The 72,089-nt window shown below is 44.4% G+C and overlaps 1 protein-coding gene across 1 annotated transcript; it reads left to right on the forward strand.

The window, feature by feature from the left end:
* The first annotated feature begins 17,786 nt into the window (after positions 1–17,786).
* On the forward strand, positions 17,787–58,899 carry CHRDL1 (chordin like 1). The gene is made up of 12 exons (XM_035323705.1): positions 17,787–18,130; positions 20,593–20,739; positions 22,239–22,351; positions 25,441–25,534; positions 44,332–44,477; positions 45,455–45,548; positions 49,010–49,077; positions 50,389–50,563; positions 53,836–54,030; positions 55,774–55,941; positions 57,071–57,160; positions 58,383–58,899. The coding sequence occupies exons 2-12, from the start codon at positions 20,643–20,645 to the stop codon at positions 58,511–58,513; spliced, it is 1,371 nt and encodes a 456-aa protein (XP_035179596.1). The 5' UTR covers positions 17,787–18,130; positions 20,593–20,642; the 3' UTR covers positions 58,514–58,899.
* The last annotated feature ends 13,190 nt before the right edge of the window (positions 58,900–72,089 follow it).

Here is a 72,089-nt window from a genome sequence, read left to right on the forward strand (position 1 = left end):
TTCAGAGCCTCTCCTCGGGCCGAAGCAGACTTGCAGGACGTTTCACCAAGACGAGCTGAGCAGATTCCAGCTTGCAGGGATGCCACGAGTAGTGAGGATCTGGTGGTCTCAACCTCAAAGTGTCTCCACAGCCCTGGCAGGCTTGGTGAGACCCATGCCGCCGTGGTCGATGCCACCCAGATCAGAAAATGAAGGCCAGCCTGGACAGCCCTGTGCATGCAGCAACTGAGCCCCCTGGCACTTGTTTAGGGCCGTATGGGTGCGTGGGGAGGTGGCACAGGAGTAACTCCCAAGAGACGATGCAGACTTACACAGGAGGTGACCGGGGCTCCCTTCTCTGAGGTCTCTGGTGTCTCTGCAGCAGCCACCTGCTGACAGCACGGTGCTGGAACTCATCCCCTATAAAATTCTGGCCTTCCCCCTTCTTCCACATGGGGCAAGTGAAGCACTCAGTGATGCTGACATCTACCTAGCCAGCTGGCACGTTGAGGACCCGCTCTTCTGGACTTCACAGCTTCACCACTGTGCCCAGCTTTGTGCGACACGTTTTCTTCGCATCCCACCAGCAGCGGGCTGCATCTGTCCCCCAGCCCCGGGGTGTCTGCAGCCTCCCCACCACGTTGGGATGCCCCAGCAGCCGTCAGCAGAAATGCCCTCTTGCAGGTGAGACTGGCCAGAAGATTGCACCTCACCCTAAGGAGCGCAGCCTGGGCACACTGATGCATCCATTTGTGCCTTGCAGCTTAATTACTGCAACTCCCTATGCTTTGGAATAAACCACAGCTGCTGTAAAACACAGCAGATGTCTGCTTAGCACTGGAGATCAGCCTGGTGCTTTGCTCACCCTGCTTTCTAAGTACAGGCTTGGTTTTCTGTTCGGATATTCAAAGCCTTTCATAATCTTCTTCCATAGCTGGCTCCTGCTGGAACATGGCAGCCCCTGACAAAGGGGGTAAGGCAAGACGGAGTTTCATCTTCCCCAGGCAGTATTCCTGAACTAGTTTTGCCTCACGGAGATAGAAATAACCCAGATCCCATGGCATTCAGAAGTAAAGGCGAAACTTCCCTCCTCAGCTTCATTTCTTCACACAGAAACATGCAGAGAATGCCAGTACACAGTCCAACAAATCCAAGCCCTATAAACTAATCAAGCTATTCCTCTTACGGGCTAGATCGAAAGCAAGACAGAGAAGGAAACAGCTTTTTTCTATTTTAAAATACTTGGGAGGCACACAAGTCCCACAGAGATGGGAGCCATCTAAATATATATAAAGACCTAGCTAGATAAATGAATCCATCTGTTGTAATCTAGCAGTTTCATAAAACCAATGAAAAAAATCGACAGTTTCATGAAACCACTAAAGTGCTATTGATACTTTCAAGTGTTTAAAATTCTTCTCAAATGTGTACGAATGTAGGAAGTCAACCATCCCCTATAGGATTCCTGAAATGAATGGAAAAGGAACAAGACCGTGCGTGAAGCTGGTGCAAACAAATACACGGCGTAATTAGAGCAAATTGCCATTAACAATCTACCACAGACCATTACAAATCCCTCCTCACTCCCCAAAACACATTTCTGACTTCCATGATGTGGCAGCACACACACGCACCGCCACCCTTCTTCTGTCCCCGGGATCCCAAAGCACCTCGCAGATGGTGCTTGAGCGGAGCCGTCCCACACCTCCACGCTACTTCTCCACGGGGAAACCGAGAGGCGAAGCGATTTGCTTGTTGACTGACAGAAGTATTGAAACAGCCGGGAAGATGTAGGTGTCCTGCCTGCACACACGCCGTGCTCTTGCTACCATACAGCACTTCCAGGATGAGTCTGCTTGCAATTAGAGAAAGTTGGTCTTTTGCAGACTGCGCTGAGCAATCCCCTGACAGCTTTACAGGCAGAGAAGGGCAAAGAAGTAGTGTTTTGCTTCAACCCAACGAGCGATGCCTTCTCCCAGCTCTGTGCCTGAAGAGCCGCGTGGCAGCTAGCTATGGAGCAGTGCTCATTAAGCCACCAACAATTCACACCAGCTTCCATTTGGTTCAGGTCTTCCTGTTTTGGTGCAGCCAGGTGACATCTACGGAAAGCCATCGAGCTGTACGAGGCCAGTGGAAAACCCTTGCAAGTGTTTTCCAGGAAATGTGCCCGCAGGTTCTGCTTCCACACACCTCACTCCTTTTCCCTCACCTCCTCGGCACGTTCACGCTCCCATTTGTGGGGCAAGAGACTGAGGGATGGGCAGTGAAGGAGATTTGACAGGCCACATCCTGAAATACTTCCTCGATGAAAGCACAGAGATACCCCTAGGCCTCCGGGAGCTACCCAAATACACACGTCCAACACCGGTGTTCACTAACACGGCACCAGCTGTCCCACTCCCTGTGTGGAGTTACCCTCGTCCGCAGGGAGAAGTGCAGCTATCCAGCCCTCGGGTCCACAACACAGCCCAGACGAGGTGTTGCCGCATGCTCAGGGCTTTACAGACTGAGTCCAGGGCTACCCAGTGGCTCCGGGCATCCCATGTGATGCACCAACAGATGGAGTTGCAATGGTAGGTCACTTCTGGAGACCACGTCTTGGTTACCATTTTAAGTACTCTTCTATTTCCTTTTCTTTTTCTTCTTCCAGAAGTTGGTAAGTGATGTCTCACTTTTATTATCAGTATTTTATTAGTCAAATACTGTCAGTATGGATAAAAATTACAGATTTCCCCCCATAAATGTTGCAATACGAAAAAACAATCTGCTGTTAATAAAACAGAGACAAATTCCCAAAGGAAATGAATGCTCTTAAAAACCACAAACTCGAAGTAAAAAGCCACTCTGCTATATTTGAGGCAATTACAAAAGAAAAATGAAGAAGACTGTTTCTCCTCAAAACTTGGCAATTTTTATATCACGCTACTGATATTCTTAATGAAAAATGGTGCTTTTATTCACTGCCACTTCTTTTGCTTTGGCCAGTGCTGTAGCCAAACATCTGCTTGTTAAGTTAGTGGAGTAAATTGATGGTTAGCAACGCATGAGTTTCCATAGGAGATCTCCACAGACATTTCCAAAGAAAGTCCTGCTCTGAAGCTTTGTAAGGATGCACCAAGGCAGGGAGGAGACTACGGAGAAAGGTCCAGACAAAGTGTCCGTGTAAATGTTCAGGCAGGTGGAACTCTTCTCCTGAAAAGCCTCCGTGGAGGATTTGGGATGGGTTTCAGCTGAAGGCCTCCCAGAGCTCTTAGTGCAAGATTTACACTGACCACAAACAAACCCCCTGTGACTGCAGAAAGCTGCGAGCACAGGAGTGAGAGGAAGGTAACGGTGAGATGGCAGACAGCGTGCTGCTGAAAGGTTCTGCTCCTTTCTCTTCTCTCCTCTGAGGAAAATTAATCATGATTATTACAGTTACACCTACCGTCTCTTCTGCTAGTATGACATGTGTGCTGGCCCTTCTCTACAGCAGAGAAATTCTTAGGAGGCAACACATCCACACCAAAGATGTCCCACGACACTGAATACTGCATATCCAGGAGTTAAGGCACAAATCCCAGAGGCCTGCTGTCCAAGCAGACACAATCCAGACAATCAGCTGCAAGTCTTCCAGGCTTACACAGTCTCTACAGGATGTGCCGGGATAATTCAGAAGTGTCAGACTCCAGGACCTTCCAGGAGCAGGTACCGAAAAGGTATCATTGCGTGGCCAGACCTGAGCAGCGTTCCCACCCAACTCCCTTCCCTTCCTATTTGAAGGCAATCAGTTGTCACACACCAGGGCTGAGACAGAAAATACAACCACTGACAGAAAATACTCTATTGGCAGAACAATGATTTCAAGAAGCTCTACAAGAAGCCACACAAACCCATGTGCAAATGGATAAGCATCCTCTAACACAGGGCAGTTAGATCCATTAGGACGAGGAGCAGAAAACAACTCATTTTTTAGTGATAAAGAGTTTCTTGCAGGCAAACTATGCGGCCCTGAAGCCTGAAGCCTCAGACTATCCACAGCCCAGGGCAGCGCAGAGAAAAAGAAGCAAGCTTCTCCAAAGCGGTGCCTGAGACCCAGCAGGGCCGCCTGCCAAAGCAGCGAGGAAGCCTGGCTCCCAAGACGTGAGGAAGAACAGAGCGTTTTGTCTGCCCGTGCGTACCTGCAGGAACGCACCCCAGCCGGTTTTCAGCTGCAGTGGGAACTGAAGGTTAATTATTTCTGCCAGTACCGGGGACAGACTGTGAGTGTAACAGCACTGACACGGAAGCAGGGAATGCAGCGGGGTACAAAAGGTGGCAGCATCCAGTTTTGTACCTTTCGGCATGTTCTGAAAATAAAGCACCTCTGACTGCTGCTGGCTTGGCTTTTCAGACTGCTTTGGTTGGTGTTCCACAACAGGACATAACTCCGGGCCTTGCACACTGTGCTGCTACTGCTAGCACAAAAGACATCCCTCACAACGCACACACTGCGGGTGAGTAATTGTGCAACCCTCTCCTGAGCAGTACTGCCTTCCTGCCACTGAGGGACAGTGTTTCCTACTTTTAGACTAATAAGAACAGCAAATCTGCAAGTTCCGTTCCAATTAGCAATGGTTAATGCCTCCCTTAATGCCTGAAGTTTCTTTTTCCATGTTATGTTTGTTTAATAAGTTGCTTTTTCAGGACAGTGAGTTACAGCTCTGCCTGCCATACTTTTACAACCACCAGCAGGCTACACGGATAAATACAAGTGTATCAGTCGAGGTCATTCCTCATACGAAGTTTTAAGCCTAAGGGGATGGCTCGTCTAAGATAATTGGTTTACAGTCTGGTTTTAACCAAAAGGCATAAATGGCTTTGTAAAACACATCACTTTGTTGCTATTTTTTCCCCACTTTTTTTCATCATTTGTATTGGTGACAACCCCACCAGTGTCCTCATCTGTACAGGTAACTCTCAGTGGGAACCCGGCACGCTGGTGCCCCTGGGCAGGTACTGGTTCTGTCTCCATGTGTACCAGGGACACTCCTGTCATCAACCCCACTCAGAGCGAGGATGATGTCTGCTCTTTTCGGAGACAAGTCTTTGCTATTGGTCCTGTTTCTTCAGGGATATCTCGTGTCCTGGAAAATAATTTAATCAACCTGATGGACTCCACTAAGTAACCTCTGAATCTGTGTTTCTGAAAATACCCACCCGCACCAGAAGGCAACGCTAACTAACCCTAACAGGCTGTGGCGTACAGAAAGTGACGGTTTTAGAGGAGGGTAGAGCAGAGATGCCTGGTTTTCCTGACTTTCACACTCACACAACTGAGCAATGTCCCTGAAGTAGCTGTGACAGTGACAACCGGCTAGAAGATCTGTAGCTGTACACTCAAGCTGGCTTTGTAGCTGCACAACCAAAACACAGCGTCCTTGGGGTCTCTTCAGTGACAGAAAGCACAAGGCACATCGTATCCAGTTAATTATGAGCAACTTAAAATAAATAAATAAGTAAAAGCCACCAGCCCCATGAACAGAAGGATGTCCAGATTTAGTATTTCCCTCAATAGTGCATCTAACCTTATCTCCACAGACGGTCCGGTGCAATTAGCCCCCGCTGGTGCTAGCAAGAGCCATTGGTAAAGCCAAGTTCTGATACTTTGACTACCTACCATCTAACCCTGCCCTGTAATTAACTGCAGAGCCGGGCAGATTTCTGCCTGATTAGCTGTTTCAGCTAATGAGCGGCTCCAGGCTCAGCCAACACCGCGTGTGAATTACCTGCCGCTCAGCGGCTGCTCTTTGTGACCGCACGCAGCACACCACAGGTGCAGAGCCACGCTGCAGAAAGGACACAAAGAGGAAAAGGGGCCCGCGGGCAGACCACGCACGGCTCCCCCCACTTCAGTCACACACCGAATGTTTGGGATGGTTACACACATGGGAGCAAAACCGGGTAGTTCCTGTATGGCCATTACCCGAGATATAAAATGTTTGACTTTTTAATTAAGATCTACAATATCGATGTCACAAAATGAGTCTGAAATTACAAGGGCAGGATCTGATCTGATTGTAAAAAGCTCAGCTATTCAACTGAAGGCCAAGGCTCGGTCATAACCAGAGAAAAGTTAAGGTCAGGAGTCCAAGTTCAGGAGTGGAGAAAATAAGAAGCTGAAGGAAACATTATATCCTCCAATAATCCTTGCAGGAGATATGATTTCAGCATGAAAGGATGCAGTCGCGCTTTCAAGTTTCCAAGCAAAAATCATTCTACTATAACTCCACTCCGAGATAAAAGCAGACATGTGAGCTAGTAATACTGGCCTCTTTGCCTGGTGTTTTTATTGGTGCTGCCCTCCGTATTAAAGAAAACAAACACTCTGCTTTTAATATTAAAGATAACTCCAACAGGTCTCCTTTAGAGAACCTTCCTGCTAATCCACGCCTTGTAACACAGTTACCCTTGTGTACATTTGGAAGGTGGCCTCTGGAAGGCAAAGCAAACAGAGGATTGGCGCTTTTAAAACTTCTCCCCACTTTGGGGAGGGGGGAGTGTTGTTTTTTTGTTGTTTTTTAACATCAGCTCCTGCTCCCTTCTCTTTTAAGGGCTCGTGGTAGAAGAATCAATAACACTGTGACCGCACGTGTGTGACCTAACCGTTTCGTACCTGAGGGAGATCTGTATCCTCCTGGGACCTGAAATCCCTGAAGCAATGCCTATGTACAAGAAAGAGCATATTTACCGAGCAGAAATATCCCTCAGCTGGTAGTACACCTCGCTGAACTCAGGAGACAGGAGCTACCCTAACTCCCAGCCCAATGGTAACTGCTCCCAAAGCATTTCCCCTTACTGTGGCTCAGTTTCTCCATTTCTAAAAAAAGATAACGTGAAATGTCCACGAGTTTTCCAGTTCCTGGAGGTGAGACAGTGCGGTGTAAAGCAGTTGTCACTGCCAGCCACGAATCCACCGGACAGCCAGGGGCTGATGCCCGTGTCCCCAGATGGGGCACGCACGTTTTGGCAGCGCCTTCAGCCTCTTCATAACACACTGGATCCAAATGGGAAGCATTTTTAAGGGTGCTGCACCAGCAAACAATCATTTTGCTTTCGCTATAGTGCCAGACAGTAATTTTCTTACCCTTAAATCAAGCAGCCAGATACTTGTAACTATTCCTTTAGCCAGTTCTGTCGGCTTGTCGAAGCAGTGGCACCGAAGAACCCAAAAGCAATCGATTGCTGGCATTAATGAGTTTGACTAAAGTGGAGAGAAAAATTTCTTACTCGTTTACCCTTGCCACAAAGTTGGAGTGCAAAACCTCGTGGCAAAGAGGAATGATGTTTGTGTTTCTGAACGCACTGAAGAGGGCAGAGCTCCGTGGTGACACGATCAGCAGGTAATTGTCCCTCTACAACCAAGACGAGCACACCGACAAATCACGTTTGCTATCGGCACAATTCGGCTAACAGTTTAATTACTGAATGTCGTAGAATAATAACAGAGGAACAAGAGAACCTGGAGAACTGGTGCCAGGGTCAACAAAAAGCAAGGTGCGTGTGCTGAACCAGAAGCTGGAAACACTCCTCTCACTGCTCTGTGTTCTGCTCCTAGCAACAGAAATCACCATTTGTATCAGTTAATGATAAATATTTGGATGAGCTGCAGTGCCAGACAAGCTGCTGCTGACCTAACCGTTCCTGCAACCAGAACAGGTCACACACAGCTTGGCTCCACCGGTAACACCAGGCTGCCAGTTTCACACAGTGGAGTCCTCGTATTCAGCCTGAGGACAGCTTTACACCGTCTATCTGCCCACCTGGACAGAAACGTGGGGAGAAGACAGAAAATCCAAAAAGGAAAGCTTTCCACCTGCTCTTTGGTTTGGAGTACCACAGCTGCTGCCCCAAACCATTTCCTCCTACAGAAGGGAGACATTGGCCTTGGGCATTTGCCAGACATCAAAACCTTCCCAGGGAATTCCTCCTCCTGAGAGGCACCTGTGGATCAGAAGAGGAAAGGCTGTCCAAACACACCAAGCCTCCTCTGCCTCACTGGGTTATTTTCTTTGTCCCTAGGGGAGCTCGAGCCATGGGAAACTCCAGCTTTAGCAGAGGGTGGCTTGGTTTCCTCCCTGTTTTTACAGCACGAGCAAGCTACAAAGGCACCCTTTTGACAGCGTCAACTCTTCAAAGTCAAGTTCTCTGCAGTACTGAAGCATTTTCAACTTCACTTCTGCCTTCGCTGCAGTTTGATTTGGCTCCTGTCTTTCTAGCACACCTGGCACACCAGCACCCCGATGCAACATGTCCTGAAGGCAAAGGGTGAAAGACATTGCATTGCTCTCAGTCCTGTGCTCGTTCCAAGGGAACGCTGACATCCCATACAAATGCTGCCTACGTTCAGCAGCTCAGAGATGTACCAGCAGGGCTCACTGCAGACCCAGACTTGGCTTTCCAGTGCCCAGAGGGACCTGGAGCCAAAGGAGTAAAGGTTTCACCTCCTGCGAGCTGGGCTCCGGACAGCTGGATGCTCAACTGTCCATTGCAGTTCAGATGCCATGCCTGAAGGTACTTACAGGGAAATTGTGTGTATCAGCATTAAAGACATCAGAACTGGATTATACTTGGACACATGCTGGCAAAGTATTTGCAGTAGATTTAGAAGAGCTGGGAATTGGCCACAATCACACAATTTTCCTACAGTTGGATAAAATTTAGCAGCAGTAAATTAGGAAACTTTGCCAACTTCAAAGCACTACCCCAAACTTGGGCCAAAACGATGCACTGGCACTCAAATGCTCTGGAAGGATTTTTGCCTCCTGCCAAATGCTGTTGATCAGATAAGAAGAGCTGGGCTGAGGACCACAGGAATAGGGATGCTGTTGCTGGAGGAGGCCGGGCTCTGGAAAAGAGCTTTTGTGGAGAAAACCAAGGAAGCTGCGATCAAAAACTGGAATACTTGCAGAGTTCTGGGGAAGGGGCAAAGAAGCAGGGCTGCTGCAAGGCCCAGCTGCAGAGGCTCTGGGCAGAGGATGTTGCTCAAGACCTACTTCTGAGCTCTCCTTACCACCACGCTGTATTCCTCACTGACAAATCTGCAGAGGAGAATGGGAAACCACACTGTTATGTACATAAAAAGTGTTCCTTATAGAGAGGCATCGGGAGCACGATGGGAAGGGAGAAGGAGGAGAGAGAAAGCCTTAAAGGGAAGACACAAGCTGATGGCGCCTGTGTCTTTTGTCAGATCTCAGCCCTAATGCCCGTTGAGCCAAGCAGTGAAATTCACATTTTAGGTCCCAGACCGCAGTGAGACTGCTTGTGCACGACAGCGCTCCCCCCAGGCACTGACACGTTGCCCTGTCTGGCCCGCTGGAAGGAGGGGAGTGACGCCCCCAGCCCACAAGCTTGCAGGCAACCGGCGCGGAGCAGGAGCGCAGCCCTGCGAGAAGCCTTCCCTCTGCTTCGGGATGATTCAACGCGATACTTAAAAGCTTCTCCCCATCTCCTGGAAGCGAAGGGGGGGAGGATCCGTCTGATTGTATCTGTGACCCTGGCAACTCTTCACAAGCAGAGACAGCTGAGTCACTAATATTTAGAAAAATAACATAATTGACTGTATTCAGCCCTGCGGAGGACCCCTGCTGGGTATTCACAGTTGAACATTAGCAACTCGGTCATTTCTGGCAGCCTTTGTGAAGGGTTGCCAGGGCTGTAGATTCAATTAGATGACCTCCGACAAACCGCTTTCCACCGCAAATATCTTTTAAAAAATACCTTAAATCCCCAATAAATACAGTGAAATTGGAGGAGACAGCCCTTCCTACCTCATTGAATGGCCCCCGTCACCCTGCAGCCCCAGCTAGAAGCCTTGCCCGACTGTCATGCATGCACGGGCTCTATTATCACCAGTGCCTAATGTGATTTAGCCCCGTCTGTGGATTGCACTCTTTAAATCTGAGAATGTGACACTGTCGCAGCTGGATGCAGATCAGGATATAAAATGATGTTGAAAAGCTAAAAGCGTTTGCATGCATCTTTCTTTTCCTTTTCATTGGGTAGGAGTAACTACTTTTTTACCGCTGCTTTTTTATCCTCTGACAGCTTTTTTCCATTACTAGTCCCTGAATTATTTTGATGTAGGAAGCATTAAGATGAATTGCTAGATCCGATGTTTTGTATTATCCGTTATAATACACTGCAGCAGAGCACTGCACCGAGCTGGGATATTTACTTTCTTGCCATAAAATCTACACTAAAAGTGATTAACGGACGACTGAGGCACCTAGAAATGGGATTTTAAAATTCTGCTTTATGCATAGGGTTTTCTGATAAGCCCTACAGTAAAACACCTTATGTGGACACTATTTGTTAACATTATCATAATGAAATCAGCTAACACCTTAATTACACCTTGTAACTGCTTCTTACAGCATGTAAGACATTTCTAATGCAGCTTTTAAATACCTCAATTGTAAAAGCTCTTGTCTGTCCCCTCAGAGTGCCGGATTTCATTTCAGCCAGCATATTATGCCCTGGTAAATTGGTTCTTAGCTGCTCAACTTCTTTGTTTGGTTGTTTTTTGTACCCTAAATAATTCTACCAAACCCTCACTTTTCTTGCACACATCAATGCTAGAGGAAAACTAAAGAAGCAGAGCAGTGCTGGATTCTCCGCACGTCCCTCCGGAGAGAAGCTTAACAAAACAATGTTTTAAAATAATACATCCTATTGTGTGGGTTAGCGTAAGATAGGAATTTAACATCAAAAAATTATAGCTGGATAAGAGCTATTATGAAACGATTATCTAGAGAGCCAGGAAATAACATTTTCTCCAATGGCATTGTCATTATTCTTTGTGCGCGGCGCAAAAAAAATGCACTGAGGGTAGTCAGAGAGAGGAAACTTTTCTTTACGTATAGTGTAAATTGGGGTATGGAACAGAGACACTGCATGGAGTTTAGTCCTGATTTTTTTTTTTTTTTTCCTTGAACATTCCCTGCTGAGCAGTGCCACAATTAATCAAGCTTTCTAGGTTTTAGTTAATTGCTGGACCCCAATAAATTGGTTTGTACTGGCATCAGTCCAGGTCTGATAATTTCACAGCCTTGGAAACTGCTGCATGTTCACACAAGAACCTTGCAAGCAGGGAGCCGGGATAAAAAGAATAAAAGAAACTCTTGTTCTGTGAGGTTCTATTAATACTTTAAAAGCCAGCCCACTAGCAACAGTGTCTTCACTGTTTGTTTATTTTCTCCATGTGTTTTATACTGATTTTTTTAATGATTAAAGGAAATCCCCCCTTTCCTTATTTTAAACTCCTTCTGTAGATAATTGTTCTCAAAGAGACATTTCCAGTTTCAGCTGTATCCTCTTGGAAATTTCCACTCTACTCATCCTTTGCTGAATACTCATTGTGGCTTTTTGTGAAAGCTCAGCTATTTTTTCCCTCTTTCTGCAACTCCGTTCATGTGAAAGAATCACCACCCTCCAGTGAAGACAGGTTCAAGACCAGCTTTACGCCCTGGACAAGAGACGAGGTTCTCCCACAGCTCCCACTGGCCTAAATCCCTGCTGGTGAGTACCGGTTGTGGTCAGACAGCTGCTACGAGAGGACAGCACGGCTCTTCCGAAGCGGGCAGTCAGAAGCAAGCAGACTGGTGTTGCAGTTTAGTGCAAGTCCGATGCATTACGGACTGTTAGGAGCAAACACACAAGGCTGTTATCGGCGTGGGAGACAGGTTCACAGCTATTAGTTCATTTTACAGCTGGGCTCAGTTACAGGAAGGACTTTGCATCCTCAAGTCTCACTGGTAGCGATGGGATTTGCGAGCGCTGAGCCCCTGGCAGGCTCAGGCTCCATGCTGGCACACATTTGACTTTGTTCTCCCCAGAGAAGGCTCATTTGGCAAAATCAGTTTTACTAATGGGTTTCAAAAGCACTCCCATACCAGCAAGTTTCAGAGGAAAAGAATTACATAATACCCGAGGTGTTCGGTAACCTCCTTGTTATTGTCTTTGGCTCACCAAGGCGAGATTAGCAGCACTAATCACGGTTGTATAAAAGTGTATTTGAATCGCAAATGGAGCCTCGTTCAGTCTGCCTCGACTCCCTCTGTCACGCCTTGGGAAACTGGACCGAAGAGGGCTTTTCTGGTGGATCTCAGCTGTAAAGCAACGCATCGGCAAGTGAAGTTCTGTCGTGGTATGATCAATCTGTAAGATTCATTACTGCTCCTCTCCGACAGACCTCATAGATCCTCAGCAAGCGCAAATCCCTGGGATTCTTTTAAATGCCTGCACATTTGTACCAAGTGGGATTCTAGTCAATAATTCCAATGGCATCTGCTGTTTTATGTGAGCTATATTGCTTTTGGCTGTTTTCAAGACTCAGGTACTGAAATCAAGGCGAAGCTCCTCCCAGAACTTCGGAACAATCACTTCCAAGGATTGTTTTATGCTTCTTTCCACTTACTGAAACAGTCACCGAGACACTTCGGCATGCCATCCAGCATTACACTCCGGGAGAAGCAGGGACGGTGTGCTGTGCAGGCTTCATCCCCAAAATGCTGTCCATACAAGAGTTATAAGATGGGCGTTTGGAATGAAGAGTTGGACTTGATGTCCAAATCAAGCACAAAAGAACTCCCCTTTTAGTTTGCTGAAATATGTGGGATCAGCTAGGGATTTAGAGCTCTGTTTTCAACTGCTTTATCAATGCTATGCCTTCAACACCCATTACAGGATTAAATAATGCAAAAGAAATCCATTACTGTTCTTAATACTAGAAAGTGAGAAAAAGCCGCATCTGACATGACTGATCATTTTCTTAAATAAATAAATTTAAAAAAAAAAATAAACAAACAAGTAAATTAGATGGATAAGCGCACAAAAGAGATGAATCAGAAATCAGTGGTTTCTGTCAAGAAGTTACAATGCACCCCTGACAGTAAGATGCATCTGGTCAAGAATTTCCCAACTTGAATTGGGAAATCTCAAGACGGGACAGACGTTCTGGGAATGTCACGAAGATCAGCACTTTCACAATTTCATTGTAGTTCATGTCGATTCCTTGGGCTCCTTTGAAAGTTTGAGTAATAAGTGCTTCTACATATCTTGGTGATGACACTGAAATTTTTCATTACTATTTCACTCAGTAAACCACGGAGTACTGATGCTTTGACGCATGGTGGTGAAGGATATTTTATATGCAGCTCGTGAATATACAAAAAAAAAAACATGGATTGCTACCAATTGGCTTGCTGATTTTCTTTGAAAGGTAAAGGTGTAAGAGAATGACAGGATTATTGTTACAGCTGTGCTCACTGCTGTGGTTATAGAAATAGAAATATAGAAATATCTAGGTTGGATTGGATTGGATTGGATCAGAAACAGCTGCAGGTGAACACTTTGAGCAATGCAAAATTCAGGTGAGCCTCCCCAGCTCTGAGCACACGTCTGTCTGTTCTATACCTGTACAGTGCTGTTCTCAACACCCCACCTAGCAAAGCATCATCTGCTCTAGGACAGGATGAAAAACTGCTGGTTCTCTTCTGCGTTTTCATATTGCTTACTGGCAACTGCTGTGACTCTCTTCACCTCTGTATCTGGAAGTGAGATTTAGAAATGCATATTTTATTTGCATTTTTTGACAGAACATTGACAGGCTTCCACCTACTCTTCAGTCTCAGAGGAACACGTCCGCATCAAGGTAAGGAGGAATTGGACTGCAATTTGATGTCTTACGTAATGTTGCTGTTGTTTTTTAGCAAACTGCATTCAAGGATCTCAGATTTACTAACTCCATCTGTCCCTGCTAAATAAGTAAATTAATTTCTAGTGTTAGAGCACTGAAACCCCACCACAGATGAAGTCAGTGCAACAGAATGAACAGGAGGGTGGAGAATGCTCATGACCATCCTATGCCATAATCACAAAATCATGCACATCTGAAGTCCTTTTTGTTTAACAGCGCATGTGGAGACTGCTTGATGAACATCCAGACTGTATTCCCAGTATGATAGTTGCAGGGCTGATCCAAACCACAAAAAGTAATTTAGAGATTATTATAAAATCCTGGGAATAATATTTAGCATTTTAAGATACATTTTCCAAAGGGCTCCAAAGAATTTATAGGAATGTAAAAACTAAGATATTCATTAGTTTAAGAACTTCTTTTCACACATATTCAGAATTGAAAAATTGACCGTAGATAATTACTTTTTTCTTGAAAGGAAAGAAAAAAAAAGACAGGAAGGTAAATGGAAGTTGTATCACGTCTACCGTCTCTCAAAACTCCATATCTAATCCAGTTAAGAGAGCTCTGCATGGTGCATAAACATGTTAGCATTGGCATGAATCTTTTATCTTGCTTTTTTCCCTCACAAGAACTGGGAACTAATAGCAGGATACCCGTGTACTGGTAAGTCACTGCAAGGCACAGCACGAGGAGATGGACTTCTACTGTCTGGGTCACACTTCATTAGCTGTTTAAGTTCTATTACCTCTAATGAGAATTACATGGCTAAATTTCTGTGCTCTTCAAAACTAAGGGCATCCTTGAATCCCTAACGCCCACTGCTGGGAGCAATTCTTCCCTCTCCAGTCACCAGGACACTGAGCACATTCAAACAGTGAGCGCTGCCCGACAGCGTGAAGTGTAACAACTACGTATTTGATGCTCCTCTGGAGCTCTCTGTGTCCCACGTGTGCAGCAGCCCTCACCTTCAGAAGCTTCAGTCGCAGCCCACTGCTGAGCAAGAGCACAGGGCAAGGTGTTTCCTCAGTCGTGGCAGTGCTGTGCAGGGAATAGGACAGGCTCCGTAACTCAGGGCTGCATTGGCTGCAACACCTGGCAAAGCACAGTGGGCTGCGGAAGGCACAAAGGGTACCAAATTTAATCGTACTTACTCCTCAGTGATACTTTGATGGAGCTGGGAAACGAGGCAGGGCTCAGGCATGGGTGCAGCTTTACCCACATCCAACGGCATCAGCAAGCTCAGCAAGGGTTACTCACCAAGAGGCCACCTGCGATCATTTCATTCCCGCACAACACCCGGCGTGTGTCACATTGCCCTCTGCACCAACAACCGTGGAGATGGATGGCAAGAAACAGAGGCAGGCTCTGTACCTGCCTGAACCAGGTCATCACTCAGCCGCCTGCGGGGATGCCTCAGGCATGCTGCCCAGCTCCCTGAGGAGCAGGACCAGGACTAGTGGTGAGCCTGGGCCACATGGCCAGGGCTGGGTTTCCACCATGTTGCCCATCCGCAGAGTCCCCGGTCCCAGGGAAAGGCTCTTTCAGCCAATTCTCTCCAACCTAGGTCTGCCAAAGAGTGGGAAAAGGGCTCCCTTTTGTGTGGTTTGATGTTCAGCGAAGGTCTTACACCTGAAATAGTATCTCCAGAAGCTGCCAGATACCATCACCTCTGAACCAGCCTCGAAGAATGCAGTGTGAAGTGCTGGCAGTGACCTTCACAAGGCGCTCTTCAGGCCAGATAAGCAATTTCTCTTCAAAGAACCTCTCTGCAAAAGAGTTCAGGTCACAGACTATAGAAAATATTTCGTTTCTCATTACTATTATGCTGACTATGCATACAGAGTACTACAGGGACTAGTGTTGACCTTATCCATGCACACTGGACTTTGTACCAGCACAGAGGAGGCCAGGCAGGGGATGGATGTGGTCTAGGGAAGTCTGAGAGGGGTCAGGCAGTGGCAGGTCAGTGGTTCTGGAGGATGCCCAGGCAGCAAAATGGAGCTCTGCCAAGCACGAGGCTGTGCTACCGAAGTCACACAGATGCCATAAAACCAACCTCTGGAGCCTCTGTACAAGGTCCCGTGGATTCCTACCCACAAAGATCTGCAATCTCTTTTCCTTACCAAGAACTGCAAACCGTGTATTTGGTTTTAAGTGACACTGAGGACAACAGACACTCATATTCCCCAGGAAGCTTAATGCCTTTTGAAAAGCGCACCCCATGAACACTCACTTTGCCCGCTGCCAGCCACAAAGAGAATACAGCTTCAAACCAGCTTCATCGGCAACAGAACAACCCAGCAGAGACCCCAGCCCTCACCCGCAGTAGTAACACGGGATTTCAGAAAATCAAAACATCCTACCTGAATTTCGAGAGCCCACGCAATGCCCCTTTTCTATAAAGCAATGTGATTTTAATGACGTTACTGAGGGTGTTTTATTGTCTCGTTAACTCCTCTGAAATCTGACGTCTATCAGTTTAGCTCCCGCTAACTAATGCTGGAGGAAATGGATTCTTTTTTGATTTGGATGGAGGTGTGGAGTAAATGCTGCGCTAGATCCAAGGAACAGCTCGGACAATGCAATCTAGTTTCGATCCAGAGCTGTCAAGGGGTGTTCGGAGCCTACCACATCTTGCTGGACCATCCCAGAAACAAACTCCTTTCCATTCACAACGAGAGTTTTATCTCATTTGACTTCGCTATCCTGCGGTGTTTCACCCTTCACTTTGCCACTTCTTGGTGGGGTGTGAACCCAGCTTCTGAGACGTGATCAGTCTTCGAGTGGTCCTGGGGCGGTGCTGGGGCAGGATTTACCCCGGGGAAGATTTGCTATTACCCCACACCCAGCGGGTCCCTGGCAGCCAAGGGCAGCTCCTAGGCAAGTCCCTGCACCCGGGGTCAGTGCCAGCGGGAGGACTCAGGCTGGCTCTGGCTCTTTGCAGAGTGTGACAGGACCGGCGCAGTCGCAGATCCCAGTGCCTACGTTACCTGCATGCAATGTCTCTCACCTGCTGAGCCCACACGGCCCAACCCAGTGCAGAAGCTAAGGAACAGCGTTGCTGCAGCCCCAGCACTGCGAGGGGTGGGTGCGTACGCTTCTCTCCATGAGCGTGCGTATACCTTGGCAGGGCCAGAGCTTGCACGGCCCAGACTCTGCCTGCAAGTGCAAATTACAGCAATATTTCTGATTCACAATAACCACTTTTTTATTTTTATTTTTTCCATTTGCCCATTCCTATATCACCAGTGGCTCCTCCAAAACTACCAGCCTGTGGCAGCAGCCACCACGCTCAGCACTAAGAGCTTTGGGTGCTCATTTATTTCGGCAAGGAGCGGCATGGTGACACAGAAGTAAGCGGGGAGCAGTGTTATCAAAGTGCTTAACTCCAGAGTGCAGCTTTTTATTTCCCTTTTTAACATTAAGAGTTATGATATTGGTTTTTGCTAACACGCAGCACTGGTTACTCGTGAAGTCGAACCAGAAAGCCCTTAGAAAGCCGTCTCCTCTTTTCGTGCCAGTACAAGGTTTCACCACACGCTGTACTTTCGCTATTTCATTGAAATGGAAGAAATGACAAGTTCTGCTCAGTTTTCAACCTTCTGACCGTACCTGCCATGCCCGGGAGGTGTATGACCTCCCAGCAGTGTTCCCCAAACATCCCGCTCCCAAACTAGGGGAAACAGGTTGTCATTTGTTTCTCCGCATGGTGTCTTTTCATCCCTCACCCTTTTTCTCAGATCATTTGTCAAGGGTTCACCGCTCTCTTCTTATTAGTTACAGGGGCCAAAAAGAAACGGATCGGGAACGTCTGACCGAGCACGTAATGTCACGAGTCAGGGGGTTAATTCAGCCCCGCCAGACCCTCGGGGTGACCCCGAAACCTCCCGAGGGAATACCACACAAGGGGGGCCTCGCCTCTGCAGGCGGCGGGGCTGCACCCAGCCAGCCGGGGGGGGAAGGGGGGGGGGGGGCTCGCAGGTGGCGGCCGCGAACCCCCGGCCCCCTCGGCGCCCCCCGGCTCCCCCCCGGAGGAGCAAACTCCACCCCGGGCCGCGGCCCCGAGGCCGGGCGGCGGCAGAGGAGGGGGCCGGGGCGGGAGGCGGACCGCCGGGCCGCTGCCTCCCAGCGCCGCTCCTCCCGCTGCTCCCAGTGCCGCCGGGGCTCGCGGGCTCTGCGGCTTCAGCGGGCTGCCGGGGCACGGCCGAGCATCCTCGGGCCGCCGGGAGCGGCAGGAGGCGGCAGGTGGCCCGGGGCTTGGTGTGGTGCTCCCCCATCTCCTCGTCCCCATCTCCTGGGGGTCGGGGACCGGCTGCGGGACCTCCCCCCCCCCCCCGTCCCGTTCCTTTCCTCGGCAGCCCCGAAAGAGCGGGCGGAGATGCCGGCAACGTGAGCGGGGAGCGGAGCCCCCCGGCCCCAGCCCGGCCCCAGGTGGGTGAGTTTTTTGCTTTGCTTTGCTTCGCTTCGCTTCTCTTCCCTCGCCGACCCCCGGAGCCTCGGAGCCGGGGGCCCGGGGAGCCGGGGCTGCCCCGCTGCCGGCCCCATACCAGCCGCGGGTGCGCCCCCAGACGCGGCCGGGTTCCCCCAGCCCCGGGGCTCGGCAGCGAGGTGCCCCCAGCCGGCTCCTCGCAGGGCGAGGCGTGAAAAAGAAGAGCCAGGAGCCTCGGGTCAGTGAGGGAATCCGTCCAAGCGGGTCGCTCGCGGTGCCTGTGCTGCGCGGAAAGCATGCCGATGGTTAACAGGTTAATCCCAAGCGGCGCTGTGCGGAGCCGGGGGTAGTTTTTAGGACGTTGCCCTTTGGGGATGTAAAGGGAGTGTGCTAACAGGGAAAAGTATGCGCTTATATTTGGAGTAACAACAATACCGAAATTAAAGAGAATTAAGGAAGACATCAAAAGTCCCCGTCCCGTTGCTGCTGTTAACTCCTCCATTTCACTGCCGGGAAGCGCTCCTGAGCGTACGCAACCCCTATTTCCAAACGTTCCTCCTTTGGAAGACGTGACGTGTAAAATGGATGGGTTTTCTAAGCTCAATCTATTCGAGCTAGCCGAGCTAGCCGACAGGTAAAGCGCTGCACAAAGGATTATTGTGCTTCCTTTATAAATATTGTTTGCTTAAGCAACCCCCAAGAAGGCCAAAGTATTTAAACATTCGTATTTCTGCTCGTCCCGGTGATGTGCTACTGTTGTTCTCAGTGATGTCCTGAGACTAAACTGCAAGGTTTTCATTTTAAACAAGTTTTTAGAAGTTTGTTTGGCTTGAAAATCTCCTGTGTGATTTGAACATGTTGAAAGGAAAAAGTGACTTAAACCTTTCTTCTGAAATTGGAATATTATTTTCAGCTTCCAAAATAAATGGAAAGTTATATTTTGTTACTGCCATAGGGAGTGTGCTTTGAAAACAGCATTATGTTTTTGAATGTTTTCAGATAGAGTCTGCATTGCTTTGAATGAGCCCACTGAACGCAGAGCTTGCTGAAGACAGACGTGTTAGTTAGGGCAGATGTCCATTTCGTTGTGTTTGGGGAATATGTTGAGAACCCCCAGACAGTAAAGGTAATAAAAACACTCTGATAAAGGATCCCCGACTCTTTGTTAGGGTATCCCAGAGCACAATAGTTTTAATAGGAAGATTTTTTTAAGTGGCTGTTAACTTACGGTGCCTTCTCCATTCTTCTTACAACAGTTAATTTCTCTAAGCTCTCCGCCACTTAATCTCAAATACACGTATCTGAATTATTCTTTCTGCTTTGCTTATCTGTCAGCTGAAACACATTCATGTGCAGTTCTAGTATTTACATGAAATCTGAAGAGGTCAAATTAGTTTACGAAGCTGACTGTTTCTTTTTCCATTAGTGAATCTTTTTTTTTTTTTGAACTTCTATAAAACTGTGAATCCACTTCAAGACTCTTAAAATCAAAAGTGTATCTTCTCTACGTTGTAAATGGTGGACAAATGTACGCTGTGATGATAATGCTTTTGCAGCGAATCTCTGATAAGTAGTAAAGCATCTTCAGATTTCCTAATTTAGAATCTTACTTTAGCTATCATGAATAAGTTTTACCTTAGTTATTTATATTTCTCCCTGTTTTATTCATTATAAAATAGTTCGTCTTTTAAAAGCTAGAAAAAATAAAGAGAATGGTGCTGGCAGCAAATACGATCCCATCTCAGCACCTCTCAGAGAATACATCAGGGTTTGCTCCATGTGCAAGACTGACACTGAGGATCTATAAGGAGGGAGGTGGCACGTTTTTTCCCCTATTGTACTTTCAGATTTCAAGGCAACGAATGGGTTAAGGCTAGAAAAATTAATTATGCCCAGTCCCAGAACAATGGTAGTGGGGAGATGGGAGGAGGGGTGAGTTGAATAGTGGTGGGAGCCTATTAGATTCAGTGAGGAAAACTCCCCTCGCCCAGAGCCTGGCCAGCATGTCACCCAACGCGGGGATTTCCACGGTGCAGGGCCAATATACCGGGTATACGCACGGGTAATTTTACAGTGAGACAAACAGGTTATGATTGGCACCTGCATTTCCTAAGTTACACCCAAAAGAGCTGTTCTACATGAAAATCTCCCAACCTATTTTTGTTGTGAAAGAGAATTGTAAGAATTTAGATTGCTTACATGCCAGATTTTTCCCCTTTGGAATCCCACAGGACTTCATTAGATGTCCACTTTTCAGCTTTCATGAATGAGAATGTGGTCCCTTTTCCAAAAATGGGATGATTTGAGGCCAAAGGTGTTTCCATGAACTGAAGATCTATGATACTGACAATTTTTTTGCTTCCAGCAGCTTAGGATTTCTGGGTGCTGGCCGAAGGCATGTCAGAGAATTTAAGTTATCTTGCAGGATTCTAGTTTAACTCATTTCATGTTTTCTTCCCGACAGCTCAACATTCTCTACCTTGGAGGCTTTTTCTCTCCCTTTTGTTGATAAAGATGAGAAAAAAGTGGAGATCGGAGGATTTTCATTTTATCTTTTTTGGTGTGGTCTGTCTCCTTTTCGTAGATGGAGGTAAACTAGAACAAGTAAAACGTAAGTAGCCTTCTAAACAAAGCCTTTACATTCACCCTAACCTGCGTTTTCCTGCTATTTGACAAATGTGGATCAGAAAAGATTTTCAAACAAGAATGTCCTAAACTGCAGGACTGCATTCAAAACCTTCTACCATTCTTCCTCCTTCTAATCCCACGTTTAGTGGAATCAGGTCACACCCATGTTTGGGGCACATTTTCCTAAAGCTGTACAGGTTTCACTGTTTCATAAAGAACATAACACATCAGTGGAGAATCTGTTTTATTTCAAATACCCTGAATCAAGAGAGCGCTTAATTCTATTTTAGTGACCTCTGTAAACATCTGACAGATTATCTGGATTTTGTCCCACGTGTAAGACTATTGTGCTGAGGTTTTCAGCTAGTGTAAAGCCCGTCCAAGACTGTTCCGTTCTGTTCCAAAAACAACCTCATATGAACTGGATTAGATACATCCTTTGAAAAAATTAAGAGTCTAAGCACTGTCAAAAACTTGATGAGAAGCATTGAAAAGAATACAAACAAAACAAAGGGAATGCTTCTACAAAGCCTGTAGGGGTTCCTGCCTGCTACAGCCGTGCCGCTCGCTATCTGGAATGCTCTCCCCACCTGCGCAGGCTGCGTTTTGGCCTTTTTCTTACAAAGCACATTGCTTGCCCTTAAGAAATTGTTAAAATTTTCAGCCTCAAGGTCAGCAGCTTGTGCTTCTGCAGATAGAGGAAAAGAGGAGAGGAAAAGAAGAAGGGAGAGGAGAGATTTCAATCCCTACCTCTTGCTACTTTCTTGTAGCCCCGTAAATGTTAGGAATGTCCTTGCTGACATTGCCTCTGGGAGGACAGGTATTTTGTTTGATACCCTGAAGCACCAGCTATAGAGAGTAATGAATCAAATGGCACTTGGACATCATAAAGGTAGTGGCGAGGATTCCTCTCATGGCAACACAGAGAACCACATCCTTTTACTGAGGAGATCTGAGTTTTCTCTATGAAACTGGAATGTGACAGGGAGAGACGGGGCAGTGACGTCTGTAGGTAGATGGGTATCTGCAAAACGGTACCTGCAAGATTACAAGTATTTAATGAACGGAAAGATCTTAATTTGGAAGCTGATGCTTGTGTAAGTCAGCACAAATTGCTCTGAAATACTAGGACAAGCTTCGTTTTTATCAGGTTCTTACAACATGGAGATACTCAATGTGCAGTGTAAATGCAACACATGGATCTGCCTTCTGTAGTGCCCTTGTTCAAAATCTCTGCTGTACAGCTTGAGATTTTCCTGAGTGCAGCCAGTTGCTTTGGTTTTGTAATGAAAAGGTTTAGTAATATAAACCTGTCTGAGCAATCAAGCTCTTTCGTTTTGTTACCTGAATGGGATCTGAGCCTATGCTTTTGAAGCTCAAAGAATAAACACACCCTGTATGAAAGGCATTTTGTCAGCTCTTTTCAAAGTATGGAATGGGATCGCTCATTCATAACTCCTTCATTCCTTCACTGTTTTACAGATTCAGATACATACTGTGTGTTTCAAGACAAGAAGTACCGTGTAGGAGAAAGATGGCATCCTTACCTAGAACCCTATGGACTTGTTTACTGCGTTAATTGTCTCTGCTCAGAGGTAGGACTATCGAGTTATTTTTCCTGTGACTTCTCTTTGCTTAACTGGCAAGAATCCTCTGCATTGTATCTACAATTTGACAAAGCCCAAACCAGTTTTCACCGGTGGTCCTGATCATGCTGCAGGAAATAGAGGCAAGGAAGGGAAAATGTCCTTGTGAAGGGAAAACGTTAACAAAGAAGGCCAGCAGTGGCAGAAATGCTTGCACAGGGTAGCCAAAAAAGCTCCTTAACTAGCCAGAAGCTTGGTCAGTGCTGAGCATTACACCTTGAACAATTAGACCCCACTACTTAAATACAATCCTTGCACTTCTGTCAATACGGAGGATTATGTTGAACCCAAATTTCATTGTGTTGTGATGTACATACACGGCCCACATCTTCAGAAAGGCATTTCCGTGGTCAAAGCACCTGCTGCCTTCACGTGTTGGAAAAACAGTGGATAATAACAATAAATGGATAATAACATTTCTAAGACTCTAGGAAGGAACAATGAGATGATGAAAAATGAGGAGTGGGCATAGAGGGCAGGGAGAATTGGCCAGGCTAGGAAAGGACAGGCCCTGGGCTACCAACAGTTTATGCTTGATGCCAAGGCACAGCAGCCATAGACTCTCTAAGTATGTTGTACAGTGCAGGAGAATGAGAGCAGAATATGTCCCTTGGAGTACTTTATAATGACTAACACATGAGACACTCCAGCTGCTGAGTTTTGTCTGCTGTATTTAATGTAGAATACATTTTTCTTGGCTATTTCCTCCCCCTGCAAGTGTAAAATACTGGGCCCCTGTGCAGCGTTTGCTCTGGGGGATCTGCTACTACAGCTCTGTGCAGAGATGCACAAACAGTAGTCCTGCAAGCTTGGCTGCATCTCCCGTCTGTGCATCTGTAAGAGCAAAAGCATTGTGCTACAAAGAAAAAAGTCCCTGTTTAAAACAAAAAGGAGTTGCTGCTCGCTTTTGCTGATCTATATGCAAAGCTGTAAACTCCTCAGAGTCAGTATGTGGTAAAACACTCATTAAATTGCTGGAAGGCTGTGTCTTGGGTGGGGATGAAGTTCGCTGGAAACCCTGGAGATCTGGATACAAGTCATTGCTTAATGATTTTTAGGAAGATGTGACAGTGGAGGGATGCGAAAGTGCAGCAACCTACTCCTTCACACTTCAGAGGAAAGCAAAAACAATCCCAGGGGTCTACATAACCAGTGTGACCAAAATTTCTTTTGTGGCCTCAGATGTCATGATCCACATGACCTCCACACAAAACAAGTGACACCAGCCAGGCAACAGAGAGAGATTTCTGCTGCATCTCTCGACAGTCTGCCCATCCATCCCCCCGACACACACACTCTTGAATGTATAAGAAAAAGTTAAGACACATTAACCAGCTAAACAGAGGCCAAATTATTCAGCCTGAGATTAAAAAATAAATAAAAAAAGAGCATTCCTGGTTTTGTGTATGTAGTATTGTATTTTTACGAGTTATAATTTACATACTTAAACCAGAATAAACGTAAACAGAATTCAGTGTTCTTGCTCCATTCCTCCTTTCCTGCACACACGCCACCGACCACCCCCCCTTCCCCGGCCAGAGTCAGACCTGCAGACTTCAGGGGGCTAAACCGAACGCTCTCCCCAGGCAGCACCATACCGCTGCTCAGAAAGAGAGCTGCCTTGTTACTCGTGTTGGACGCAGGAACACTTTCCACGGCCCTGACTCATGGAGCTTCCGTCCCACGTTAGTCAGGAGGGCTTGGACTCCCAAACATCTCTGCGAATCGAGGCGTAAGATCGGTTAAATAGGTTTGCAGAATTTTTATCACAGCTGATCAAGCACCAAAAGTACGTGTTCACCTAGGAGGTTCTGCAGGACTAGTAAATAAAAAAGGAGAGAGGCCACGGGATAGGCCAAGTAAGCGACACGGAGCCAGCCTTTCTTTGGCAGCAGTGCTTCACGGGCTCTCGGACCCTGGTCTGCTGGGCAAGGAGCTGTGAGGCCAACAACAGTCCTCATCCTGCAAAAGCCTGCAGCCTAGGACTTTCTCCCCCTTTATAAAATCGGTATATTTAATCTCAATCATCATTGGAAACAGATGGCTATCATCTTAGTGTCTGTTTCTGGAGAAGATGCATAAATGTTCGTGGGTAGTAATGGCCTTGCAGTGTGATTCCAGTCTGCGGTCTACAGGTATCGAGGAGTCAGGGGATTGTTTTGAAGGCGGCGGATAGAAAAACCTACGGAACTGAAATCTAAGCAAGTTGGCACCTCTGCTGGAAACATTTCAGTGCTCCAGAAGGCACGTTGAGAATGCAGAGGGTTTACTCCCGCCACCACCTGAACCGACATAGTCACAGCACAGTCACAGCATAGTATCCGTGCTCATGCTGACAGATCGTTCTTGCTATAAACATGAGCAACTCAGAGCTAAATTAGGAGGATGAATTATAGATGGGAAATGGGAATCTGAAATGGATAGTCTTTTCTGGTTACAGACACTGGAGAAGGAAAATTCCCTGTGTTTTAATTATAAATCAAACTTAGATGTGGTCAAATAGAATCTTATGTTAATGACATGAGTAATGAACGCTATTCCCAAGACTTGCTCATATTTCTTAGAAAAATGGCTACTTACCAACTGGCGTTCTTTGTCTACTGGGGAACCCATAAAATGAAAACAAAAGACTCTCCACAGTTTTCAGGAAAAATTACAGACACTATTGTCTCTTGCGGTCTTGAACTAACCCTCAGCAGGGGATATCTCAGAGACCTACCATTCATTATCTGTGTCTTAGTTTTGGAAACGCAATTCCCAAGCACAATCTGCTCAAAAGAAAACACAAATGGAGATTGTTGCAATCCATTTTTAGGCAATTACTCTGACTTTAAGGTTTGCAAGGGTTTCTGTTACAATCTGACCTCCAGCTTAAATTCAGAGGCAGTGAAAGTAGTCAGGGCGTGCGCTGGTGTGACGGGAACCAGAATGTTGTACAATGGCATTTGTTTTTAAAATATCCAAACATAGAATAGGTAACACAGGCACTTGTAAGGTAACCCATTTCATTGAAGTATCGTATTATTTTCCGCCTGCAGAATGGAAATGTACTGTGCAGCAGAATAAGATGCCCGAGCCTACACTGTCCTTCCCCTGTGCATGTACCACAGCTGTGCTGCCCACGATGCCCAGGTAATTTATATTAATGACATTAATTTATATTAATGGCATTTTCCTTTCTGAAACAGCTATTTGATATGCTGAGTAACAGCAAAATGAAATGTCTGTGCTGGAAAACTTCTGTGAAGTATACATCCTTCTATATCCATTTAGGTCATGGAAGCTTGTCCTACAGTAATTTAGAGTATTTTCTGTGGTCATTGCTTTTTAGGAAATCGGAAGTACAGATCTGGGAAGGAATCAGGTTCACCACCAAGCCCAGACCCCATCAGTCCAGGCAGAAGGTAGCAGAAGTTTCACAGACGGGGTCCATGGGCTATCTGCTCCCTGCTCCTTCCCTTATCTCTAAACTCCATCACAATAAAACCCTGTCCCACAGATTTCCTAGGGTTTACGCTTTTGGCCCTTTTCATAAGAGCAGGCTAAGATACATGGCTATTCGCAATGGCTCTCTGCTAATGAGCAATTACAGATTGCTGTGGCAAATGTGCATTTGTATAGTATCACTGTACAACCAGTCTGGCAAATTTTGCCTTCTCCATCTCATATCCAGGCACAGCTTCATTAGCAGGGGCTGTTGTAAATCATAGAAGCAGTGCTGTGGAAGTTTATGACTATATAAATCCAATTGGATACTGTATAGTAAATTCCTCCAGACTGTACATTTATTATATGCTCATTATTAAGAGCCACTGTATGAAAGAGACTAGGCAGGATCTTTCACGAGGCTGTTACAGCATTCCCGACATGGCCTAATGGCTGGTAGATTTGACTGCAGCTTTTCCCTAAATGTCTGTCTTAGTGGCACCCCTCGTTTCTTTTATAAAAGAGTATTCATGCGGCATCACAGAAAGGGGTTTTATTTGACTTTCTCCAGAGAGAGTTTCATTGTCTGAGGGAAACAGCCGTTCCCTGACCAGAACCTGGGAGCAGGGGCAGTTTGCAGTGGTGGACATGAGTCCGTTTGCTGTTCAGCATGGACTGGAGTGTGCTGGTCACACTTACTGGAGAGTATATGGCACCCACTGGTAAATTTTTGGTAGGATACATCTGTCCTGACAATTATACACATCTGTCTATCAGCTGCCAACATCAAAATCTGATCTAAGTATCGAGAATCCTTTTCTAATCAGGGGGCAGGAGGAGCATGTGCATAGCTCATCTGGTGCCATGACAGAGATGCGAAGCATTTGAGATGTATCCTGGAACTGCTGGTGTATTTCTGTGGGCTATAGCCAGAATTACAGCACTGCTTTGGACACGGACAGCTACACGGTCACCGTATACAAGTGAGGGAGATGAGCTCCGTCCTTCCTGTGGTATATTCCTGCCTTTGTCCCAGGGTACCGAGAGGGTAATAACAGCTGTCAGTCCCCAAGGCTGTTTTAACACACACTGCAGCAGCACAGAATCATTAAGGTTGGAAAAGACCTCCAAGGTATCTGGTCCAACCACCCCCCTACCACCACGATCACCCACTAAACCATGTCCCTAAGGACATGTGCCTTTAAGTACCAGCCATCATTCAGGAGGTGCAGAAGCTTCCCAAACACGGTTCATTCCTGCTCATCAGTGCAGGACTGTTTCCTCCAAGACACTTCCCAGTGCTCTGTCATTTTATAGCTGTACCCCAAGCAGTGTGTCTTCCCACATACCTCTGTAGAGTCAAAGAAAACAACCTGATCCCATTTACAGAGGAAACAGTTGGACGTACACCGTAACTACAGGCCCCATGCCTTAATGGCTTTCTGTTCGCAAGGCCAGCCTCCAAACAGTTCTCAGAACAGTTCTTGCCCCAGTAGCCTTCTATTGCCATCATGTACCCCAGCAATGAGTCTGAAACCTCAAGTCTGTTTCTCCTGTCATTAGTGGTTTTATCGTTGGCAGCTACGTCTCAGGAGCAGTCTGCAGGTCCCCAGAAGATTTGAATTAACTTAGGTTGCAGCTAGACTTCACCTTCTCATCTAGCTCTGACTTACGGGGATACTGGTTGCACTTGGACTTGTTATGGTCAGTCTGACTGTGACATTGGCACCTCTTGCTCAGGATGCTATATTCTCACTCTCAGTTGAGATAACGACTGGACATTCTTTGGGTATTTTCACTCTTCTTGCGTTCTGGGACGAGATTCATCCCATGCAACTTTAGATCTAGTATTTCGGCATCTAATTGCTGGTAGGGTTTTAGATATGATGGTCTAATACACCGGGAGGAAAGACTGACTGTAAGGGAGTATCTTTTATTTGACCAACTAGTACTGTTAGATAAAATAGATGCTAGGAACATGAACATCACTTTGGTTCTCAGATCAAAAGAAAGACTGGTGTGCCCAAAAGCTCATCTGTTTTTCCAACTAATCTAAACTCCATTTGGCAAGGGAATCATCTAGATACCCTTTACAGCTGTTGGAAACACACCGTCCCCAGAGGGTGATTCATCCTGTTATCCAGAATGAAAGGAATTTTTCCCTGGAGATGCCTGTCTCTCTCCACTGATTACTGAGGGAGTACAGGCAACTAGCGTATGCTAGATGCTTACTTTTTTGACAGCTGAAGTTAAATCAGAGAAATTCCACTCTCAGTAGGTAATTAGCAATTGGGGGCAGGACCAGTTGTTGTTTTTTTATGCATCTCTGTGTAGTATTTAATATATAAACAGAAATGCTTCTGGATTGACTGTTTCTGCTTCAAGTGTTCTTTGGCAGCAAACGGTTTGTGTTGTGTTTTTTTTTTTTTTTCTGTTCGTGGGGTTGTAAATGTGATACCAGTCAAGATTTTAAAATGTTCTTCATTAACCTAGGAAGAGTAAGGAGCTCTGTAAACTCTCCAGTACTTACCAAATTAAATTTTTGCCATTTGATGACACAGTCATCAGCTAGATCTTCGTACTGTGTGTTTAAACCAATAAATTCAGAAAATTATCAGAATAAACCTTTCCTGAGCTGTGATCCCTTATCATCTCTCCACTCGTAGAATCTAAGTGTAGTCTATGTGCTATGGATATGATGGGCTGTTGAGCTGCTAGCTGGTAGAAGCTCACTAAAAGCAGGATTGCCACTAAGCTTCATTTTGCCCCCTAACTGAATCTGTAATTCACACAGATCTGCACCAACGTTAGGCAAAAGAGGACCAGGGATCTCTTGTGATCTGAGGGGTTAGTTGCATTCTGCTTTCTGCAGTGAGCATGCGTATCGTAGTCAGATGCTCTGTCGACAGTGGTAAATGTTCATGCCTGATCTGAATAGGAATTTCAAGCGTTCCTATACGTCTTATGCCAGCTTTCCATTTCTGAGTGTCCAGCAAACAATGTCTTGTGTGCAGCATCCCATGCTATGGAGGGATTTCATTTCTCTGGTTCCCCTGATTATTTTTTGATGGAAGGTGTCTGAGCTCTGGCCCTTTGGCCATTCATCTGAACTGCTCTCGTAAATACTCATTAAGTTCTGTCATTTATGTTTCCCCTCCGATTTTCAAGGTACATTTCAGAAAAGAGTAGTGCTAGTCACAGTGACGTTGGGCTCTCCCTCCTGGCCTTTCTGCAGGCCTTGCAGAGCGTAACTGCCCAAATAACTGCCTCCTTATTAAACGAAGCAGAGGTAATACCAGGAGTCAGCAACTTTCATTGGAAACTGAACTTCATAACCACCTAAGTGGAGGAGCTGTTGAAGGGATTCCTTTGAGAAAAGTTGGCACCGCTCTCCCTTTGGAATTAATGTCTCCCGCATCCATAGTGACACTGGACTTGCTGACACAAAGAGATGCAGTGTTTGTATCCTGTCTCCCTGGCACCAGCTACCAAGAATCTTAAGTAGTTGTCAGACATATGTTATGAAGCATCTTCTACTTTTCACCAGTGGTTCATCCCACCGGCTTCTACCACGGAGTCATTGCTAGCTTTTTCGCATCATTTCAAAACTTATCCTTTCTAGTACCGGCAAAATCTAGACCCTGTGTCTTGTATCGGAGCAGATATTCCACCCTTTTGCAGCTCTGACAAGTATTTTGTTTTACTATCTGAATTTTATCATCACACACATGGATTCAAAAAAAAAAAACACCTAGCTTCACGTTCCTTGGGACCCTTTTTACACCGATTAGTGAACCCCAAAAGGACATCCCATGCTCTGGTACTCCTTCTAGCAACCTCCAGTCAGATTGCTAACCTGGGCTAAAGAGTTACCGGCTCAGCTGGATCTGTAATCATACATCTGATCACAGCAGCAGAGCTTGAATTCTTCCCTTCCACCTCAGGATGCTCCAAGCATCATCAGAGGAGAGGTGCTTTGGGGAGAGAATTTGCCACCATTCTTAGGGCAGGATCAGCTCTAGAGCAGACAAGACCTGCTCCCTTCTTTCGTGAAAATAAACTTCACGTACAAGCTCTCAACATTCAGTTGCAGCTGTCTCCTATGGCACTGCTATGCACTACCATGCACTACCTTCCTTTACAAATGGAACACTGATTCTAAGTCGTTTCATTTCTACACGGAATAATTGCGACTCACAGCGTTTAGCGTTTCGTTTTAGGTCAGAAGTTTTTGAGTATACTCTGAAATATGTAAATGGAGGATGCTGACATCAGAAGTAAAAACGCACACTGCGGGATTGAGAAAGGGTTTCCATATTCCATTTGCTGCTTCGATTGCTCAGCAGATAAGGCTGCATACTGAGGTATGAATCAGCCCATCTGGCTCCAGTGTTTTTAAGCTTGCTGCCCCGACTAAACACACTGGCTTCCAGAAACATTCATGATTAGTAACACATTTGTGTTTAAGCTCCTTTGGTACTATGATTTTTCTGTATCAAATTCAAAGCGCTTTTCTGAGGTACTTCTCGTTGTTCTTTAGATATTGAAGTATCAAAATGCCAGGTGGTACCTATATGAACGGTATAAATACATAGCCGGACCAAATCAGGTGTCTCACGATAGTGATCTGACAACATCACCGAAAATATATGAGGCTATGATTGCGTGGTAGGCTGCAGCATGACTTAGTAATACCCGTACCTTTGAACTAGCTGCTTCAGACCCTGGAAGCAACCTAGGTAGGACAGTGCAGAACTCCCTGCAGTGCAACGCTCACTTGAGAAGCAGGAAAAATCAGCCCGCGAGGAGCTCAGCGCTACCTTCACTCGGTTCCTTCCAGCAGCTGAGCCAGTCCAGGTAACACACTGAGTTCTGTAGTGCTGATGGTTGTACAGACTCAGTCTCGCACCATGCTGAGTACATACAACACCTCTTGACCTGATAGAGATCATATATGTAAACAGAACCACGTGGATAGGACAATGCATCTTGCACTGAATTACAACCAACATCTTCAACCTGGGCAGCTGGAATGCTCTGGTGGAGTGGTTTTCCTCTGCAGGATGCACATACAACAGAATGTTTGGAGAATACGTTCTGATTTCTATCCAGCTCACACACCAGGGCTCCCAGGCTCTCAATTCCAGTTTTCCCACTCCTCTGTTCAGAAAAAAAAAAAAAACAAAACACAATCTATTTCATGAATGTTTGGGGAGGGGGGAGGAAGGCACAGAGCCTTCACATAGCTCAACTATTTATTACATCACATCAGCCGTTAGGATTGGAGGAGTTCCAACATCTGACCAAAGTGTCACCTACAGAGTCCAATCTGGCAGTGTTGGAGGAGTGCACCACAGGTACAGCTGAAGGTCCCTGCAAGTGTCTCCATACAAGACACAGTGCTAGAAAAGTGAGGAAAAGGAAAACTCAGTATGCAGGAAGAGATTTGCGTAGAATTACTGTTGGAATGAATACAAGAGTGGGGAAACATAAGGAATAACTGACATTATTGAATCAACTGCAATACCTGAAAGTCCTGAAGGTTTTTTTCGTTACTCATACAACATTGTCCACAGGTAGGAAGCAGCTGAATTCTCTGACAGATAACAAAAAAGGTAGACGCCTGAAAATCTTGAACATTTGAAACCATTATCCATGCCTGTCTGAACTGTTCATCCACAGAATAGTATCTATATATTCTGTAACTGATGTCTGGTATGTGATGAATTCAGAGCCACCTTAGCAGCGAGTCCTACTAGGAGTGTTTTGCTGGCACCAAGGAATAGACAACTGGCACGTCAGGAACAGTCAGTTGACAGAAATATGACTTGGGCACTACAGGCACACCTCAGATTTTAGAGCTGGCCATGTTCGCAGCATCCTGGCTACTTCTAAGCATCATGTCACGTGTCTGACACGAGCTTCAGTTCATGGGATAAACACTACATACTCAGCTCCCCTTCCGTGTTCACCTCTGCCATCCCTTGTTACTTTGTCTCAGAATCAAAATCTCTTAAGATTTTTAATCCACGCTTTTACACTGCCTGCAGGCCCTTTAGCTCCACCACTGCCTTCACTGCTGCCTTTTTTGCGGATGATGAAAAAGAAATCAGAAATAACCCGTGACCCAACCGCTCGGCAGCCACACTACGGAAGGCTGCAGAATCTGTATGCCAACATACACAGCAGCTGATAGCAATAACTGGAGGAATCCGTACTATTATCTATCGATAAGAGCAATTCTCAAGTTTCTCCAGCCTGCATTTGGTTCCTGTGGACGTTCTGGGGCATTACAGAGCCATGCTCGTGGATGGTTCCTTCGCATACACAAACAAGCTGGGTGTTCACATCTGGAATTTGAAGGACTCGCAGAATGCTGCACAGTGCCAGAGATTAGTGAGATGATCTGGTTTTTGCATGGTCCCAACAGTGGGTAACTGCCAGATAGTTCACATAAACTGCTTATTTGATTTGGAAATATAACGCTATAGGCATTCTTGGGAGATGCCTAATTTCTTCCTATTGACCTGGGCTCATGTAACATCGTTTGCTTTGCAATTTGCCTTTGTTACTAGCTTCATACGGAATGCTTGCTCTAACAGCCAGATTGAGGTTAGCACTTGTTCCCGTTCTGTTTCTTTGAACATCAAAAATTCAAACAATCTATCTGTAAATAAATCAGCATCCAAAATGCACTGAAAATATATATATATCAGTACACACGGATGGCGGGACTAGAACTTCCATTCTTTGGACCGACATGATAGCATAGAGTAGGCTGCTCAAAAGTTTTCCGAGACAACTTCCAAGAGCTTCAAAGATACTTCAGAAAGGATTCTAAGTGCAGCAAAGCTTAATTCCATTTGTTTCCTTGGCTGGGAAAGGGACAGATCGAGTCACATAAGTTCAACTTTAGACCAAGAATTAAAACTGAGCAACTTAGAAAGTGTTTTACGACTCCTTCAGAGTTTTGCAGGGCAATTTTTTTATGCCACTATAAAAGAAAACACAGGAAATTGAGCTGCAGAAAATATATTAAAATAATGTGAAGAGCTTGACTTTAGCCCTAGAAAGCTCAGAAACAATCAACAGCCTTTTGCGGGTTTCAACTCAAACTGCATCTTTGCCTTGAATCTGTATGAAAGTTCCTGGTGTCTAGATAAGGTGCTACTAGTTCCTTCAAGCAATGAGTTTCATACACTTTCTCCCATCTGATCATATTAAAGACTAGCTGTTGTGATTAACTCTGAATTACTTGGGAGTTTTTAGGGCTTAACACAGTCCTTGAAGTTATTTTAATGTAAAGCATTTTGTGGCATAATATCTTTGTCACCTGCACCTCCGAGAGGCACATATGGATTTTGTTTAGAACTTGTGTTTGCAGTTTTTGGATAGTGAACAACTTTTCAATCCGAATTTATTGTCAGCCTCAGCCACCGCTTTAAAAACATCATCGTTGCACTGTTTTTGTTGTTTTTTAGAGGGACCTTCACACATCATCTATGTTTCTTTAAATCACAGACTTATAAGAAGTTCCACTGTAACGCATGAGCAAGGGACCAGGCTAAATGCAGATGGACTGCGGGCTGATCCACAGCTCACTGCAGTCAATCAACACTTCTCTATTAGATTTGATAGTTTTTGGACTAAGCCTTCTCTGAAAACAGATGCAGTTATTGACTGCGGTACAGTCCCCTCTCTAGAAATGCTAAGGAGCATGCTAGAAATATGAGGCAGAAGATGAAAGAGGAAACGGCCTTTACACTGCACCACACCGAGTAGGTGTTTGGGCCAGGTTCCAAATCTGTTTAGTTCAATGCACTTCAGATCAGACCTTGAGGTGACGCATTCATGGAGAGTGGAAACAAAAGTAGAGGGAAGAAATTAAGCAAAGGAATTTTGGATAGGAAAGAAATCAACTTGCTCTCTTCTGCTGTGCTGTAATCCCCTAAGAACCTCTGGCCAGAAAAGACATTTTGTATAGCTAGGTGATAGATGATAGCCCTGCAGGTTTTCTCTCCCTGACGTTCCTGAACTCTCATGAGATGATGGGTCAGGATTCAGTTCTGGTGATAAAATAGCTTTACAGTGTTTGTGTTCTTCACCTTTATTGACATGCATTTGCTGTTTCAGCAGCTGGTGGTTTTGACCTTGTAACAGCCGCTTGGCAGTAGCAGTCTGTCCCACCGTATGCTGATGGCACTCGGGGCTCAGGTTAGTTGTCCAGGCCTGAAGCTGCACGAGCAGCAGGTCAGGAAGATGTAGTGCTGACAGGTTTCGTGCTTTTCTGAGGCAAATATATGCAAGAGGCCTCCACAGATGCCGAGGGAAGTTTGGCAAATTTCTGGGGGGAAAAAAGAGCATACATTGTCCCGGGTCACCATGACACCTGTGTTCACAGCGTCCCATGCTGCCCATAATCACAGAATCACAGAATCATCTAGGTTGAAAGAGACCTCCAAGATCACCGAGTCCAACCTCTGACCTAACAGTAACAAGTCCTCCACTAAGCCATATCCCTAAGCTCTACATCTAAACGTCTTTTAAAGACCTCCAGGGATGGTGACTCAACCACTTCCCTGGGCAGCCTATTCCAGTGCCTAACAACCCTTTCAGTAAAGAAGTTCTTTCTAATATACAACCTAAACCTCCCCTGGCGCAACTTTAGCCCATTCCCCCTCGTCCTGTCACCAGGCACGTGGGAGAACAGACCAACCCCCACCTCGCTACAGCCTCCTTTAAGGTATCTGTAGAGAGCGATAAGGTCGCCCCTGAGCCTCCTTTTCTCCAGGCTGAATAAGCCCAGCTCCCTCAGCCGCTCCTCGTAAGACTTGTTCTCCAGGCACCTCACCAGCCTCGTTGCCCTTCTCTGGACTCGCTTGAGCACCTCCATGTCCTTCTTGTAGCGAGGGGCCCAAAACTGAACGCAGTACTCGAGGTGCGGCCTCACCAGAGCCGAGTACAGGGGGACAATCACTTCCCTGGACCTGCTGGCCATGCTGTTTCTGATACAAGCCAGGATGCTGCTGGCCTTCTTGGCCGCCTGAGCACACTGCTGGCTCATATTCAGCCAACTATCAACCAATGCTCCCAGGTCCTTCTCTGCCAGGCAGCTTTCTAACCACTCCTCTCCCAGCCTGTAGCTCTGTTTGGGGTTGTTGTGCCCCAGGTGCAGGACCCAGCACTTGGCCTTGTTGAACAGAGATTCCCATCTCTTCTGCTTTCCTTCTCCACTCTGCATGTCAGCCAGCATATGACCAGGGAATGTCTCTTGCACTAAAGGCCTTTTTGGGGAAATGAACCGCACTGGCAAAACAAGGACATCCACATTTCCAGCTGTATCTTTCTTTGCACAGGCCTTCCTGCCACGAATGGCTCAGAAGATAAACATTAAGTGGATCTCTGGGTACAAAGCAAACCTGCTGTACCTTAGTTTCACTGGGACTACAGGAAAACAGACAAATACTCTGTGCTATATAAAAGCACTGCTATTTGTGAATGAAATGCACTGCATAAACACAGAGGAATATTATTTATGTGATCTTTTCCCCATATAAACATGAGGATCTTTTTGAAGAGAATATCTTAAAAAATACAGTCTGGTTTGAACACACAGCATCAGGGTTAGTCCAATCAACAGAGTTGTTCCAGGTTTATTCAACATAACTGTGATTAAAATCTGCCTGTCATTCTCCTAGCAAGCTCGATAACCTCTTTCTGCAGGACGCCTCCCTCACCTCTTCAAGTCTCAGGCTCTGTTCCGAATTTGTAAGGATCAGATTATCAGCACATATTCATTCCTCCATTCCAAATACGTGTCTCATACGGAAAACCTGTGTCTTATATATAATAACCATATTCCATTGGCTTATGTGTAGTAGAGGGAAGCGCCTAGCACAGAGGATTTCTGCCTGGAGGCAGGTTTCTTGATCTTCTACGTGGAATGTCACTAGCACTTAGCATCCTTCCAAGCCTGGCAAGAGCTTTGGCTGAACCCCTTGAAACAGACACCAAGGCAGCAGGAGTCAAAGTACTCATTACCGCTTTTTCAGAGCTCTGATTCCTCAGGTGACAGGATGCTGGTTCAGATACTGTGAATCAGAGCAGCTGCACGGCTGCTGACAGCTATACGCGCCTATCCAGCTGTCAGGAAGGCTGTTCAGCAATGGGAAGAGGCACGCATCATTTTAAAGCTGGAGAGCGGAGCTTAGCACAGGTCCCCTCGCAAAGCGAGCTTCCAAGTGACTGGATTTGCTCGCTTGGTGTTTCTCTTCTGTACATCAGGATGGCAGAGGATTCAAACGTGCAGCCATGTACGTGTCCTTGGTGCCATGGAAAGAGAAACCATGTGAGTCGGTGCACAGCAAGCAGGCCCAGCTACAAAGAGGGTCAAAACCCACTGCCACCCAGTCTGATACTGGTATATCACGCACTGTTGCTTCCCCATGTACGAATGCCGCAGGCTGTTACTGGTACACCCTCCAGAATGAACTGTACCACCCCATCTTTCAGAACCTTCCTCTTAGCTCAGTTTCTCCTGCACGAGGTGAAACCAGTACCTGCCAAAGGGAAATGTTTTGAACCAAAGCACAGCTCGTGTGCTTTGAATTAGTTTTCAATATTGCTGCCCCTAAACTGAAATCAAAATGTTATACCTTGTTTGCTTAGAGTCCCCGTCTCCAGAATTATTCACTGAAGAGAAGTCATTGGAGAGGTCACTCCTTGGCTTCGCTGGGACCCATTTGAAAGAAACGGGCTAATCTAGGCTGTGGTGGAAAAGGTGCTGTTCACCATGTGCGAGCTGGCACCTTCGGCATATTAGTACCCTTAAAGTTTTAACACTGCACCAGAAACTCCAAAAAAAAAGATACAAGAACTGTTTTTGCTGCAGCCAGTCCCAGCTCTGCTCTCAGATAAAAGCTGGAGGTTGGGGTGGGGGGCACACCTGCGGGTGTCTGGCCCACGACAGAGCTATGGCCACGAGGGACAGTACTCAGCGAGCTAATTTGGGGAAGTATATAACCAGAGGGTGAAATCCATCCTGAGACAGATGCACAGCCCCTGTGGGTGACAGCCCACGTTAAAAACACATTTCAGTGTTACAGGAAAACACTGCATTTTTTATACTGTGCTAGGCCTCTGGCAATTGTAACCCACGTTCTGGGAGTAGTGGAAGAGAGCTGGAGAGGTAACAAGGTGCATAAGGTACAGAATGCTTCCAATGGCTTATCTGCAACTCTGTCCTCCTTGCGTTGATGCTTGCACCTCCTAGCACGAACTGCAGTTGGTGCTAATTGGTTTTTTATTCCATGTCACTGCCTGGATTTTTTTCAGCACGCTTTATAAGTTGCAGCTTCACCTGCAGGACTTGATCCAGAAATGCACTTTCCTGCACGTGAATAGTTTATCCCATTACTGTTATTCCCAACTACTTCAGCGAGTATTCTGGGGCCTCTAGGATCTGTCCTTCACAGTGGCACCTGGAGACCACTGTGTTAGCCCTTAACATTGCTATAAAAACCACCAATAAGAAGACTCAACAAACAAGAGTCATCCTTATATCTCTCTTTCTACTGACAGTTGTGTAAGTTACCCTCGAGAATGATTTTGCTTGTAGGGAAAAGACCTGGACTCCGTGGAGGTGGAGAATTAACAATAAATTTTTATCAAAGAGGCCTAGGGGTACGTTCAACTGCTATGCAAGCAAGCAGTGTTACAAGAACAGATGTGAGGTCATCTAAGTGCCGTCCACTGTGTTGGACAGTGTGTCCAACCTAAGCTGATTCACATTTCATGTATTTTTTTAAAAGGAAAACTGGGTGAATTGCTCTCTCACTCTAGTCCCGCTCCCCTTTGGCATTAGAAATGCTCGTGCCCGGCACACTTCCAAGAATTGTTTCATTTTGACTAAGGACCTTCATAATTGTTCTTTGAGTGTTGCTTCTGAATAGTTATCCTGCAATTATTACGCCAATTTTAAATGTCAAGGCAAGTAATATGGCCTCACATGCTGTTATGCTGCAACTTGGGGTGACTGGTGTCTGTACAGAAGCACCACGTGAGGTGACCAATTAGCTGGTGTCCAAAGACAGTTTCCTGCACCAAGATGCATCCCAGAGAGCTGTGAAACACCTTTTTTCAGCTAAACTGACTCTTCCATTTGTGTTCACTGGGAATACAAGTGATTATGCAGGAGAGATGTCAATGCAAACCGTTGCTCCTGAATCATAACAGGATAAAATTGCTTGACTAGTGAATAGGGCTCCAGAAAAAGTCCACATTCTCTTGGTCTGTACACACTTATGCTCCATGCTGATTCAGAAAGCATGGTTTATAAAATCCACTCTGGATTGAAATTCATAATCTATCATCTGTCTAGTTATAACGGAGCAGAAAGTCTATCTGCAGAACAGATCCCAGTATGGTAAGTTTCTTAAGGCTTTAAACCTCATGATTAATTTCAGATTGTTTAGCACTTGGTTGTTTTTATAAGGGTGGTTAATAAAACAGACAAACTGCAAAAACCAAGCCAGGCTGAGCGCCGAGCATTTCTGCTTGATGTTAAAAGCCCATCTTTTTCAGTAAATGACACTAGGTGACTCTGAATGTTGCAGTTTAAAAATAGTTCCTAAGTCAGCAAGCCAAGAGCCCCTAGGATTTTTTAAAAATGATCCTTGCCAGATGTTCTGATACTAAAATAAGCAATAGTGAGAGCGTTAAGGAAAGTACTAACAAGAACAGCCAGAATATTGTACAAGAAAGAATCTCATAGAGATGCAATAAAAACCCACTGGCCCTCCCTTGGGGTGCTGTGCAGGGTCCTACCGTGCAGAAGCCTTAATTTTGCCTACACACCTTCCTTGCCTGATTTGTACATCCTCCACTCTGGGAACACACTCAGTTACCACTTTGATCTGTTGCTGGTTGCAGATCAGTAAAACTCAGCGCAGTGACTCGAAGAGAGCAAAGATTCTTGGTCTCATTATCCACAATGGCAAAGGCCATCCAAAAAGCAACTGGCTTTCCTGTCTTGAAGGTCCAACTTCACAGCAGAACTAGTTTACTGTTATCATGCCACGACCACGTGGTGGTTTTGCCAGTTTGTTAGCCATTTTGTTTGCCAGCAAGTGTACCTCTATGCACAGAAGGATCCAAGTTGCACACTTCACTGACTGTAGTAAGGCCTTGTATCCCAAAACCCATCCTCAAGGAAGTGACCCTACAGGAACATTGCCCAAAAGGCCAGTGTGCCCATAGCCACTTGGTGCTTTTCACTGTCTACGCAGAAATACTTTCAGCGAAGATGCCACTACTTCAGATAGCAGGAACTGCCAGTGGAATTTGTCTAAGCTATTCAAGGGATTAGTTGCAGATAACTGATGCTCTTCTGCTTCATATCCAAGTAAGGGTAAAGCATCTCAGGAACAAGCTTTTATAACAATCCAGGAAGAAAAACAGTTGCAAACAGAAGAAGCTAAAAGATGTTGTTTCCAAAACTGACTGTGGTCCACGTGACACCGTTCTGTCGCTCCCGGGAGACTGGAGGCTCCAGGAGCCACAAAGCCCCCAGAGTTCTTGGCCAGAGTCTGTGCATGTCGTATGGCTGCCCTCAAACCTTGTTTCCAGGAAACCCCAAGTCATGGACAGACACTGTGAACCCATGCAGGTTTCCACGAAAAATCTGTGACGAGTCGATTCCACAGAGCCAGAAGATTTCTGCAAAGGACTTGTGGCTTATCAAATTCCTATCTAACTGTTGTGTCAGAGACTGTCAGAAAAGCATTAATGCTGCACTTCACACTAAGTTAGCATCCCTTCATGGCAAACGTCTTGCCATACTGTTTCTTCACACTTCTGTCAAGTTGACACTAGGTTAGAGAACAAGTGAACTATAGCAACATGCAGTTCTAGTTCTGAGTGAACTTCTGTACCAGGCTGTACCATAGATCTGAACTGATAGAAAACCGTGCTTTTGTAGATAGCAGTTCCTCCCAGTACAGGCTGCCATCTCCCCAGACATAACCTTAAAAAGCAGAGTTACAGCAAGCACCTAGGCTGGATCCTGAGGAAAATCTTTCTGTTAGCTTCACTGAGGCCAGGGTTTACTCTGTGTGTATGGCACACCAGTGAAAAACAGCCTAGGTAGACAAAACAAGAGCCCCACGTTTGGGAAAGAGGAATGCTGGGATATAAGAACTCAAGCGTAGTCACCACAACCTGCAATTGCTTTTTTTAAAAACTTGAATTTTTGAAGCTAATCTATTTTTGATGCAGTTGTATTCTGATGCTTGCAAATCCTGAAACCTTCACCCAGATCCAGCCATTAAAGAGACTTACAGGGTAAATTCAAACCCACAGCAAGTCATGTGCTAAGCCTCGGTCGCACACCATAGCTCCCTGCCATTGCCTAATGCTGAAATTGTGATACGTCAGCACTGTCCATGCTACCAACTCATGGTCTTATCTCGGTCCCACTGAAATCCTTGTCAGATGAAAGCAGGGCCTGTCAACTTCTGTATTGAAGTCGGAGCCCTTAGCAAATAAATAGCAACCACGGAAACAAAGATACTTCCTTTTCCATTGATGCTGTAACACCTTTACCCTGTATGTTTTATATTGCTTCCACTGACATGCTATGAATGCCAGAAAGAAAAGCTCAGATCGAACCCAGTTAATTAGAAGGATTCACACAGATGGTTTGCCTGGTACTTTACAGAGGGGGCTAATTAAAGCAATGTTAGTCAGCACCATTAAAATGCCAGATAAAGCTTTAGGAACAATGCTGATTAGAAGACGAGGTTTACAAATAGGGCTTTGAGCAATGCAGGATGTTTGCAGTTAATTAATCGAGTTCTAACATACCTTAACTGAGGCACAGAGTAATGCATGCTGGTATCAACATTAATGTCAAGATTTTTCCAAGTTCAAACGTGGCAGTTATTAAAGCAATATGAAGTGACTGTAATTTCACATTCTACAGGAGAATATGAGGGAGTTTGAGCTCCTCTAATTAGCCATGATTTAAAGAGCACTGAAAAAGAAACCAAGGCAAGTCCTAGTTGTAGAAAGTCGCTCACACGCTGCCTCCTCTCTCCAGAAGTTAGATGTAGGCATGCAATAGAGACAAAGCTTCTTTGCATTGCCTGACAGATGCTGCATTTGGAGGGGATCAGCTGCACTCTTCAATGTGCCGTCTCCAATATATGACTGTCTGTATTTTTTCACAGTAAGAGTCGTGATCTTGATCTGAAAACTTCTTCCAAACTTGTTTTATGCAACCAAATAGCCCCATTCACTGAACGTGCCAGCAGATAATCCCATACACAGGTTTGTGCAGCATCAGGGACCTAAAACACGGTCTTATTCCCTGTAACTGAAACTGACTTTTCTTGTAATTATTACATCAAAATAGCAATATAATTGCATCCCATATTCCACAGACAGGCAGACGTACACGTGTTTTGGGCTGTCTGTGTGACTCAGTTGTTATAGGCCTAAGTTCTATGATCAACCTTGAAAGAAATACAGATGAACAAAACCCCTTACTGCAACCGCCTACTACTGTTGGCCAAGCAATGCTATCGGTAGATCCATTTAAAAGAAAAGCTTTCTTTACTAGCATCTGCATCACAGTTGAGAAAGGCACGGTCCCTTGATGTCTTGTTACTGGAAGACCTTCCTGGAACAAATAGTTTCATTCCCAGCTAAAGTGAATAATCGCACTGTGTCCCCCCTGGTCCCCCGCTGATCCCAGGTGGACAGCCCACCTCATTTTCAGGTACATTTCTAAAAGTCTCTGTTTCCTACCCCTTCTGTGTCATACCTGCAAGGGTCTGAGAGAGAGAATTAGTTATTATAACAATACAGTTATTATCTATATTCTCTGTAGACCCTAATATTAAGCAAACAATGCAGCAGCAAACCTTGAGCTGCTAGCCCACGCTGGTCCAGAGCAAGCCATCCGATTGCCACCTGTCTTCTTCCTCCTTGAATAACGTAGTGGTCTAAAGCACCTTCTTCCTAATCTGGTTAGGAGATTTCTTGTGATCATTTAATCTGACAGTGTTGGAAACCAAGGCAGAAGTCAGAATCAGCGTGAGCGTTGGCTATAGAAGAAAAGTGGGTTTTTCCCTCTGCTGCTCACCTTCCTTTCTAGTTAGAAAGGCAGCAGTGGTTGTCTCACTCAGCCTTGTGTTTCTGCAGTCACATGCCAGGGCTGATCTGCTGCTACCCCGTAATCTTATAGGAACCCTACAATAGTCCAACAGTCTCATGGATACGGAGGTAAATTTAATTATCTAAATAAAAGTTTCCCCCTTCTCCTTCCCTTACTTGCAAGCTATAATTTAAAGGCATTTGGAGATTTCATAGCGATCTGAGCGATGTGGCATATACAAGGTAAAACCGCACTAGAATTTGCTGTCTTCATCCATATGCTGAAGAGTCACAATGAGTCATTCAAACCTGACCCTTTGCAAGCAACAGACCACAAGCCAAACACTGTCCTCGGACAGACATCCTACCTGGGCACAGCAATGCCCTGCACAGGCTGCATGAATAGGCCCTCATATCCAGACAAGAACCATCTCCTTTCACTTCTCCTTTCATTTTCTTTCCAGTTCTACTGCTCTTCCAGTTGCCTGAGGTGCAGGGGCATAACTAAGGGTTTGGTAATCCCTTTTTCTGCTTTCCAGGAGGTCACTCTTGGAAAGGCCAAGAACTGATGGTGACATAACTCGGGGGAGTTATTTGTGCTTTCCGATATTTGGGCCTGATGGGACAGTAGCTGAATTTGTCACTTGAATCTTTTGCTTTCCAAGGATGACTTTCCAAGGATGGGCCTCATTTGGAACATACATGTTGCTATTCCAGAATGTGCACTGCTAGCAAACCACATAGAAAGTGCAGAGTGCACTTCAAAGGAGGAAGTGCAAATACCACGTCTGTCTCCTGAAAAGAAATGAAATACCAAGCATGGGACCCTAAATGTCCGCTAAAAGGCTGATTCCTGCCATTCTCTGGCAGAAGGTTTTTGCTGACCCACTGGATTTTCAAATACTGGAGTATTTGAAACATACCATATGTGTATGTTCCACAGTCAGATTTGATATTTACAGTTCAAAAGATCATTACAATTTGATGAAGCCAACATAACAAAATGTATGGTTTTATGGAAAACTCTAAATGTCACTGTTTAATGCCAGTGCGTATCACCAGAAAACTGCTCTTTCACTGAGCTACCAGCTGAGAACAACCATGTTCCGTGGTGTCATAGTTTCTTAAAAAAAATCTCCCTGGGTTTATCTGATTGATAATGAAGGGGCCTGCAGCAAAATCTGAATTTTTGGGTCAGGTTTCTTTTACATGAAAGCCCAAACCCACTGCATGAAATTTCAGCTGCATTCCTAGAAATCTGCAGTGATTCTGGCTCCAGAGAACAAACATTCTACTGTTACTTCCTTAGAGCTCTTGTTCAAAATGCCTCTTCTCATGCTGAGATGCTAAACTCATGTAAACATAAATACATTAGTGCCAGATTTGCTGCCCAATACATATCAAGTGACTTCGACTTCATAGGTAAAGTATAATCCCTTTGCACAGTTTGTGTTCAAGAGTTAAACAGTCTAGGGAATATTCTAACATAAGATGTGGATCACTTTAAGTCTAAGAAGAAAGTTGGAGTGACGTGGTGCAGAATTCTGTGTGATCTTGAGCTGAAACAGGAGGTTTCAGTTGTGCAAACAGAACGCACTGATTTGCACATCTGACATTATAACGCGTATCAGAGAACCATCAGCATTTGGGTGCCTTTCGAAGTCTGCCTTTGAAAAGTTTTGCCCGTTCTGAATACAACAACAGAACAAGGTGCAAGGGCCGGTGGGAACAAACATGCACATAGTGCCATTATTCTTGGGCTTGTTTGCTCTTGACAGAGTTCCATCATCAGTGTCACTCCTCCCGTAGGCCAGAAGGGCTGTGCCTGTGCACGGCACGGAAGCAGCATTAAGCACGTCCTTTGGTACTCTGCTAACCTGCAACTAAGGTTTCTGTCTGCGACAACACTACAAATCAGTATTAAATAATGCCAGTCCTAAGAAGGGGGAAACCATCCTAGAAAGGTGCTAATGCCTTCTATATTAAAGCATGAAAAAGCCATGCAAATGTAACAAGCAGGCACATAACTGCACCTACCCATCCTAACAGCCAGTGCTATAGCAGACAGGGCAAGAGAAAAAGCAGCAGCATGAGGGATGGCCATCAGTGCTGGCATTGATGATCAAATCAAAATCCAAAGATTAACCAGGACAGTCAGCTCGAAGTGTGAATTACAAAAGTTCAGCAAAATAGCAGCATGAGAACATCACAAATATTTTGCAGCATGACAAAGCTTGTCCTTAATAAAGAGAACTGGGGGAGAAGGGAAGCTTTTCCATCCCTGTATTTGTGATATTGCTCATTGTCGAGAACATTTGCATGAAGTGTTCCTTTCCCATTGCTTCCAGAGGACTCCCTTTTCTCAGTAAGCAGCAAAATAACTGGGAAATCCTGTGAATACAATGGCACGACCTACCATCATGGAGAAATGTTTGTGGCAGAGGGGCTTTTCCAAAACAGGCAAGCAAACCAGTGCGCCCAGTGCAGCTGCTCCGTAAGTACTGTAACTTGTCAGAGCCTTGCTCTGTCCATGCTTCATTTTGCCTTTCTAGCAGACGTGACACTGAAACGTACACAACGTGTAGCACACAGCAGAGGCTGGGAATTGGGAGTTAATGCTGAAACTCACAAAAGCACTCTGAGCCAGCCCGTGGCATATGGGGAATGCCAGGCTACCTCTTACTCAAACACAGTGGACAAAGCTTACCCTGTCAAGCATCTGCTGTAAGTAAGCTTACAGCAGGCAGGCAGCAGGTAAAATATTGCTACTTGGCATATAAAAACATTTCACCTCAACCTGACTGGAAAATAGAGCACTAAGTCAGGAACTGAACCGGGATTCGTTTGGACTGAGCTGCTGAGAGCCTCACAGAGTGGGACTGGGCAGCTCTGTAGCCTGACCCTGGGCCACAGAGCTGTTCTAGGTGTCACCAAGTCAGATCCAGCATATTGGAGCAGTCCCTGTCTGAAGTACAACATCCCTCTCAATCCAACCAGCTCTTTAGTATCATGACCTTCTCTGATCAAATTATCATTGTATTCAACATTAATTACAAATTGAAGAGGCGCCAACTACTGAACAAACTTTGTGACTGCAGGTTTGAGTCACTACTCAGTTCTTCCTCCACCTCAGTGGTAAGACACAGCAAAAGGAGAGCAACAGGAAGAATTTATACCAGGTGGCTTTAGTAGCAAGGTCAGATAGATTTTAAGCCTACAACCACTGCAGTTCTTTCCCTCCCTATACTTGCTTCTTTTCCCCATTTTTAAAAAGAAAGGAATCTTCCTCTATGTGACAATAAATTTAAGAAATGCTATTCGGACTCTTCATGGGTCTCATATTCTGCTTTTGGCTACTACAGTGGCATTTATGTAAACACCCGTACTAGATTTAAATATGTCCATAAAAATGTGTATACAGTACCATATGAACTGATGCCTCCTTCTAAATGCTCCTTGTTTTACCGGCAGGAAGGAAATGTGTACTGTGGGCTGAAGACTTGTCCCAAATTAACTTGCTCTTTCCCAGTTTCCGTTCCGGAGTCCTGCTGTCCAGTCTGCAGAGGTAAGTGTTAGTCCACCCACAGAAGGACACGGGTCGGAAAGCACTCCTTTCCTGTCGGAGCCCTGTCTGTGCACCAGCACTGTCGTTCGGGACACCGCAAGTTTCCCATTTACTCACAACCCAAAGCATATTGGGAAACGAAACCTCACCTTCCAGCAGGGTAGCATTGCTAGTTTGTTTTCCTAAACTGAAACAGGGAGAGAATGCACTGATGATAAAGCTGCATGCTCATAATGAGGTAAATCGAGGCTTCAAATGATGAACTGAAATAGCTGCCATTACTTTGGGTGGAAAAGCTTTGAAATAAAAGATGAGCTTCTACCTCACAAGTTACCAGACCTGCTCGAGTTATACAAGACACAAGAATTTCAGTTCAGAGGATAAGACCAATTGCTCCAGTTTAAATTAGATGTCGATCTATATTCAGCTAACATCGGTATTTTACTAGCAATTGCATTTTGGAACATGCACACAGAGAACTGGGTTACAAGGAAGCATACTGCCAGCCTTCCCACATGTCTAACCCTTAATGTCTGTCTAAAAGCCTGTCTAAATATCTGTAAATGTATTTTATCTCACTATTGGCATTGGAATCAGCACTTTTCGGGTATCTAAGCACCTCTGGCCAGCTCTCAGAGATGCAGGTAGGCACCTAAGGGTGCCTGAAGTTTTCAGAAGGGCCACTCTATTGGTAGCAGCGATGCCAGGCTGCTTTGAAAACCTCTCCTGCTTGCACCTCTGTCCTTCTGAAATTCTGTTTGCTTGCACTTGGGACTATTGCATGGTGAAATAAGGAGCGTTGGATTGTCAGTTGTATAGTTCTGCCTGTTGAGAAACACAGACTAACACAGTCCCACAGTCCCCGCAGTCTGAAGCACAGAGGCTCCAGTAGGCCTTGAAGGAGCAAGCTCTCAAACAGAAGCTGTGTACTCATGTCGGTGCAGCAAGCTGTCTAAGCTAGTTAACCTACAAAGTTGCAGTGGTAATTAGCTTAAATGCGGCACCATGCAGGAACTGACATAATCTCTCGGCAGGGCAATGCTGTGAGCTGCAGAAATCCATCCTCTCAGTCAGAGCAAGGGTGAGGATTTCTGTGCAGTACTCCTTTGCCTGAAAATTATTGCTCGTTCTCTGCTGCGTTACTGCAAGGCACCTTTACAAATCCTGAAACATTTTGCTGGATAAACTGCTTAGGAAACTTTCTGACCTCAAGCAGGCAAGGTCATGGTCCTAATTTCTCAGGGTGAAACCTAGTGATATACTGGTTTACATTTATTACATTGACAGTTCAATTAAAGCAAATCCTTGCTATTTGTGTGATTCCTGGTGTCTGTTCCCTGATAATTATTGGATCTGGATTTGAAACCAACTTCTTCCGGCTACAGAAATCAAACTGCCTTTCAAAGTACAAAGTATCAGACCTAGGTGTGCTCCAGCCTTATGCTGCAGAATCAGTCACTGCAGCCCGAGAGCCACTAGTAAGGCAAAAGCTCTTTAGAATTTCCATATAAGAGGTGAGATTAAATTGGATTATGCAGTAAAGGAGATTCAGTGTCTCCATTTATGCAGAGCTTTTTGAGTATTCCACTGTCTCATTAAAATGTTAAAATTGTCATTTTCCTCATAATCAACCTTGTCCTTTGCAATATGGGCTAAGCTGTTTTATCTCCCCCCTGTGACTCTTACAAAATGCAAACCTAAACAAAACATTTCCATCAAGATCTCAGCACAGCTCATGAGGAGGAAAGCAAATCAATTTTTGTTCCCTGCCTGGCCAAAAACACTAACACAGTATATTCAAATTTGCTGATTTTCCTGTTCGTTGCTCTACTACTGACTAGAGAAGGCTTCAAGCACTGTGGTTCAGATGCTGATTTATGTCAGGATTCAATTTCCTCTTAAGTTAAAGTTCTCAAAATGCATCGAGGATAAAATGACAACACATAATATGCCAGAAGGTAGTGGATCCGTGGTGGATCTGACTGAGTGAAATCCAGCTAAGCCCAGAACCGGAGACACACCTGCATCAGCACCAGGCTCTCCGCAGGTGGTATCACACGCTTCTCCTGCTGCAGCGGCTGTCCTGGGGCAAGGACCCAAGCGTGTGGCTGTGCCTGGCCCTGCCGTGGGCCATCCATGTAAAGCAGCAGGCTCGTGCTGTGGTGGTACTGCACTGCGCTCCAGCCTAATTGCTTGGCACATCCAGAGCTAGGCTTGGAGCCACTAGCAAAACAATTTTATCTGGACCTATATCTGAATTCCAAGGCTGGGATAAATTCCAAGGCCAGCTCCACACTAAATGATTTCTCCTGTTGTACAAGTTTTCCAAGAATCAGATATCAGTTCAAGTTCCACGGCTCGTCCTACCAAGGAACACCTCTAACTATGTCTTTAACAACTTCTTAAAGCCACATTCTCTCCCCAGCCTGAACTGATGTTTCCCTGCTGCAAATTTCACTGTGGCTCACGCTCAGTTATGTAGGTATTTATGAAGCTTGTCTTTACCCAGAAAACAGCTGGACGCTACTCCTGAATAGAAACTGAGAGTTTCTTCTTCTTTCCAACTTTCCTTTCCATGAATCACGTTGGGCTGTGAGGAGCCAGAGCCTGGCTGTGCGAGCCCCTCACACTGATTCGCAAGAGCATTTGTTACTTCTACCTTACATGTACAAATTGCAAGTGCTCTAGCAAAACCCTCTCTGTTCTAAAAGACAAGTCAGAATGCCCGTGCTTTGTTACGAGTGTCATTGGTGTTATGAGCCTTATTCTGTACTACATTTATTGGCCTGATTCAAAAGTAACAGTGCTGGACATCTCACACTCTGCCATAACTTATTGCAGTGTTATTCACTGGCTTCCATGTGACTTAACATGTTTTATTAAGTGAAGCATAAATAAGAAGGAAAAAAAAAAAAAAAAAAAAAACATGCAAAAAGACAGAGGGGTAGAAAATTTGCAGGACAAAGTATGGCGTACAATTTCCTGATCTATATAATACAATGTTAAAATGTTAATTAATGACTACACTTCAGGGGGGACTACAAAAATGTAAGTCAGGCTTCAGTTCTCAGGTAAGTTACTATCAACTGACCAACAGTAGCTGTGCTTATGCACACAGCAGATGGAAGGTCACACGATTTAGCCTTTCTGAGAGCTAAGCTATGTCTCCTTGTCTCGAGTACCCACCCTGGTGGGTAGTGGAAATCATCCAGCCCATAGCATCTAGCCCATAGCCACATAAATCTGGTAGTAAATCCTCATCCTGAGCCTGCTAGATATTTGGGAAGTCATCTTCCTTTTGCTCCTAGTGACAAGAAGGTCAGACTACAGACTGACACTTCTACACACTAACGCAACCTCCACCTTAAATGTAGCTGTAAAGCTGGGTGAGACTTTCCCCTAGGTACATCCCCGAGCATTGCACAATTACTCCCCTAACTGATACTATGCTTCTTGCCCAGGAGATGGGGAGTTATCCTGGGAACATGCCGACGGGGACATCTTCCGGCAGCCAGCCAACAGGGAAGCTGTAAGTGTGACCTACAATTTAAAGACACCTTGTCTTGCTGTACATGCCAATGTATCAAGGAAAAATGAGAAAAGGATATTAACAGGTCTGGCGAGGTACAGGAATATCTACTGCAGCAAACTCCTTAATAAACTCAACCTGAATGCATGAGTAGCTCTGAATGAGCTCCTGGGGGCTCTGGATTTGGTCTTCATTGTATATGCTCTACAAGAATAAAATTCCAAAGTGTTTTGTTTGCTATGCATGCAACACTTTAAAATCATAATTACAAACTCTTAATTTCCCTGTTGACATATGTACGTATGTATATTTACGTTAGGGGCTTCACTGCCCCTGGGATTAAGAGTAACCACTAACAACATACTCCTCAAGAGAGGCTTTTTATAACAGCACTTGGAGAGAACATTAAGAGCTTTTAAGCATTAGGCACGCTATCCAAATACATGACCCAACAGGTCTTTGGATTAGTGAGAAGAATCATGCCTCATAAAATAACTGCTGTAACACACACTATTCCTTTGTGCCCATGGGTATTTTGGAAAATAATTCTCTGAAAACAACCACTGTTTTTGCTCTAGAAAGCATACTGCACAGACTACTTCCCTCTGCAAATCCAATGAGATTTCCCTGTCTGTGCCACAGATTCCAGCAAGGTTCTGCTCAGTCTGTGTGCAGTTGGCCAGCCCTGGCCCTGCAGGAGAGTTCAGAGCAGCTGCAAGCAAACAAGGAACTGGACGGTCATTGTGCACGTGTGCTCTGCCACTGGATGGTCATTGTGCACGTGTGCTCTGCCACTGCAGCCCGAGGAGAAAGCAGTTCTGATGAGGAAGACTAGACAGGCTCACCTATTCTTATCTAATCTTGAAGCAGACATAAGTAACGAATATGTCTAGCCCTGAACACCACCTCTAATAAACAGAGTGAAATAGGCTCTTCTGCCATGTGATTCATCTCCTCATGATGTAGAGATCCAGAACAGGTCAGATGAATCACGTTCTAAAAGTGCTTCCCTGTCCACTGACTAGGTCAGGGACTTCAGATGATCAACTTAGATGCAGACACCTAGACCGAATATAGGGCACGGTGAGATGAGTTCCAGCTGTGTACGTGTAGGTCACTTCATTGCCATGTTAACTAGCTGCAAAACCTGCATGGCCTTTATTTGTATGGTGCCACTCAGTACTTTCAAGGCTTGTTTGATGGTGGTAGTGGCAACAACCAGTGCCTGCAATAAGCTTCTGGTACGGCTTCTTTCACCACGCTCATTGGCGCAAGACATTTACTTTCCTGCCCCTTTGTGTCTCCCAACAGAGACACTCGTACCACCGCTCCCACTACGACCTGTCGCCCAGCTCTGCCAGGCAGGTGGTCAATGTTCCACGATTTCCCAGTGCCAGGAGTAACCGCGGAGTCCTGACAGATCCCCAGCAAGCATCCGGAACAATCGTACAAATTGTCATCAACAACAAGCACAAGCACGGACGAGGTAAAGATGAGTACTTCTTATGGTATTACCCTGGGTCAGGCACCTACCTACAGCTCAGACAGAATCCTCCAAATATACAGCAGAATCTTGGAAATTCGCACTGGTATTAAGAGGTTCAATGCAGATCAGAAAGGCAAAAGCACCAAACTAATAAGATACGAAATTAGCTCTTGACTGAGGTCAGTTGTGCCTGCACATACTACAGTGCATTTCACTCTGCGCAGGCACCACACTGTTATGCTGCTCTCTGAATCACTTTGTGGGATCATGCTACATAGCTGTGAGAACGCGTGCTGCTGTGACCAGCCAAGCGAGCTCTTATAGCCAGAAAGGACACGACGATGCCCTTAGATTTGCTAGGTGGTTCACACAGTGCCTTGTCCAGTAGGGAATGGACAGTGGTTATTTTCTTTACACTCTCCTATCTTGTAATTTTACTAGCTGTAAAAAGCACATGTTTTAACTACCCCACAAATCTCAGACCATAAACCTTTGCCATAGTATCAGGGAATTTTCTGCCTCCAAGGCTTAGCAAATTATTCTCAAGAAGGAAAATATCACGACTCCCCCCACCGTAAGGTAGTTGTATGAGATGCAGGGGGCACTTCTCCCCTGTGTCTAACAGCAGATGCAAAGTAAACAATTAGCCTAGACTGGATGCCTGAGCTGTAACCAGGCAAAGTCAACCAGAGTAATGAGTCCCTTAGTGCCTTCTGATACTGTGAGACATTACAGGGACAGCAGGACTGCCCATCTGCCAAACGTTATACAAACATGATGGATTCCTGCTGCATTACAGAACAGACAAAAATAGAGGTAAACTATCAATTCTCCCTTTCTGGGACAGCAGGTGCTGTACAGTACAAAGGGTAGGATGCTCATTTCCTACAGGGGGGTACCTAAGTCACTAGAGGTCTGCAGGGACAGGCCTAAGAAGCCATAAAAGAAATAGCTGGAAAAGTACTTGTTCAGAAAAGCAGCTATCCACAAATACCAGTCAGTAGGTACTCATAAACTACCCACAAAGAGTTAAGAGCCCTTGTATTAGGGCCAACTAATCTTTTAAGGTATTAACTAACAGAAGGAATGTTGGCCATAGGATCTTTATTATCCACCTGAACAACCATGAAAAAACATTCGGATCATGCCAGTGTTTTATGCTGAATCTAGGAGCAGGAATCTCCACACAGTGCAATATCTCTGACATGTAATTCACACATGAAGACATCATCAAAGAGGTTTCTAACCGATTTGTTTCAGCAAATAAAAAGCGTACAGACGAGTAGCATATTTCTGGATGCAGTCGAGTAACTGCCACAACTTCAGACATTCGCTGCCTAGAGAGTGTCTGAGTGACCCCCACGATGGAAACCGGAATGCTGACCATGTATTTTCTTTTGTTCTTATGCAGTTAACAAGTATTTTATTAATTAATGCATATGCCCCTTGAGACACGTTTCGACAAGCTAAAGAATAAACACGTAGCAATTATCCTGAAATGAAAATAATGTGCAATAGCATGGGTACGGGTTTATAATTCTGAGCATGAAGAGCACTAAAACCAGGGCACCTGGGAACCAGAAGTTATGTGTCGTATTTGGGCTTGCACTGGAGGCTTCATCTGCTACCTCAGTGTACTCATTTAACTGCTCTGTGCTGAATAAATCCTTGACACAGAGAGAATGTATCTACACTCTGTCAAGTAGTATCTCTTCTCCTGTCAGGAAATATTTATGTCCATAAAGGATCTGGAGAACTCTTGCTGGGGAAGCAATCTATATACGCATAGATATGACTAATAATACAGTATTTAAGCATGTAAGGAGCCTGCTGAGTACCTACCAGTTTTATCTCATTTATAGTTTTTTCTCATGTTCTCAGTATACAGACAATACATTATTTGCTTTTATGTGAGAATAAAAACTGTTTTCCACCTCTAAAATAAAACCATGTCTTAAGAAAGAGTTAAAAAGTAGCAAATTATAAACCAAATGATAGCATAACCCCATGAAAGACAATACATTACAAAGAACACTCACCATAAATCTCAGTAACTCAGTAAAGTATAAGCCAGTTGGTCACATCTGTTACCAGTTAGATGTAAATTTCAGATTACAGATAAAAATTAAATTGCTTTTGAAAGTTACAGGCAAAATAGGAACATATTTTACAAATAAAAGCATTAATAAAAATGATGGCATATTAGAAGAATTGGAAATATTTACAACATAGCCCAGCTTCACTTTAGTTGCTTTTAGAAATCTGGCAGTGCTCTTTCTTTCACCTTGTTAGGATTAGTTTGCATTTTTCTTTGTGTTTATAAAATATTTAAAAAGAAAGGAGTAAGGTTTATAGGACAAATGCAGACATGGTGTAAAGTGATATAATTCCCATTAACTGCAGGGTGACCCAAACTGGCTTCCACCAGGTATGGATTTTTCCACTCTCTCTTTGCAAGCAGTACTTCTCTGTCTCCCAGAGGCACTGATGAAAAAATATTCTGAGATGCTTAGATGCTATTTGAACGAAATTTCAGTCCCATGTGCATCCTTTCAAGTTAATGTTTTCTTGTGATTCCCAAAGCCAAATGTCCCTATATACCCATAGACATACACATCTCCACAAAGGACTTCAAACTTCATTTTGCAACATTCCTTTGCTCTTGCTCTGTGTTCCGTAGCAGGAAGTCCCACATGAAAGTGAAATAAGGTCCAGGTGGCACTAATCCACCCTGTTGATATCATGGCTCTCCCTGCAAAAGCCACGTTCAGGTAATGCTAAGAGAAGTTGTGCAGATGACTCAGTGGCAAATGTCATGATTTTGCCAGCTGCAGATTCAATTCTAGAAGCCAGAGCCAATTTAGCCGGCTGTGTCCTGTGCGTGGACTAAGAACAGGAGGGGGAAGAACTAATTCGTTTTTTAAGCTGCTTAATGATGCACAGCTGAAATGTGTGCAGTGGAGAGGAGCTAGTCAAATACTTGACTCAGCCACCTTCAATGTCCTTCTCAAAATAGTGACGGACACTGGCATCAGCAGATTTGGACCAAGGCAAATCTGTTCAGAAATGAGCGATCACAGGCTCAGACTCATTTGAAGTGGCAAAACTCTGACTGAAGTTAACAAGCGGTGAAGTGAGCCAGAGACACTAACAAATGATGGAGACACTGCTTTAAACAAACATGCATGAATTAAATGAACATTTATGGAGGAGTAGCCAGTGAGCATACCTTTTCCAGTTGTACTTCTTCTTCCTTTTCTCTTCTTTTGTAGTTTGTGTTTCAAATGGCAAAACATACTCCCATGGTGAATCCTGGCACCCTAATCTCCGGGCCTTTGGAATCGTGGAGTGTGTGTTGTGCACCTGCAACATCACCAAACAAGAATGTAAGAAAATTCATTGTCCAGAACAATATCCCTGCAAATACCCTCAGAAAGTAGAAGGAAAATGCTGTAAAGTCTGTCCAGGTAAAACAAAGAGTTGATCACAGACCACCTTTTTTCTGTGCATGTTGAGGGGCTTGGCTCAAGCCTTCTGGTCACAAGACCTGATGAAAACTGCAATAGTAGTACCCACTGTTGTAACCTGTGTGCAGGTATCACAGTGGGACAGGCAGAGCTGCCTGGCCAGCCCTCCTGTTAGCTGCTGTTCCTCAAATGGGGGGGATTGCTCGTGGGCCACATACGTTCTCATCAGTCACTGCCTTTTTCTCTACTGTTGGTATGACTTCCTAACACTCATTTCCAAAGAGAAAATTACACAAACATACACAGACAGTTCATTACTGTCAAAAGACTCTCCCATCCTTCCCCCACTGCAGTATTCTCAGAACATTTGAAACATTTTCTAGCTTGTGAAATCTGCATGGACCTAATATCGTTTCTCCTTTTCAAAATGTACCAGAAGGATTCAAACCTTCTGACTACAAAATGATTGGTGTCAATTATATAATTTAATCCTTAAAATAAAAACTAACGCATCATAAATTTAGCATTAAGTTTCTGTGCTGCACTAATGATTAAACTTATGTTGACATGCCTACAACTAGTGAAAAATCTGTTAATAGGATGAATCTGCTGGTGGTCTGCCAAATGATCAGGTGTGTTGCATATGATAAAAAGAGTAAAGGAGCGTCCAATTCCCTTCTGTGCCTTTGAACTTCTTTTCTAATCTGTATGGCCCATTTCTGTGCTTAGTTGGTGATGCATTGGGTGGAAGTGCTCTAAGGAAATGAGTTGTTCAGTTGCATATGGAAATCCTCCATAGAACACACATTGCACTTTCTCTCTTGCTAGCCCTGCTAACTGGGAAAAAACTCAATGCAGTGGCAGTAGGTTGGAAGGAGATGTGTATTTAGGCTCTTTTGGGTACTTGTGGATCTGAGATCCACAGCTTTTAACTCATCTGCGATGAGAAGTCAGCAAAACTGGCTAACAGGCTTCAATGGAAAACGTAAGAGCAAATTGAAAGTTACCGTCTTTTGGAGATTCTGTGCACCAGTTGTTAAGAAAGCTGAATGTCTTGTGTTCTGTCTTCTGAGTTGCATCGTCTCTCTCGCGTTCTTGTCCAACTTTCAATTGCCATTAGAATAATGACAATTTCCACTTATGTGCCCTATGACTTTCCCAGGTGGTCATGAGATAACGCGTGCTGTGTCTAACCACGCTTACACTGATCTGCTGGCTGGCCACATCCCAGTGCGCTGACCAGTCAGCTGGCTGCTGCTGAGCAAAATGTGCAGGTTCTCCCTGCCCTCTTCCTCAACAAAGCAATAATTTGGGTCTCTGAATTCTCTCTAACCACTGATTTTCACTGTTATTTAATTATCTCTGAGACTTCTACTGTTATTGAAAAATGGACAACAAGTTCAAAGATCATGAGGAGTCTCACAGACCCGTACAGCATATTTTGTTACAAAACTGGATTAGAAATACAAATACTGTCTCGCCACCACAGACAGGCAATCAGAACCTAGCAGAACAGAAGATTATTAAATGTCTAGGGCTTAGCTGGAGATGTATTTGAAAGACCATACAAGTGAACATATGAGCTGGACCCAGTAATCCTTGTGGGTCTCTTCCAACTTGGGATATTCTATGGTTCTATGAAAATGCTAATTTTAAACTAAACCTGCTTGGCTGTTGGTGCCAAGTAAGTTCTGGAAGACTTGATTACAGCTGTAGAATGTGTTTTGGGCTTTTTTTAAACAGAAGAAGTGCCAAGTCAAAGCTTTGACAACAAAGATTACTTCTGTGGGAAAGAGACATTTCCCGTCTATGAATCCGTTCTCACAGAGGAAGGAGAAACCATCAGAAAAATTGCAGTAGAGACTGAAAAGCCACCCCAAATAGAAATACATGTGTGGACAATTAGAAAAGGTGAGTTGAGTGGGTTCTTTCTTTAAAAAGTGTATCATCTTCCATTAAAATCCCAGAGCGATATAAAATCCAAGCATCTTGTGACTGCTGTTCTTCTAGCTATTTAGGATATCACTACTATGGCCATGTCAAACACACGTTTTGCTGAACAAACACCATTAATAACACCCAAAGCTCTACTTCTACAAACTCCTGGGCACAAAACCGAATCAGCTGTCAGTAATACCCCTGGTAATTTATTGCAGAGGAATGGACAGCAGGGTTTGAAGCAAGTGTTTGGAGGTTCTTATTTGGATGGACCCAAAAGCTTGCCACTGAAATCACTGTCTGCCCTATCAGCCTTACCAATATGTACCGACATCCATGATGCTCTAGACTATTGGCAAGAAATGTGTTAAGGATGGAAGCAGTATATTTTAGTAGATCCATTTGTGAAGTCAGAAGAAAATTGAAAAGTTTTCAGAAGCCCATGCGTTTCTGCATATCCTGAACAGCTGGTGTCGTTAAATTATTACCCCCAGCTCCCTCAAAATCCTGTCTACTTTATCCAATTTAAGCAAAAAGCACGTGATCCTCATAGGAAACCCTCACACAGTGCATGCCTTACCATGGAGATGATACATCTCCAGAATGCACTTTAAAGCACAAAGCCAAACCCCAGCTGTGAGCAGAAAAGAAGTCCCAGGGGGGCTGATGGTTAATAATTACTCTGTGTGTTCAGGAAGCCACAAAGCCTTGTGATGGCTTGACAGTGATGTTGTCTGCTAACTCATGACAGGCAAAATGGTATCTGACAACAAAATGATACTGTTTTTATCCAAGACACTGGGATTTTGGCTTCTGTTGCAATCTTACATTTACTCACACTAAGGAAGGTTTCAGCTATGTTGGAAAAGAATCGGCTAATTCTCACACCCCTCAGAAACTCTCTGCAATCATAAATCCACAGAAGATAAACACTGGGGTAGCAAACAGAGTCAAAAAGGGGCTGAATCCACATTATCAGTAAGGATTATTTCACAATGTGGCTCAACACAGCAATCATTCTACATAAAGGCTGGGCAGCAACCCAGGCTTAGAACAACAGGCACATTTCCAGTAACACACACTTCTCGTTTCTTTGCTGAAGGGATTCTGCGCCACTTCTACATTGAGAAGGTGTCCAAGAGGGAATTTGAAGAACTTCCCTACTTCAAGCAGATAACAAGGACAACCCCTAGTAAGTAAAATTCTGACCTCGTCAGATTTCCATTGTCCATCTAATTACAGCCTTGAAAAACATGCCATTTTACTCCACACAGTCAAGCAGATGTACTCATTTTCCTCCAATACATGGCATCAATATGTGTAAAATTAAATAGTCAAAATACGGCAATTTAAAACACAAATGCATGTAACAAAAACTCATGTCCAGGCTGTGTTAGTCTCCTATCAGTCTGAGAAAATATAAGATTGTCTGTTTTCTGCTCGTACTGCTATAAGTCTGAAATGTGGCTGATGTCAGTAAAACAGCACAACTGGACTTTATTTAAGACTATATATATACGTATATATATACGTATAAATATATACACATATATATTTGTTATATTTGAAAGGAGCCTTTCCTATGTTCTTAGTTATATATTTACTATTAAAATTTGTATTTTGAAAAGATATGCAATTTATTTATCACTCTTGATTCAATTTCTTTTTTGCATTTCACCCAGCTTGGGATATGACATTCAATGTGACAGTTTAATTGAGGTATAGACATTTATAGTTCCCAGTTCTTTTGCACTAAAAGTTGCCAGTTTTTCTGAGGTCCAATTAGGCAAGGAAGTATTTTATCCAGGAATACTTGCTTCTTGGTAATACAGTGTTAGGTAGAAGTAGGCACCTTTTCATCTAGAAGGTTTCCTAATTTTTTCCTTTCAGCCTTCTCTACACTTGTCGTTATCTGTACTATCATATTCTAGTTACCAAGACATCAGGCATTTCTATTAAAATTATCAAAGCCATACAGAAATACTAATATCCAACAAATACAGTTTGTATTATACACAGATAGGCAGGGTTCATATTGCATGAAAAACTTTGACTTGTTTCCTGACTTTTAAATACTTGGGTTTACCATCAGATTTAAATTCTCACATCACTCTGTCATAAAGCAGAGGATCTGTTTTCATAACTGGATGAAATAAACAGGGTCAATTTATAGTACTAGTTGGTTAAAGAATGGGATAATATTCAAGTCCTTGTTTATTATTTGTAACAAAGTTATTTTGCATGGAATATGTTACATGATTGTAAGATACTTCAAATATTTTCCGTGGGAGGATTGGACATCCTCTCTTTGACCACTGTGAATCAGTTTGTCTGGAGAGTGCTTGTAAGTGACTCCAAAGTTCCCTATGCCCTTTCTAAGTCAGTATCTTTCTCCTTTGTATTTTTGTTTTCAGGCCAGTGGAAAATATTTAGCGAGGGAGAAGCTCAGATCAGCCAAATGTGTGAAAGCAGAGTGTGCAGGACTGAGCTCGAGGATTTGGTAAAGGTTTTGTACCTTGAGAAGTCTGAAAAGGGTCACTGTTAAGGGAGACAGCACTGGAGGGAGAAACACAAGAAAACTTATGAAAACTTGGATCTGCAGCTGGACTGCAGGCTTATTTTGCTTAAGTCAACAGTTGCCCTAAAAACCAAAACTATAATGCAGTAATTATTCACATCATGCACAGCAAATTTGCTGCTTTATGTGTAGTGGTCTGTGTCAACCAATTCAAATATCTCCTCCAAAAGACTAGGAGGCTCTGTATTACTGGTGGAAGAAGGAGAAAGAGAGACTGTACTTTCCCAGAGGTGCATTTCTTTACAAGTTAAAAAAAGAAAACAGAACATTTTTATTATTATTATTTGGCAAGTTATTCAAATTAACGAAAAGAAGGACACCTAATAAATGTGCAGGAGCTATGGAGAGCATTATTTCCTGTGCCGAGTTTATCCCATTTCTGGTGTTGAAATGACTCACGGATCTTTTTTAGTTGTGGAAGAAAAATACAAGTGATAAAATACTTGTGTTGGAGACATATAAAACAGATTTAAACTAACAAACTCCTAAGCAGCCTGCCTTTGGGATGATGTCTTGTAGTTGAGCAAACTGAGTCCATAAACTGAACAGCAGGTGTTAGTGACAATCACTATATTTTTGTAGCAACTTGAGCAAATGTTCGCTTTTAAGTGGTTTTCACTGTGTCCACCACCCACTTCTCTCAAAAATGTAAGTATTAGCTCCCTATCACAGCCCTAATAACTTCATTCTTCTGGGCCCTATTAATGCACAGTCTTGGCCGATAAACTGCGTCTGAAGTGGTGTGAGAGAAGGTGGTGAAGTACTTGCAGCACTTTCAAAACTCCTGGAGGGTTAAACCTCCCAATTAATAACTCCTTAGAGTTGCAACAGTGCTTAATTTATTTGTTATGATTTGTTACAAAACTAATCTGCATTTTTCTGATGGTGGCCTCTCAGTTCTCAGGCTTCAAGGACAGACCTCTCCTGTGACAAACAGCAAACAGCTACAGCAAGCCTCTAGAACACAGGAGATCTGTGAAAACTGTTATACTGGTGAAAAAGAAATTTGAGATACTCTGTTAAATTTAGTGTAGCATGTCTACAGTGTGTTTAAGAAAGATGGCTCCCATCTCCAGAAAGAAAAGAAGTATAAGATCATTACTTTAAAAACTTTTCTCTGAACGCAGGTCACTGCCTCATGGCTGCAGTGTTGGATTAATTCCCAAAAAGCAAGTGACTCTGCCTGCTTTTGTCCCCTTTTTCTACTCCACAAGAAGGAAGGAATACTGCTGTTCATACACACACTAGGAAACAAAGCTTTATGGAAATGGTTTGAGCCAAGGGCTGTGTCTTCATAGGGATTGAAGTCAACAGTGACAGCAAGGATTTTGAGGTTTGTCATCCTGCCAGTGACAGCACTGCAGGGGTGTACCCATTTCTAAAGGGATGGAGGTGTGAGAGAGCTGCGTGCTGAATGCCAGAAGCCAAAGCCTGTTTCAGGAAAAGCTTCGCCACCCTGAGGGGATGCTGGCAGCCTCCCTCCCAGCGCAGGCCTCTCAGGCAGGCTGCTCCATGGCGCCCAGCCTGCCTCTGCTGCGGGCAGCATCGGTAGAAGTGCAGCGCAGGGCTTCTCAGCAAAGAGGAGCAAGTGAGAGGGACAGACAGGAAGTGACAGAAAAGATGAAGAGAACTAGGAAAATAATGTATAGGGTGATCCAAGACATTGTGACTCTCCAGTCCTTAGCATTCTTACCTCTATATAACCACCACGTTGTCCCTAGGCCTGGTCAGAGCACAGATAACGCGTAGGAACATTTCCCTCCCTGCCAAGCACTCAACTCAGCCCACTGGGTAACAGGAAAACATGCTAAAAAGGGAGCATTCAGGAAGATTTGCAGTAATAAAACACTCTTGCCTGCTATCAGTAAGAGCCAAACCTCCTTGGGCCGCAGTGTGGATACCTGCTCCAGTGCAGGCTCCCCTTAGCCCTCAGGGAGCTCCGGGCCTGGAGCCTGTCCTGCCCTGCCCTTGGGGCCATTCCTCACACTTCCCCCCTTGCTGTTGGCAGCATTTTGCCCTCTCTGAAATCCACTTTCCCCGAGGTGTTCCCAGGGTCACTGCTGGGCCCAGCTGGGCCCTGTGGTGGGACTGCTGGAACCAGCTGGCCCTGGCTGTGACAGGCCTGGGGCAGCCTTGGCCTCTCCTCACAGCGCCCTGCAGGCCGCTGGGCACGGACACCAACATCACTGATAACATACTTTAATGTGCACCTTAACATAATGTGCACCATAACATACTTTAATGGGCACCTGGCCATTAGAAGGGCCATATCACTGCTCATAACAGGAGAGCTAAGTGAATCTTCCCACCAAGTTTCTGTAGGATCCCAGCCTCTTCCTCCAGAAATGCTGTGCTGGTGTTTGGCAGGGGTGTAGAGCATCCTAACCGAGGCCCCGAGACCTCATGCAACATAATTAACTGTAGAAGCAGCAGCTTGGCATCAGCAACACCCAAAGCATGTGGCATCTATTGGGTTGGAATGTGCTGTAGAAGTGCTAAATTTCACTAGAAATCTTCTAACAAGTCATGAATTAACCTGATCATTCCTTTGGTGAAGACACTGTAAGGAAGACTTTCTGAGGAACTGTCGTGATCGGGTGGGAAGACCGACAGTTGTCTTCTCACCTCACGGGCGCAGTCTGCTTGTAGCAGTAGCTGGTGAACAAAGACTAAGTGGAAAGTGTACAGTATTGTTTTTTTTTTAAGAAGAAGGCAACCAGCTTTTTGTATTTCTGACAGGACCAGTGGAGTCCAGATTGTGTATTTATTTTATAATAAACATGTTTAAAGAAAAGCAAAAAAAAATCCTAAGTATCATTTAGTAAAGTGCAGTGTTGCATTTTTACAGTTCTGGTCACCTAAGATAATAAAAGACAGTGTCATCATGCTTTCAGTTCTCTTCATGGGATGTATGTCTGTTACGGTACTTATTTATGTACTTGTATCACTTTGACCTGGTTTTATAAATTAATAAACTCTAAAGTTGTTAATAAAGCAAGACATTTTGTGCCTGACGTTGCTGGGTCACTATGCTTGTTTCAGTGCTCCTGCCTGCAGCCCCGCTGTCACCTCGCAGCAGGCTGGAGCCTTACACGCTCGCAGGCCTGGGTGAAGTGCATGGCTGCATGACATGGGATCAGACATCGAGTTACAAAAAACTTGGATTCAAAACTTTGACTGCCAGACAGGGTGCAAAGGAAGGCTTCAGCACTTAACCCAGGTCCTTAATGCTTCAAGCGTGAGCTTAAACCACATGGACCAGCTGCACCAGCAGTGCACCTAAGACCCCAAGTTATCAAAAACCTAAGAGAAATTTGGAGGTTAAGAGAGGTTGTGAGTTACAGTCCCTTATAATCCAGGCCTGAGAAGCTCTGGGGAGCACACTCATGGGAGGCCCACTGAGCTCAGCAGGATTGCGTGGTCCTCCACAGACAAGTTAGCTACAATTCACGGCTGCAATATGCTGCAGTGTTTAATCCATAGGAGTGGTAATCTTGTTCCTATTTAAATCTGTTTCAGACCAAGACAGTAGAAGCTTTCTGTTTCAACTAACTCAGCATCAACAGGATCAACATTGAGCCCTGACTGTTCAGTATGTCTGAAAACTAGACAAAGCTTGCAGCAGGACATCTGTGTCCCCAGCACTTCACTAGTTCATTCATCCAGGTCTTCTCTCAGGAATGCCTTCTGCTGACTTTTGCAAATCAGCCTACACTAGCACTCACCCCAGCTAAGCTGAAAATCAAGAGAAATAGCACAACCTGGGTAATGCAAAGAGACAAATTAGAAGGATCAGCCCGATGCTCAAACTATCAGTTCATTTAAATTGGTTAATCTCAGGAGACATGATTGTTTGCTTTCAGGACTCGTCTGTAAAGCAACAACAGGATGCTGGGGAGAGAGCATAGAACCTTCAACACAGAAATTTTCTGCTCAGAGATTATGTTTGACCTTTGGGAAATACCGTATTTAGTTTAGCTTTCACCTACCCTGCATGATTAATTTTGAAAATCAAAGCATTGACAACAATATACGCATTCCAACTAAAGAATTCATCAAGTACTGACGACTGAGTCCAGGGCATATTGCTTTCTGTGCAGCATATATTCTGAAGCTCAAAGAACTGGGGAAATGTTGATGGAATCGATATATGCTAAATACCAAAAAGAGACGGTCTTAAGGAACATAAGAAAGAAGTGTAAAACGTGAACTTACACATGGCTAGTAGTTTAACTAAAATGGAGATAGCAGCCTTGGGAAAGGTGATTGTTCAAAGTGGTTCCACAGTAAATCCCTGTAAATCAGTAAGAACATAAAATCTGAAATTCAAGATGCCTCTGGAAATTCCTCATGAAATTGATTTCTGCTATTTCATCACAACCTGCAAATTCATCTTAGCCACCTTTTTACTTTAACAAGGCATCTGTTGCAAGAATCCTTTCCATGAGAACACATTCTAGGCATGCATACCCGCTCTGCTCCAAGCTCCTCTTGTACCAGCTCTCTTTTCCAGGGCTATCTGAGAGGTGTGAGCTGGGTGACTCTCACTGGTGTGAGAGTCACTACCAGTCAGGGTTGTACAGCTGCATTCCTACTAAATGTATTCTCTTGATTTCATAACATCCAAGTGATTTTTAGCACCACACTAAACAATCATATGTCCCACTTCACTCCTATTTGCCTGTCGTGTACTGCAAATCACCTCTGACTCCACAGGACTCCACAGAGCAATGAGGAGTGGCAGGGTACCAAGAGGAGAGCCCTAGTCAGTGCCGTGCTCTTCTGAAACTACTTTTAAAGATACCTACACAAGCACAAGAGAAAGAATGTGACAGCCTAAGACTCACATCTTCATACACTCTCCATTAGGAAAAAAGGTCAAACCATTTCACAATTCAGCTGATGAATACTTCCAAAATAATTGATAGCACATGAAGTATTTGCGTAATATTGGTGTGCTCTGGTGCCTATTGTGTTATCCATCTAAGATAAAAGCCAAGATTTTGGAGATTTATTGTGGGAGGGGTGAAAATTGACAAAGTTAATCCTTATTTCCATTTATTGCTTTTGTTTGGGGTTTGAGAAATGTCTTCATCTTCTCCACTGAGGTTTTGGACCATTTTACTTCTTGGGTAAAGTATGTCTGCAACCGCAGGAGTATATGAACACAAACCCACAACCCTGCCCTTCTCACATAACACCAACCCAACTGTGAGCAGGAATGCAAAGCATCCAAAGCAAAAACAAGTAACTGAGTTTAATACGAGAAAGCAGATTTTCATGTAGACACACCGGAGGCTAGGTCAGTAAGTCCAAAAAAGGCAAGAAGCCTAATTTCACTACATCTCTAAGGAAAAACTCACACTCTGTCCTCAGCTGACCTCAGCTCAAGAGACAGAGATACATCACTCTAAGCTGTGAGTGCTGCTAACTGCTTCACAAACAGCACCAATAATTAGCTAATCTCTCCACCAAGATCAATTTGATCTCCTATAGAATTATTTCTCCTGTTTCTTTCTCCTCCTGCTTGTTTCAGAATTGCAACACCAAGAAATCAGGTGTGTTCAGGCCAACATGAATTAAAGCTGAGTTCTATTGCCACTGAAGTAAATAGTAAAATTCCCAATCCCTATAAGAACGAGTCCCTGAAGAGCTCACACTGACACACTATAATGGCATCAGCCACATTTTAGTGGGCTGTAGTGTTTCATGTGTACCAAAGGCACTTTTTATACTTTTCACCAACAGATTCCCAGCCATAGTGGTCCTTAGCCAGCACTGTACCCTAACCTGCTCTTCCCCAGCTCCCTTCTCCCCTCTGCCAACAGCTAGGATGGGCAATCAATCAGCTTTATTTGCGGCCTCAGTTTAGAGGCATAAATAGGAGTCAAGCGATGCTTAAGGTTTATGTAGTGCGGTATCTTTTTGCTCTGCATCTCTAAATGGGAAGATTCAGACTTTCCTGTTAGAACCTCTAGCTTGAAATGGATATGGTATTTATTTTCATTTCCTCTAGTAAAATGTTGTGCAGCATGGCCAAGCTGTACAATGCTAAAGATGCAGTTAAATACAAACTTGTTGTAGTGTTCTCAGGATGGAATGGGAAATGATGTAGCAGCATCAAGCAAGAGAAGTGAGACCTGGGGACATTTTTTCTTTCACTAGTGAAATTACCTGGAAGTATTTATAGTTGTGGTTACATAAATATCTCATAAACTAATAGACAGAGGTCATCAATTAATCAGTCATCACAAAGTTCTTCCTAGAAAAAGGAAGATTTGATTGTAAATATTTAAGAAAAAATACACATATTATGTACAGCTTCAAGTGAAAATATATTCCAGAAAGCTGTATTTTTGTATCTGAGATCACGTTTTCAATTCTGTGCCATTAGAAAATATTTCCTTTCTGTGAATGCCATAAGCTAAGTCTCACAAGATCCTTGTTTTTTTTTAGGTCTAGCCAGACAGTGGCATCCTTTAATAAATGGGCAAATGACAGCATTAAAAAACACTGGGGAATGTTTACAATCAGGATGGATTACCCACTAAATTTAACTTTGCTGTTCATATTAATACAAAACAGTTGTAAAATCATGCAACCAAACCCAACCAGTAGCCTTTCTCACTCACTTCACACCATGTAAATGACTATAACCAAGTATAAATTAAAAAAAAAAAAAAAAAAAAAAAAAAAAAGTTATTTTGAGCATCAGCAAATGTGCTAAATTTTTGGAAATAAAAACCCTGCTGCTAGTTTGTTTGAAAGACTTAGTTTATAAATTATGGATTGTTTTAACAAGTGAGAGGAAAAAATGCAGATTACTTATGAATTCAAAGGAAATTCAGCCTAGAGCCTCTTATTTTGCAGTCATAGCTAACTGAAAGATTCAATTGACAACGCGGGCCAAAGCCTTGCTTTTTATCCAGAGACTTACAAACTTAAAACAGCTTCTCCCACTCTGTGTTCTCTTCTCAGCCCAAAGTCAGACATTTCTTAGAGCCCTTTGCACTGATGAGTCCCGGCTGAAGAGACTGGGCTCTTCCCATGACATCAGTTTGCAACAAGCTCCCCGTTTCTTTCTCGTCAGTACGCGTTGGGAATTATTTACTCCATCCGAATGATGCCCATGATGAGATCACTCTTCTTAAGAGAAAGCTATTATAACTACTGCGCTCATGTTGGTCATAGCTCATATTAATAGATGGAGCGCCTAACAAAACGTAGACACTAATAATTCATTTTTCAAGCAGGAAGTGAAGCAAGCCCTAGAGAAACTGAGGAGCAGAGAAACTCCTGACAACTACGTAACTGCACTTGACTAATCATTGTTCAAAACTGGAGCTGTTCAAAAACAGCAGACTGCCTGGCCTCTCCACCAAGCAGTGTGTTCCTTAAGAGATGCTCTATCTTTTTGCTAATGATTACACTGTTGAGAGGTGCATTTGCTGGAACAGTACTTCTAGAATGAAGCTCCAGCACACCTGGTCTGATGGAAGATTCTTAAAGCCAGGAATCCAGTAACAGGCAAACGGGGTTTGCCAGATCTCTGATTGCACAGCTCAAATGTACCAGAACCTCATTACCTGCTACTGTTCCCTTAAAATATATTCCCCATAAATCCACATCAAAGTCATGATAAACTCTGAAGGTTTTTGTGAAACATGGTAGAAAAGATGCCTCAAGTAGGATTTCAAAGTAAGCTATCAGGTCACATTCTGCGGAAATCAGACTATTAGCACAGCAGGGGAACATCTGACCAGACAGAGGAAAAAACACTGCTATCTGGACAGAAGGCACAATTAAAAATAAATAAATAAATAAGTAAAATAAAAAGGAAAAATGTGACATTGTCTGTTTTGAATGTAAGGAGAGCGATGTTTCTCTTCTTCACAGTTTCTTCTTAAATTGCAGTTTTCAGAGCCATTGCAAATCATTCATTGCCAGTCCTGCTGAACAACCTGTGAAATCGTGATGTTTCCAAGCAGAAGTTCCCAGGGGCTGCTTAGCCCAGAGGATTACTAAAGAGAATACAGAGTAGTCGCCACTCAGTTCTACTTCAGGGCAATGGGATAAACACAGCATTGAAGGTCCAGTCTAGCTTTTATTTCCATCCCAAATAACATATCCAAGGACCTTGTTTGTAAATAAAAATCTCTCTGGTCTAATACATGTCAGGCAGTCAAAATAAATCCAGGATCTCTTCTGGGGCTGCCTCCATAGGCAGCATGTTTTAAAGCCACTGCTTTACTGGTCAGTACTATGTTACTTAACATATATTAGCAACGACAACAAAATTAGTCAAAACCAATATAGACTTCTCCCTTGTATAAAAATGGCACGATTTCTATCAAGTGTCTCCTCCCTACCAACTTTCTTCCAGTCCTAGACCTAAGGACAGCTTCTTGTACCTATTCTCCTCTGGGAGATTTCCAGTGAAACAAGACTTTGTGAACAAAAAATAAAACAAAACAAAACAAACAAACAAACAAAAAATAAAAAAGGAGAACCTAGCATTGGAGATGCAAAAATCGGGGAGGAAATGAGAAAATTGGATCTAATCCCTGCAGAATGAACATTTAAGTACAGTAAAATGGATAAATGCGCTTTTCCCCACATCTTGAATTTCACCCTATAGACTAAATACTTTGGTTATAGCTCTTTCCTCCATGATAAGATCTCATTAACTCCTCACTGGAAGCACACCCTCCACTATCTGTCTTGTATTAAACTCATTTTTCAAAAATAACAACAAATAAACTCAAGTGAGAAGAAGTTTAACACAGTGATGGAACTCTTTTACGAAGTGAATAGGTGCTCCCTGTGCCAATACAATCTGTTTAATCACAGTCTAACATTTTAATTATGTATATAGCTAAGGGGACTTGATTGCATTGGCTTAATTATTCTGCATGATAATATGAACAAAGGGCCTCTGTTAAAGTAATCAACAAAAATTGTAGCTGGCTGAGTTTCCTCAAATGTTCCAAGACCAATGAAAGATCTGATCATTAAGCATTTACTGCCGCTGAGAGCTATTTTAAACCTGTTCCCTTCATATTACAGCTGGCCCTTTGAGTAGCCTCGAATTCTTTTTATCTGAAAGCCTTAGTAAGGCGGAACAAAAGAATGTCTCTCGTTTGGAGTGAGCTGTCTGTGTCATCTGTGTGATGTTCACTAGCAGGAGATGTCTATGTTAATGAGCTTTTGGCCAGAAACAGCGCTGCCACTTTCTAACTTTTGTCCTGTTCACAGGACTCCTGATGCAGGGTGCAGTGGATGTGTTAGAATTGTAAATGAGCCCCAGCAATTGCATGTTTCATAAGGATCCCACAATAACAATTAAGCAATGGTCTCTGCTGTTGTGAGCCTCTCCTGCCAGCTAATTGACCACGACGGGAGCTATGCAGAGAAGCACGCTGAAGGCGAGGACACACAACAGGAGTGAAGGTTCATTATCTTGCAGTGAAAGGGACGCTAGCACCAATGGGAATTGGGGTTTAAAGGACTGAAGGTTTTAAAGCTTTCAATTTTTGGAGGCATTTATCATTAATTTCTCCTCTGCCCAACAGAAGCCAAGTGTTTTGAAATACACTCCATTTTACTGGGCCCTGGGAATCAGATCAGTGGAGGCGATGTACATGCTCCAGACCTACCCAAGTACACGGTAGAAGAGCTTTCAGGAATGTTAGAGAGTTGTGCAGGCTGAGTTTCTTTACTAAAAAGCTAAACTTTCTGACCCTGTAAAAACTTTCCATGTAAAATTTGGAAGTTAGTGGAGAAAACTGACAGCCAACATATCACAGCTGGGGAGTATCTCCGTGACACCCTGCGAGAGCCGAAGCCTGAGCACTCTGTGGTCCAGCTCACGCTGTACTCACCGGCCCCCACGGCCCAGCAGGCACGACATGCTTTCACTGCGACAAAGCACCGCAGGGGGACCTGTCCATGGCTCAAGAGACAGCTCACCTGCCCACCGAGGAGAATGGGGTGGGGAAAGAGAGCTACGTCAATGTTCTGTGCTATTCCCCTAGTCCCGTACAATCTTTACTCCTGGAGCTGCCCTCTTGTTTTGCACTCAGCCTTCTGCTCCTCGCTCTGCCCAGGTATCTCAGCCCTGGTCCATTCACCCCAATCCTCTTCCCTGCTCACCAGCCTTAGCATTTCCCTTTGTTTGGCAACCCGCCTCGCCTTCTAGTTCCTCTGCCTCTCAGACAGCAAAGCACATTGCTTCCCAAACATCTTATTCACGCAGTTGATCATATCAGTGAAAGGCAGTGGTGATAGATGATCATTTGGAATAAACTTGTGCAAAAAAGAGAGCATAGCTGAAGGTGCTGCAGGACCATGTTGAAGCACTAGTCCCATTAGCCCTTTCTGCTACTTGGGAAGCTGCCTCTAGGTGACAGCTAAATTGTTAACACATTACACCAATAAACAATAATAAATATGTATTTTTCTATTCACATTCATTAACAGAGTCAAAGCCATGCCAGAGTTGACTATTCCCAGGATCTCATATCCCTCATCTACATTCTGGTCCAGTCCCTGAAGCTTCTCCCTTACCTCATCTGCATTTTTCCTCATTATTTTCTTCTGCTACAAATTCAGCTAGCTTTGGCGAACAACTCAAAAGCACTAAAGGCTGCTGGAGAACAGTGCGGGTCTTCTGCCATCTTATTGGCAAGGGCTGCTACAAAGTAAGCCTGAAGAACGAGACAAAGCAAAGCAGTGACTGAAGCTCCCACAAAGCACCCGCTGTTTCAGAGAGCTGGATGTTTGTCAGGGGTTGTTCTGCCTTCCTCAGAGCAAGGACAGAGACATGGAGAGCTTCGCTCCCGACAAGAGGTGGTAAAAAGGAAGGAAGCAAAGGGGGAGGAAAAAGAGAACTTTGACACTTGAGCAGATGGCAAACATGCGGAAAGGATCTAGAATGGAAAAGAAAGGGTGAAGAAACCCCTACGCAAGGAGCTCTTGTCTTGTCCCTTGCTGAACAGCTCTGGTCAACTGGCTTTGCAAATTCTTGAGCAGCCTCCTGTGCAGCGCTTTGCCTCCAGTCCGCGTGCAAGCCTTGCTGCTGTGGTCCTGGCTCCTGTTTGCGGCATACTTCTTCTGTAGGGTGAACCTTATTTCCAGACATCCCTCCTCCACCACAGCCAGTAGAGTGCACTACGAAACATTCACAGCCGCACGCCTGAGCACAGCATCAGAACGACCAGTATGAGCTTTCAGCTCTCACAGCTCGAGTTTCCTTGCCGTCAAGCAGATGATCCCCAGTACACGTTGAAACAAGCGCACAAGACATCTCAACCTTCACTGTGGCCTCACTCCAAAAAAATGCAAATCCCAGAATTTATCTGGATCATCGGATTTCTTTTATTTTTGGTCTGAAAATATCTACAAAGCTCTGAAAACATCAGAACCTCACCAGAAGCCAAATGGAGAAATGTTGTTTCATACTGCAAATTCCAAAAGCCGTGGCTAACTTTGAAGCTTTCTGACTGAAATTATTTTTATGCAATTCACATTCGTTTATTAATCTTGCCATCCAAAAATATAGCTCTGTCTTAGATCCTTTCCAGTCTCCCTTTGGAACCATTTACAGAATTAGTAACCTTTGATTTGTGGGAGAAACAATTCCAGTTCTCCGTAGCACGGGTCTGCCTCAGTACACAGCAGAAGTCAGCACGAGGTTCCTGGGGAGAACAGGTCTGGATGTGATGTAACTGTGCTACTTGGTTAGGATCAAAAAGTTACCACCAGGGACCAGCTACACCCCAAGATCTTAACTAATCCTTGCTGTTCTCCTTCTTTGATCTACTGAATAGCAGCAAATTCTAAACTGATTAAAAAATCTCTTCTGCCAGCACAGAGTCTTTGAAAGTACTACGGCGAGAGACCACTGATGTCCAGAATGTTAAATATAGATTAGAAGCTGATGTGGACGAGAGAATCAATAATTAAAGCCCTAATCATCTCACTTGTATAATGGGAAAGCAAGAAAGAGAGAAATCAGAAGTGATTCCTGGCAGTGCTCACTGTTAGCATTCTGGCATCGTTTTCCATACACACAGATCTACCAAAATAGAAACAACCATTAGAACGGTTTTGTGAAAAAGAGACTCGCTTTCACTAATGATAATAACACTTCTCCCCACCCTGAAAAAATATCCCTTTATTTGTCAAGTCAGGAAAAGAGGTCATGACAGTTTTGATAAAATTTGGAAACTTTTCAGCCAGCTCTAACACCCACGACAAATGACAGCTGAGAGACTTGCAGCCAGTGCATGAGGAGGGAGAGGGAGCTCTGCACTCGGAGGCATTCTTGCTTTCCTGTATTTCATTACTGTATTCTTTCTATTTTATGAGTTTAGAAAATAATTTACACACACGGATGTCCAGGCCTGAAGTTATGCCTGTTTTCAGGCAGCTTATGCCTCTGTCTCTCCTGTCTGCCCGTCCAGTTCTTTATTATTAATTCCAGTCTGAGTTCGTTTGTGAAAAAGCTCCAGCTATAGTCTCTGATAAGGGCAAAAAATGCATTTGTATGTGAAAAATACAACATTCATCTTGCTTTTCCCCACTTGGTTTCCTTTTCCAATCATCTCTATATATTTTACATGAAGAAAAACCAAAGAATGGGTGTGAAAGCACAAAAGGGGAAGAAGCAGGTCAGGCTGGCTCCAGTCTCCTACTGGAAATGCTTCTCAGCCCTTTCCTGCTCAAACAAGCATCTTACGATTAAAGGTGCAGCTCACGGCATTACCATCACTTATTTGCCAGAGTTTCTGAAGTCTCTGCTAGATTTTTATTTTTATTTTTGGCAGCACCCACCTTAGAGAAGTGTGAATTTTCAAGAAGTTTTATATCATAAAGACAAAAGGCTGTAAAGCTGAGAGCCAAAAATTACTCATCCTTTGATCAGGGTGGTTTACTAAGTGTTAGACAGAGTCAATAAAAGTTTTCTTCCAAAAAATAAAAAATAAAAATAAAAAGTGAATCTTTTTTTAGACTAGAAACCCAACAAAGAAAATTCTATTAAGGTCAAAATATCTTGCCCTGGTTTTGGTTCTTGGCATGTGTATTCCAAAATTGTCAACTTTGCTGCCGTTGCCTCAGTCCTAGGGCTGCTATCTCCGAGTACCCCGGCCATATCTATCCTGCACAAACGTGTGTGTAAATGGGTAGATATGGTACGAAGGCACTGTATGATATTTAGCACCCTTATTTCATCGCAGGCATTCCCAGCAGCACTTTGTGTTCCCAGCAAAGAATCGGAGTGGGTCAGTCGGGTCAGTGCTTGTGGCTGGCTCTGTGCCATCGGACGAGGTGAGCTCAGGGTGACCTGAGCCCCTCCTTCATCTGGTGCGAGCTGCTGGTGGGAAGCTGGGCACCACTGACCTGCAGGAGCTCATGGTTAAGGAAGCCAACCGCATAGAGCAGATTCGGGCACATTTCCTAGTGCAAAATCTAGCCTTCTCTGAGGCAGCATGTTGTGAAGCAGAAGACAGGCGTTGCCTGCCATGTAGGTACTCCAAGCAGC

The sequence above is a fragment of the Oxyura jamaicensis genome, chromosome 4 (genome assembly GCF_011077185.1).
Source record: "Oxyura jamaicensis isolate SHBP4307 breed ruddy duck chromosome 4, BPBGC_Ojam_1.0, whole genome shotgun sequence".
NCBI classification, from domain to species: Eukaryota; Metazoa; Chordata; class Aves; order Anseriformes; family Anatidae; genus Oxyura; species Oxyura jamaicensis.

Excerpts from the sequence above, each read along its gene's own strand:
- CHRDL1 (XM_035323705.1), top strand. The coding sequence starts at position 20,643 with ATGAGAAAAAAGTGGAGATCGGAGGATTTTCATTTTATCTTTTTTGGT. Across the intron at positions 20,740-22,238 it reads TAAACTAGAACAAGTAAAAC|ATTCAGATACATACTGTGTG; the intron begins GTAAGTAGCCTT and ends ACTGTTTTACAG. Across the intron at positions 44,478-45,454 it reads GCGCCCAGTGCAGCTGCTCC|GAAGGAAATGTGTACTGTGG; the intron begins GTAAGTACTGTA and ends TTTTACCGGCAG.